The sequence below is a fragment of the Coregonus lavaretus genome (genome assembly GCF_964263955.1).
Source record: "Coregonus lavaretus genome assembly, chromosome: 33".
Classification (NCBI taxonomy): Eukaryota; Metazoa; Chordata; class Actinopteri; order Salmoniformes; family Salmonidae; genus Coregonus; species Coregonus lavaretus.
This window is the reverse complement of record NC_140020.1, coordinates 7,517,055-7,589,143: the sequence shown is the minus strand read 5'-3', so window position 1 is coordinate 7,589,143 and position 72,089 is coordinate 7,517,055. Positions and strand designations below refer to the sequence as shown.

The window sequence follows — 72,089 nt, the reverse complement described above, 5'->3', positions numbered from 1 at the left end:
GGTGGACCGTTACCGGGACCGGGCTGCGTCCGAAGGGCCGCCATAACCTCCTCCTCAATCCTCCACGTAACTGCTCCCACGACGAAGTTCCGGGGAAGAATTGTCTCAGTCTTGGCCCCACTCTCCTCCGTCTTGGAGAACATCAGGGACAAGGCATCCGCCTTGCCGTTCTTAGACCCAGGTCGGAACGTCAGGGAAAAATTAAAGCGCCCAAAAAACAAAGCCCACCTGGCCTGACGGGAGTTGAGACATCTAGCCGATTGCACGTAAGCAAGATTCTTGTGGTCAGTCCAGACAATAAACAGTTGCTCCGCCCCCTCCAACCAGTGGCGCCACTCCTCCAAGGCAAGTTTCACCGTGAGAAGCTCCCGGTTACCCACATCGTAGTTCCTCTCCGCAGACGAAAGATGACGAGAGTAGAAGGCGCAGGGATGGAGTTTACCGTCAGTGGAGCTTCGCTGGGACAGGATGGCGCCAACCCCCACATCAGACACGTCCACTTCAACAACAAACTGACGGGCAGTGTCAGGTTGAGAGAGAATCGTGGGCGTTGGTGAATCGACTCTTCAAATCCAGAAATGCTCGGTCTGCCTCAGGATTCCAACTGAAGGTTCTGGTACTAGAAGTCAGGGCAGTTAATGGAGTGGCCACACAGCTGTAATCCCGGATAAATCTACGATAGAAATTCGCAAACCCCAGAAACCTCTGGAGCTGCAATCTCGTACCGGGCTGGGCCCAATCCAGAACCGCCCTAACCTTCTCTTGGTCCATCCTAATCTCTCCCCTGGAGATGATGTACCCGAGGAAGGATGTAGTGTGGGCGTGAAATTCACACTTCTCGGCCTTCACAAACAGGCGGTTCTCCAACAATCGCTGCAGAACCCGCTTGACCTGCTGGACTTGGCTGGAAAGCTCCTTAGAGAAGATGAGAATGTCATCCAGGTACACGAACACAAAAAGACAGATCATATCTCTCAGGACGTCATTCACCATACTCTGGAACACTGCTGGAGCATTGGTCAGTCCAAACGGCATCACCTGATACTCGAAATGACCCATCGGTGTATGGAAACCAGTCAACCACTCGTCCCCCTCTCTGATCCAGACCAGATGATATGCATTGCGTAGATCCAGCTTAGTGAACACAGTAGCACCCTGTAAGGAGTCGAAAGCAGAGCTCATCAAGGGCAGGGGATACTTGATATTGACCGTAATCTCATTCTAACCCCGATAATCAATACAAGGTCGAAGAGAGCCATCCTTCTTACTCACAAAAAAGAATCCTGCCCCCAGGGTTGATGACGAGGGACGAATGAGATCAGCAGCTAGAGACTCCTTTATGTAGGTCTCCAAAGCTTCACGTTCAGGTCGAGAGATACTGTATAACCGTCCCTTGGGATACGCAGCTCCAGGGAACAGGTTAATGGCACAATTATATGGTCGGTGGGGAGGAAGTGACAGAGCCTTCTGCTTACTGAACACTTCCCCCAAATCGTGATATGTTTCAGGAACCAGGGACAAATCTGTGGGGGGTAGAATCAATGACCTGACTGGGAACAGAATGGGAACAGGCAGTCTTAAGGCAGTTAGCATGACATTCAATGTTCCAACTAGTTACCTTGCCAGTCACCCAATCGAATGTGGCATTGTGTTCTCTCAGCCAGGGGTATCCAAGAACCAGAGGAACATGGGGAGACGGCAGAATGAAGAAGGAGATAACCTCTGAATGATTCCCTGACAACAGCATCTTAACCTGTTCAGTCCTAATAGTGATACGTGCCAGACTACTGCCGTTCAGAGTGGTAGCTTCAATGGCTTCCGGTAATCGCTCCTTGGAAAGCCCCAGCTGTTCCACCAAGTCGGCACCAACGGGCGCTGGGGACAAGCGGAGATGTAATGTCCCGAGCTACCACAGTAGAGGCAGCTGTTGGTCTCACGTCTACGTTGGCGCTCCTCCTTGGTTAACCCATGCCACCCCACTTGCATGGTTTCAGGATCTGGCTCGCTAAAAGTCCTCCCAAACTTAGCGAGCTGGGCAGTTTAACGGGCGCTGGGGACAAGCGGAGATGTAATGTCCCGAGCTACCACAGTAGAGGCAGTTGTTGTTCTCACGTCTACGTTGGCGCTCCTCCTTGGTTAACCCGTGCCGCCCCACTTGCATGGTTTCAGGATCTGGAGGCAGGACCTCTCCACTAATCCCGTGTGGTGAACAATGATCGACTCGTTCTGGTCCACTTCCTGACCCGAATGGTAACCGAGTAGCTGATTGATTGGACGGGCCCCATTGCCCCAAATTGTCCAGGTCACTAGGCTCCGGATAGGAGATCAGCTCATCCTTGAGTTGCTCCGACAACCCCTGATAAAAAACCGCTTGTAGTGACTCCTCATTCCACCCACTCTCCACAGCCAAGGTCCTGATCTCGATAACAAAGTCTGCCACACTGCGAGCTCCTTGGCGAAGAGAGAACAAACGCTTAGCTGTGTCCTTACCTCGGACTGGATGGTCAAAAAGCTTCCTCATCTCTGCCGTGAACTCCTGGTATGACGCCATGCAGGTGTCCTGTCGTTCCCATACGGCTGAAGCCCACTCCAGAGCTCTTCCACGCAGCAGTTTAATAACAAAAGCTATCCTAGCCTTGTCTGTGGCGTAAGAGTGGGGCTGCAGATCAAACACTAGTCCACACTGCATAAGAAAAGAACGGCATCTTCCCAAATCCCCTTCGTACTTATCTGGCATCGGAACCTTGGGCTCACGGAAGGAAACAGCTCCAGAAGCGGCAGGTTCAATACCAACCAGAGGGCGAACATATCTTGAAAGACTTTGGTTGCAAGCAGGACTAAGGCAGAGAGGAAGGGGCGAAGCGAGAGAGCTCACTCTTGCCAAAATCTGTCCGAATAAGCCCATGCGTTTCTATGGGCTTAATATGCAGACCTAAGCTTGTCGCCTGCCTTCCTGCCTTGGGGACAAGGACTCCCATTGTTAGGGCGGAGACATGAGCATCTCGTCATTATATACAGATCTCTGACTAAGGTAACAGCAACATAATCTTTTAGGGAGCGGTAATGATATGACCAATAATAGTTGAAATTGAGATCAGCTGCGTGGGTGAATTTAGCACATATTGATGGTTTAATGAGACATCAGCTGGCGATAATCTTAGTTCCATCGGTGGTTGCAATAGGCCCCTTGTTATTTGATTTGATTCCAATAGGCTACATTTTGTAGGCTACCCGTTATCCTATCCATTTACTGATGAAAGGTGTTAAAACCAATAGGCTACTGTTTGTGTTTCCCTGGCTGAGTTGATGAGCTGATTTGACCATCAGTTGATTGACAGATGTAGGCCTACTGTTGAGCGATAAACTTCCCTCCAGTGTGTATGCTCGACAAAGTTTTATAGTTGGCTATGTATAATTTGCAGAGGTGGGTAGAGTACTGAAAATCTGTAAGTAGTAATTTCACAATATAATTTCAAGTGATGGTGAATGCATACTAAAAATATTTACACTAAGTGTGATGTTTAACCTTCCACTCAGAATTAAATATCAAGGAGGATCAGGTAAGTGTTTCAACCCTCAAACAATCAATATCGACATTTCACTATCAATCATGTTACTAGTATGCAAATCCGACACATTTCAGCATGGAATTAAACATGCAAACTGTCAGTACCTGGATAATATGTGTGTGGTGATAGATAAGGTCTCTGATGCTAACAGAGAATTGTATTTTCTTGGTGACCTGAACATTGACTGGTTAGCAACTATCTGTCCTCTCAAGAGGAAGCTTCTAACTGTGACTAATGCCTGTAACATGACCCAGGTTATCACTCAACCAACTAGAGTGAATACCAATAGTGTTTAATCTGTGACAACCACTTGTCTTGATCATATCTTCACCAGGCTACTTGAACTAACACCCAGGGGACCTGCAGTCTAAGTTATTGTATAGCTTACAAACACCACTTCTAGCTGCCTTTCTCAAATCCTCCTGCTGCAGGATTATTTTCCTCCTGCGACGAAAGGGGTCAAATTAAGATCCGACATCTGTAGTGGTCATATCTAGGCTATATTCTAATGAATTGCCAATAACGAATGCTAAACAGGGTCCACTTTGAACATATAAGAGGGGCTTATAGAGAGCCATTGACATGGCAACAATAGCTGGCCCTAGCCTGAATGGCCTCCATAGTAGCCTACCCTCTGTCATGTAAAAGTAGTTGGAGTTTCTGAGGTGGGGGTTTCAATTCCCCTTCTGTGTTTTGACACCTGTTTGCATTTGGAGACCAGCAGCAGTGAGAGAGGGAGTGCTATTGTGACTGACCACCCACACAGCTGGCTCAAGTGTGAGACCGACTCCCTGGCTGAGTGACTGCGTTGCATTAAGAAATGTATATCTATATAGCCCATGTGCAAAAGCACTGCAGTCTGACGGCGCAGCTACGCCAATCTATTCTAAAGAGCGTCACGTCAGCAAAAGAAGTGTGACATTTCTAAAGTAGTGATTCTGTGAGGGGTTAAGAGGAAGCAGGGATTGTGGGAGAGCGCGAGGGACCAAAAACAAATCATAGATCCCAATTCTCCACCATTTTCCGGAAGTGCACATTTGCACACTTCCCGTCATGGATTTAAAAGCATAGGATTGGTGTAAGCATTGGCTGGAAGGAGTTTCCACCATTGTTAAAACAATGTGAGAAAGTGTGCAAGTGTACACTTTGGGAAAAGGGTGGAGAATGGGGATGCAACTGAAGTGAAGTCTGTACATTTCTTTGATAGTACTACTTCAAAAATAGTTGTTGCCCTACATGTTCCACTGACCCCCCCTCCCCCCCCCCCCCCCCCTCTCTCTAAGTGGCTGAGACAAGGGGTCAGAAAAGTCAATCACTCGGTCGTCCCTCGAGATGCCTCCCTCCCTCCTCTCCCTCCTAGCCTCTCACACACATTTATCTCCCTCCCTCTCTCTCACACGCTGTGGAAACCGCAGAGGAGGGTGACATCACTCAGCGCCTACATTCCCGCCCCCCCCCCAGTGTTCAGTCTTATTTTGTGAGCCTTGCCCAGTACAGAAGAACAGCAGCCACAGCAGGAGAGGTGGGGCCCCTCCGTCGGCCCCTGGCAGCACAAAACACTCTCATGTCTTTTCACTCTGTCAATGTATGGGGGCCCCAGGGCAGCCATTTAAGAAATGCATAGTTAAGTCCAAAATGGTACCCTATTTCCTATATAGTGCACTACTTTTGACCAGGGTCCATAGGGGCCCTGGTCAAAAGTAGTGCACTGTTTAGGGAATAGGGTGTCATTTGGGACTCATATACAGACACTTCCTTTGAGCCTTCCATGATGTCAGCAGGTAGCACTACCTCCCAGTCTACCCTCCCACCAATGGTCCCCTCCGATTGTACAGTCTGTTCTTACAGTAAATGGTATTTTAGATAGCCACCCTCAAGTCGCCTGCTCTCCATCTCTGGGCTAACAACTGTGCTTCGATAATGTTTCATTAAGTAGCCCACTGTAGTATAGTATTAGTATTCACTGTAGTGTTTTTGCTGGCTTTACTGTAATATTTAGCGTTTTTGTTTTATTATCTTTGAAATAGAAGTGGAGGCTTTCTCATTGAGAGAACCTACTGGATAAATACTTAAAGAGCACATTTTCTATAACCTGTAGGTAAGACTGGGGTCTGATTGGATCAGCGCTTCTGCTCTTTTCTATAACCTGTAGGGAACAGTGTCATCAAAGTATTCACACCCCTTGACTTTTTCCACATTTTGTTGTGTTACAGCCTGAATTTAGTGTCAGTGGCCTACACACAATACCCCATAATGTCAAAGTGGAATTATATTTTTAATATTTTTTTTAACAAATTAATTAAAAATGAAAAGCTGAAAATATCTTGAGTCAATAAGTATTCAACCCCTTTGTTATGGCAAGCCTAAATAACTTCAAGAGTGAAAATGTGCTTAACAAGTCACATAAGATGCATGGACTCACTATGTGCAATAGAGTTTAACATGATTTTTGAATGACTACCTCATCTCTGTACCCCACACATACAATTATCTGTAAGGTCCCTCAGTCGAGCAGCGAACTTCAAACACAGATTCAACCACAAAGACCAGGGAGGTTTTCCAATGCCTCGCAAAGGTCACCTATTGGTGGATAAAAAAATTAAATAAAAAAAAAGCATGCATACATTGAATATCGCTTTGAGTATAGTGAAGTTATTAATTACACTTTGGATGGTGTATCAATACACTGTCACTACAAATATACAGGCGTCCTTCCTAACTCAGTTGCCGGAGAGGAAGGAAACTGCTCAGGGATTTCACCAGGCCAATGGTGAGTTTAAAACAGTTAGTTTAATGGCTGTGATAGGAGAAAACTGAGGATGGATTAACAACATTGTAGTTCTCCACAATACTAACCTAAATGACAGTGAAAAGTACAGAATAAATATTCTGAAACATGCATCCTGTTTGTAGTAAGGCACTAAAGTAAAACTGCAACAAAAAATAATGGCAAAGTAATGAACTTCATGTCCTGAATATAAGGCGTTATGCTTGGGGCAAATCCAACACAACACATCACTGAGTACCACTCTTCATATTTTCAAGCATGTTGTTGGCTGCATCATGTTATGGGTATGCTTGTCATCGGCAAGGACTAGGGAGTTTTTTAGGATCAAAAGAAACGGAATAGAGCTAAGCACAGGCAAAATCCTAGAGGAAACCTGGTTCAGTTTGCTTTCCGACAGACACTGGGAGACAAATTCACCTTTCAGCAGGACAATAACCTAAAACACAAGGCCAAATATACACTGGAGTTGCTTACCTAGACGACATGGAATGATCAACAACCAACTTGACAGAGCTTGAAGAATTTTGAATAATAATGTGCAAATACTGTACAATCGAGGTGTGCAAAGCTCTTAGAGACTAACCCAGAAAGACACAGCTGTAATTGCTGCCAAAGGTGATTCTAACGTATTGATGCAGGGGTGTGAATACTTACATAAATGAGATATTTCTGTTTCATTTTCGATGAAGTTGCAAAATTGTCTAAACACGTTTTCAATTTGTCATTATGGGGTATTGTGTGTAGATGGGTGAGAAGAAAAATATTTGTATTCCATTTAAATTCAGGCTGTAAAAACAAAATGTGGAATAAATCAAGGGGTATGAATACTTTCTGAAGGCACTATGGTCTATACTAGGCATGTAGGTTTCTCACGTATGGGTGGCACAATTTGCAACATGGGAATGGGCAGGATATATACAAATTAAATACTGTAGGTTTTACTATAGTTTAAAAAGTGTAGTGTTTTTGCAGATTGTAGTGTTTTTGCGGACATTACTGTAGTATTTACTACAGTGTTTTTTTTGCAGATAATACTGTATTTACTATAGTATTCTACAACATTCTATAGTAAGTACTAAACATGATCGAGGGATACTACAGTGTGTAGTATAGTATTCTACAGTATACTATAGTTTACTGTAGAATTCTATAGTAAGTACTGCAGTATTCTATAGTAAACTGTAGTATTTTGTCATGTGGGTTAGGGCTATCAATGAAACCTTGCTCAAACGCAAAGTACAGTTACAGATTAACCGTAAAAACACATTTCTACACAAACCTTTCACCATCACAGACAAATGCAGGTAAGGCACATGTCTAAGGTATGTGTGTCTAAGGTTTCTAAGGTACAAATGTAGCCTAAAGTATGCCAATATCAGCGTTACCTAACACTATACTCTAGTGACTACAGCGTCAGACCGGTAAAAGGCCTTTCACCATGTCTGTTTAGATTTGGCTATACTGTAGATCCACCAGGGACTCAGCTGCTGTCTGCTAGCTTCTTCCTCTTAACAGCCTTCCTCTAATAAATCCCTTGGTCTCAGAGGAGGTGTTCTGAAGGCAGCAGCATACTCTTCAGGATGGTATGCCTGCATTGTCCTCACGTCCAGATCCTATTCTGATTTACTGACAGCTAGCAGGTAGATCCAGCTTGTAAATCTGCTGTATCAGGGGGAAGACAAGACTGAAAATGAGTGATATAAGCAAGTGTTGAGCTCAGATAGTAGGGCAGCAGTCTCTCCATAAAGCTGACAAAATGTCACCTCTAAGATGGGTTCCGTCATGTGGATACCATGCAGTGTGTTAGGGTTAGCATAATCTCGGTTAACCCAGAACTAAAGTCTCACGTAATTGGTCAGCTGCTCAATAGAATTATGGGTCCATACATGTTAAGAGATCAAGAAATGCTAGAAAGAGCAACATGGCAAACGTGAGAAATCGTGATTTATCCAAATAACCAGTGACAAACAGTGGCGACCCTTCATTCAGGCCAAAGCCCCACCTGTTTAAAAAAATAAAATAATTGTCTGTTATGCATGTAATTCTGCCATTAATTCGTGTCACATGTCAGTTTAGAAAACAATGTAAAAAAAAATATATATCCTTGAGTTAATAAAGCAGCATACAAACATGGTCAATTTCTTTGAGTAAGGCAGCTCCAGAATGCAGCCATTTCTGTGGTGGGGGAGCAGCCAGTGAAAGCACAGAGCGTAGGCTTCATGTTCAAGTGAGAACAGCACAACAACGGTAAGTCCAAAAATATGTTTTGTATGTTGCTGCAAAAGTGATGTAATATGCCAGGGAGATACTGTATCTGTTGTATTGTAAGCTGTTAGTAGCCTATGTGTCTCACCCTAAGAATTTGGTCCCTCTCGCCCTCAGAACTTAGCCTACCATTCTGACTTCAGAGATTCAGATGTAGAAATTCAGAGATTTACTTGGTGGTGCGCATGTAGCCTATAGCCTGTTTTAGAGCAATGTCATCATTGAATATTGGAAAAGCTTTCATTGTCTACTTCTGTGCCCCCGCTAATTAGCCTACTGTTCTGACTTGGTGTACAGGGAGAACACTGTAAGAACAGCCCATGTTCTGAATTCTGTCGCTGACCATTTCAAAAGTGCAGAACAGAGTCATATTGGCTACGTCCGTCTCATCTCACTCATGTCTTAATCTAAATTACGGTTTGCCTCTTATCCGCTCATCGTTCCCTTACGCCATAGTTAGTTTGTACATCTCCATTGTTATATTGCTTATATAGGTATATCTCATTAATATCTTAATCAGTATTTTAGGCAATGTTAGAATTATGCATTTCATTGTTTTGCTGACTTTGTGTATTATAATTAGCCAATGTGCCTTTTCCACGAGGAGGGGATACTATATAATGCTGTTGGGTCTGTAACCATGTTTACCAGCGACAGTCTCTTCCCATTCAAATATTTTTGTCAGTGATAGATAGACCCATGCAATTTCAGTTCATATTGCGAGGTTTGTTTTGTTTGCGCTGTCTGTGCGTCGGTATATTGTCTATAAAAGTGAATCCTCCTGATTTGTATTTTCCTTCCACATAATAAAATACTTCAAATGGTAAGCTAACACCTTTCTCTCATCTTGCTGAATTTATCTGAACTACCATCTGAATTTCTGTCGCTGTCCATTTCAAAAGTGCTGAAGGAAGGCCTACCTCGTCGCAGCTCGTTTGCTTGCACTTGCTCATACTTAGAGCTAAGTGTTAATGATAAGAAAAAACATGATGACTTTACTGAACATACATTTAAATGTTTGTGTATTGTTCAAAAGTAAAAAAAATCATGTCGGCATTCGTTATTATTGAAGGAGAATGCCGATTGTAACGTCAGTACAGTAGCCAATGCCTCGGAGGGGGGAGGGGCAGGTAGCCTAAACACTCAGTCTCACACACACACAGTGTAGCTTGCAGGCAGACACTGGAATACGTTTCTGAGTGACAGTGAGGGCTTTGCATAGGCGCTTTGTTGCGTTTTTTTGTGGGGCTAGAAAAAATGCCTAGAATGTAAAATGTTATTAACCGGTTCCCATGCTTTTAAAATAATGGTTCTGTTCCTGAACAGTATGGATCACTTTCGTTCCATTTTTGTTCCTTGAAAAATGACGTTATTTTCCGGTTTTCGGTTCTGCTCCTTGAACCAGTTCCAACCCCTTGTTAAAACTAAAAGCGGATTTACCTAGTTCTGTGTGGATCAAATAACTAAAATGAGAACTAACAGAACTCATTCTATTACTATGGTATGGACCTATGTGATGTAGTGCTGTAAGCAGATACAATAGCTTGAATTGTACTCCACTACATACAGTATATGGTTTGAAGTTGTATAATATAAAGTAGCATCCTTTCCTAGACTGGGGCTGGATCCTAAATGGCACCCTATTCCCTACATAGTGCACTACTTTTTACCAGGACCCATAGAACTCAAAACTAGTGCACTATGTAGTGAATAGGGTGCCATTTGGAAACTGGGGGTTTGAGTTAATCTACATGCAGCCCATGCGCTTGAACAATGAACCCTTAGTCAGTTCTATCAGGCAAAGTGTTCAAATTAATACACCTTTGATTATGTGTCATCCTCGTGAAATGGCTGCAGTTTGCCACACAGTAGATCACACGGTCCCTGACACAACAGAGGAATTAAACACAGACCATTACAGTGTTCTATTCTAGACAGATTGGCTTAATAGCCAGGAAAACAACCTGGGGAATACATTCATTATCCTACAGAAACCAGACACACACACACACACACACACTCTGAAGCCCTAGTAAAGACTGGGTCTATACAATGTACCAGAACACAAGCTGTGACTCTGATTAGCTCTGTTAGAAGGTCATTATTTTGGAGAGACTTGCCTTTAAATTTTCATGAGGTCATAAGGCATTATATTATAGCTTTTGGCACTAAACATTTGTCAGACAGACATGCTATCAGAGCCTAAATGTTCTCTACCAGTCATTTCTGTGTCCCCTCTTCAGAAACGCACACAGGCATGCACACACATTTACACACAAACATATTTACAGACACAAACGCACACACAATGTACAAGAGTTTATAGGTATGGATCGGGCCAGTGAAACAATAGCAATATGAATACTTTACACACTTGCTTGTCTGGTGTTAAGATGGAACTACTGTACTACTGACCAAACCTCACATCTTCAGCAGGTGACATTTTCCCACTACGTCCACACGCACACAGGTTTGTATTTCTCATTTGTGTCACTGGCTACATTTACAGCCTGGGGGTAGAAACATCAACACCCTTTATTTTATGCATCATTAGTCCTCATGGTTTTAAATATCTATAGATGTGTGGAGAGTGTTTTTTACACACATGCACACTTTCTCAGGCTGTTGACTTAGGCATTAGGAGAAATAACAAAACCATTTATCTGAATACTGCAGAGAAAATACAACACACACAGAGAGAGAGTCAGAGCGAGAGAAAGTGTGCCTCTGGGCAAAGTAATCACCTGTATGCTGTAATCACTGGCACTCAGGTTAATTTATGTCTTTTGACTCAGACAACAATCACAACAACAACGGTAATGGAGATGTACAGTAGTATCTTAATGAAGTGGGCTGCTGGGATGCGGATAGACACGTTTATTGGGTATTATACTGAAGTAATGCTAGACTACTGACGTCTTCTGTCTTCTGCTGTAGCCGCCACCTTGGGGGCTTTCTTTACGTTCTAGAGGACGGAAAAAAAGTGAGAAACACAAGGGATGCATTAAAAGACAGTTGGCTTAAGAACATCATGTTTCAAATGCAGCACTACCTGCATGCTATATATAGGGGGGCTGGGTTGATATACTGGAGTGTGGTTTGAAGATGAGGGTGGTGTGGGGGTATGTGCGTGCATACGTGTATGTGTGCATTCGTTTGAGGTATACATGTCAGATTACATTAGAGTGGGGAGGGGCGGTCTGAGATGCACTCTGTGATAAATTATAGATGAACTTAATCTCAGCATGTCTCGTGGCCCTCTTGACGTTTCGCCAGGAGGAAAATACATCAGCTAGCTGCGGCTCATAGACATGCCTGACAAGTTGTGCATTTATTTTATCTTTCTGTCAGAATTTATACAACTCAAAGCTGGTTTGTGAGTTGCATCAAACTAGCAGTGGGATGTGATGATTATATGGAGAGGAAGGGAGGAAGGGAGGGTCAACTGCAGGAGCTGGTTAGCACACTCCACAGTCCAGCCCCATTAAACCAAACACCCAAATGGCACCCTATCCCCTTTATAGTGCACTACTTTTGACCAGGTAGCACACTACATAGGAATATGGTGCCATTTGGGACGCTGTTTCAACACACACAACAGGGACCTCCCCTTCTCTCAGAATCAACAACAACTTCCCAAAAAAGCAGCTTTGCCTTTAAACCTTTACCTTTTTGCTCAAACACAAATGTGGCAAAATGTTGTTTTGGTGTAACTGATTAACTCTTCCCCCAGTGACATTTCATGCTTTGGAAGTATTATCAAGAAGATGCTACTCAAGCAGGGGTTGTTTGGTAACTCAACATTCTCAGATGCAGACAAAAACAATACAGGATATGTCTTAGTAGTTCAACTGATGCCACAACGAGAGAGAGAGAGCGAGACAGACACTTGATTTACACACGCAGTGTGAAGGGCATCATCTTGCCTATGCATGTGATATACCGTACATCAACTTGGGAGCGCAGAGACCCAGAACCAAGTCACTTACATAGAGCAATGCCGACACCACAGCAATGCTGACACCAGTATGCATAAAGGTGTGTGTGTGTGGATTACAACATGCCATGATGACTGAACACACATTTTTGCCTTGAATCAACCACTCTGCTTTATGACTGGTAGCAGCAGGCTGCCTTGGTCACTATAAATCACTGGCTCATTGCTCACGATGCAGCCAATAGCTTTTGTATTTGTATTTTTAGGGTTCCCCATTAGCTGCTGCCACCCTTTTGAAGGAGAGGGGGCCTTTAAAACTAGCTAGCTAACTACAGTACCACGGACCAGCAGAGAGGAACCAGTGTCATTGGGTGTACGGTAAAAAATATGATATCATCTGCTGTGTTTTTGTGTCCACTGAGAAAGAGAATAGTCACCCATACATTGTGAATGAGTGGGTGGTGTATGTCTGGCCACTGTTGTTGTGATCAGAATATTATAGTAAAGGTAGAGTAGGACATATTTTTCATCAAGTTGTGTGCGTGTGTGTGTGTGACAGAGGGCCTTGATCACTGATCACTTCACTACTATTAATTGCCTTACAAGACATAACAGGACCATTATCATCTTGCTCTTATTGAGAAACCTCCCCATAGAAGTAGAGCATCACAACATTACTCCGTAGGATCACACATCGGAATACTCCACGGTTACATCCCAAATGGCACCCTGTTCTCACCCTATGGGCCCTGGCACCCTGTTCTCACCCTATGGGCCCTGGCACCCTGTTCTCACCCTATGGGCCCTGGCACCCTGTTCTCACCCTATGGGCCCTGGCACCCTGTTCTCACCCTATGGGCCCTGGCACCCTGTTCTCACCCTATGGGCCCTGGCAAAACGTAGTGCACTACGCAGACCATGAGAGTAATTGCAGAAGCACCACATTGTTATTTCTCATTGCAACATCAGCAACATCAGCCAGTCAGTGGAAGTAAAGGCTGTATACAGACAGACTACAGACAGACAGACTACATACACAGACTACAGGCAGACTACATGCAGACTAGTCAGACTACAGTGTTGAGGTGGGTGATTTAATGAGTGATGTAGTAGAATAATGTTGAGGTGTATTTGTATTTATTATGGATCCCCATTAGCTGCTACTCTTCCTGGGGTCCAGCAAAAATGAAGGCAGTAATATACATTATAATACACTTTTTAAACATTAAAATACATTTTAAAACAGATTTCACAATACATGAAGTGTGTGCCCTTAGGCCACTACAACACACAATCCAAGTGTACGTGTGTGTGTGTGTGTGTGTGTGTGTGTGTGTATAGTGTGTATGTTATGTGTTTGTACGCGTGTGTCTCTTGAAGTGTTGCAGTGATTTCACTCACTGTAGTAGCTGATGTGTTAGTAAAGATTGAAAAAAGTAAGGGGCCTAGACAGCTGCCCTGGGGAATGCCTGATTCTACCTGGATTATGTTGGAGAGGCTACCATTAAAGAACACCCTCTGTGTTCTTTTAGATGGGTAACTCTCAATCCACAGTATAGTGTAAAGTCATAACATATACGTTTTTCCAGCAGCATACTATGATCGATAATGTCAAAAGCAGCACTGAAGTCTAACAAAACAGCTCCCACAATCTTTTTAATATCAATTTCTCTCAGCCAATCATCAGTAGTTTGTAAATGCTGTGCATGTTGAATGCCCTTCCCTATAAGTGTGCTGAAAGTCTGTTGTTAATTTATTTACTGTAAAATAGCATTTTATCTGGTCAAACACAATTCTTTCCAAAAGTTTACTAAGGGTTGGTAACAGGTTGATTGGTTGGCTATTTGAGCCAGTAAAGGGTGCTTTACTTTTCTTGGGTAGCGGAATGACTTTTGCTTCCCTCCAGGCCTGAGGACACACACTTTTTTGTAAGCTTAGCAACTTCTGTTTCCAGAAGGTTTCAAAGTTATCTATAAAAGTTATGCCAACAGAGTAGCAGTAGTCTTTAAGCCAGATATGAAGTGCTAAGAGCCTGCTGAACCTTTTGCAACAGCGACGGCACGAGACCAGAGATAATTGGATGCTTTTCAGAGCCTTTTAGGGTGTTGATCAGCTCAATAAAATCCTGTTTCATTAGCTCTGATTTACCCTTTTTGATGTCATTTGATTCCACATGCACTACGATAGCAGCATCCCTTGGTACAGGGTCTTTGCTCCAGGAACCAAGGTGTGCCTCACCATGGAACTACCAATGATGATGGCTGGAGGAAGGTGAGTGGCCGTGGACGTCTGGCCTTTTCTGAGCAGCCTCCTTGAGAACAGGAGATAGGTGGGAAAGAGGACCCACATCATCAATAGAAGCCCTCCGAGCGGGGGGGGCTGGAGCATCAGACACCCTCGAGGCCTGATGTGCGAGGCAGCCCGGGAGGTACGGCCCTATGGTAGAGACCCCCTGAGCTGGGGGTGAGTAATGAGTGCTGTAGTAGACTTCAGCGAGTAAGTGCTTTATGAACACTAGAGTAATTCTCTGATCCAGTCGGAGGGACCCAGAGGAATAGAGCCTGAAGGCTGGATGGACGGACACACACACACACACACACACACAGCAGAAGGCTCCAGGGCTGCAGCTCGCAGCCAGCCGGTGACAGTGCCTGAGGTTGATTAAAGTTAACCTTGAGCTTCAGAGAGAGCCTGGAGAGCGGCTAAACTGAGCCAACGGGATAGGAACCAGAAAACACAGCGAGATGGACGAGAGATAATTGCGGTGGAAAAGACTAAAGGAAATCAATGAGGAACGGATCGATGGCTATTTGATTTTGTATTGCTGAAGAGAGCGACAATTGATTCGGCATCCCCTCTCTGTATTGGCATATCTCACGTTATTAATTACGAAGAAATGCATTGCTGACTGATGGATAAAGCAGCCGATACCATTAAATCTAAATAAATAATTGTGATGAGGAGAAAATGGGGCTTTATGTTAACCTTGCTCTCCCTGTTGTAAATTCCCTTCATGTATTGTAAGGCTGTGTGAGGGTAGAGTAGAGTAGGTAAACAGCTTACAGTTTGAGCGGGATATATATCAGTAAGCCATTTCCATCACTATTAACAATGCTGAAGCTACTTCCTCTTAGCTTACAATGTACTTCCCCTGTAAATGTATTTCAAAAAGATATTATTCGGGGATTTTCTGACACAGATGTGTTTCTTGCTCTGAATAAATTATTTAAACACTGTGCAGTGTATCCATCCCAAATAGTACCCTATTCCCTTTATAGAGCACTACTTTTGTAGTGCACTATATAGGGAATATTGTGCCATTTGAGACGCAGACACTACTGTGTTTTGAGTCCCTATCGCTCACCGTGCCATTACTTTATGAAGTATCCACGTACCTGTTGCTCAGTCTTGGCAGGTGTCTGTAGGGGCTCTGTGTCTCTGGTAGGTGTGGTGGGTCTGGTCCCTACGGGGGTGTGGGTGCAGGTGCGGGTGACTCGACCCGTTTCTGGGGGCCTGGACCGGGGTGCTGGCTGCTCAGGAGAGGCGCTGGTCAGTCTGGTCGAGGCCCTGGTCGAGGCCTACAGTACAAGAGAGTACATCACTAGTCAAGATACATCACTCTAATAAAGATAGATGAGGTTATTGTTTGGGATATTGTAGAAGTGTATTTTCTCTTCATTTCTGTCCTATCTTGTCTTAGTTTCTGTCCTGTGATGTTTGAAAATAAAAAAAGTAAAATTAAATATTGAAACAGATAGGTTACTAATGTAACCGGACCCAAAAGCCCCCTCATAAAGCTTCCAATTGCACAGGACACTGAGACACTCTCTACGTAAAGATGCTGAGTAAAAAAAACGAAGAGACTATTCTAGTTTCTTCCCACTGATAAAAGTGTGATATGTTACGAATTTGCAAAAAGTATGATATGTTACGAATTCTAATTTGTTGTGGCTAACGTTAGCTAGGTAGCTAGGTGTTAGCGTTAGGATTAGGGTTAGCTAACATGCTAAGTAGTAGCAAAGTAGCTCAAATGTAGTAAGTAGTTGAAATGCAAAAGTTGTCCATGATGAGATTGCTAGACGTTTGCGGGTGTTTACCTACTCTACCCCCGACCAACCACCCTCCTTTCGCTTTTTTGCCTTAAATAATCTTCTGTCTTATGTTACGTTTGGTATGGTTACATATCTTACTAATTTGAGTGTCCTGGATTTACATTTACTATGTTACGTCTAGTCTGAGATCAGGCAGTGTGGTGTGGTGTGTGCGTGCAATAAGACCGACCTTGGAGCTGGCTGACATGGGTCCTATGGAGCAGAAGGTTTCACCTCCACCACTGTCTGGCTGAGGAGACAACGCCATGATGACATCACACTGCTCCTCCTGCACCACCTTGGCTTCCACCTGCCAGGGTCCAACCTCTGATGTTACTATCTCACATATAACAAGTTCAGAAGAACACACACTTTACAGTAGGCAAATGTCTCTATAAAGTCTAGTCTATTTGCTTGGAATTTAAAAGTAGCCTCTATAATTTCACCCAGCTGTTTATTTCTCTTTCCTATATTCACTGTGTTTAGATGTTCATATCCATGGGGGTCCATCCTTGGATGCGTTCCAAATGGCACCATATTCTCTATTGGCCCTGGTCAGAAGTAGTGCACTAAATAGGGAATAGGGTGCCATTTGGGATGCACACCATGTTACCTGGTCGATGGGCAGGTCCACTGTTAGTTGTCCATCCTCTTGTATCTCTGCCACCCCGACCGTCTCCCTCCTCCTGGATTTGGCTTTGAACACACTGCCCTCTGAGGAGAGACCAACCAGACCATTAATCACCATTAGTCCTTCTACTGACACTCAGTCAGTCAGCCACTAGGGCCCAAATGGCACCCTATTCCCTAATTAGTGCACTTCTTTTGACCAGAACCCTGTGGGGACTTTATAGGGAGTAGGGTACCATTTGGGTCCCCTCCTCTGTTGCTCTCTCTTATTTCTCCTTTAACTGTGACCTAATCAATGAGCCTGTCAGTCAGGGTTAACATCCTGTCCACTTCCTTACACTGTCAGGCCCTGTTCTCAAACCTAAAAGGTTGGCTTTTTTGTCATACCCACTCCTTCCTGTCTCTACCCCACAGAAGCTCTGACGAAGGCCGTAGCTTAAATAAACTAAAGTTATAACGGAAAAGAATAGCGTGCGGGTCTTTGTTTTCTTTAAGATGTACAGTCCCAAAAACTGTTAGCTAGCTAAATGGTTAGGCTATCGCTTTTGAATGCCATACATGTCTATGTCTACAGTGCTAACCAGAAAGCAGTAGTTCAGCCACTAGCTACAGTAGCACCATTCTTGGACTGGTGCAATGATAACTTAATCATGTTCATATTGTAATGTTCATGTTCCTGTTTATACATATGTAGCCTATGGGAAACATTTAAATCAGAAAGAACATGGCTGTGTCCCAAATGGAAACCTATTTCCTACGTAAGCGTAGTCCCTATCGGGAATAGGATGCAATTTGGGCCGCAGCCCATCACTAATAAGAATAGTCTTTCAGTCAATAATCCAGACAACGAAGAGCCAACAGTATAGCCATTATTAAAATGCAGAAAGCCATCCACAACTATCTCCTGTCTGATGGAGTTGTGATGAAATGAATGAATGATTGGCGTCCTGCCTCCCCCCTATAGAACACACGGAGAAGAGGAGGAGAAGAGGAGGAGAGAAGAGGAGGAGAGTCATATCAGGCAAGGTTGACAAGACTCCGTGCTAGCAGTGAATTAATTTATGATCCTATTCGAGGCTGAGATTAGGTAAAATATCCACCTTGCAGCGTCACCGCCTTTCTCTCTGGTGCCCGGGATGCCTTACAATGATTTAACAAAGGGGCTCTCGAGTGTATTCACACCGGGCCCCCCACACGTATACACACATTTGCACGCATGAACACACACACTAAAAAGAGATGGAGGTGCATTAAGAGGGAAAGAGACATATGTCCGGAGAGTGATCGCATGCGTGTGTTGCATACCCCCTGATGAGAGGAGCAGGAGAGGGGTTGAGGTGGAGGTGGTGGTGGTGGAGACTGGCTGCTGCTTCCTGGCTGCTCGGGCTGCTCTCTCTCTTTCAGACTTGGCGTAGAACAGAGAGTCTGCCTGTTGTCTGTGATCTGCAAACTACACATGGAACAAAGCTACTGATTCTGATGCATCTTTATGCATGAGAATGTTGTTCTAATACAATAACCTGTGTGCTTCCCAAATGGCACCCTATTCCCTATATAGCGCACTACTTTTTACCAGAGCCCTATGGGACTATGAGCCCTGGTCAAAAGTAGTGCACTGCATAGGGAATAGGGTGCCATTTGGGATGCATCCCTTGTCTCAGACTGTCTCACTGCCTGACTGCATGTACCTCATTGGGATTCAAACCTGTTAACTGGGTCTAATAAATGATAAAAACATTGTATTGTATGTAGTTTGAATCCACTAATTTATGGTTTGGTCCCACTTTGAAATAAGTGTCCTTAACATATATCTATGTATTGAGGTTACATAAGCAGGTGCAGTGTAATTATTGCAGTGTAATTGTAAAGAATACTGTTTTGATTACTTGGGGAATTTAATCTACATAGAGTGTAACCCGGTTTTCATGGCTTGACACTGACAATAAGAAAATCTTGCACACATATTCAAGAGTAGCCTATTCCACATGAACGCCTTGTATTTCTATTCCACATGAATGCCTTTTATTTATATTCCACATGAACGCCTTGTATTTCTATTCCACATGAGAGAGATTGACTGGGTACAGTAACTGATCATGGAGAAACAACATTAATATTAAACTACACTGTATGCCATGAACAGAGTTAAATAAACATGATGAATTTAATGTACACCCACTGTCGTTATGAAATCAGTCAGACTGCCAAGCCAACGTGTGTGTTTTTTAATGTCTTCCTTTCTTCTGTCCCCTTGTTTCTAACAGTGCTCTGTTATTGAGGTGATGGTGCTGATTAGCTTAGCTGCTCCCCAGTGACTGGCCCATTGAATGAGTCTGGTTCCAATATACATCTCATGCACAGCCAATCAGTGCACTGCAAACTAATAATTTATTGATAGAATGTAGCAGCCATTAATGTCTAACAGCGTTGGTCTCATTTAGCAGTCCTGATCAAACAGGAAAAATGCAAATATGCTCAGAGGGGGAAAAAAATAGTTCCTGGGAATATCTGTCTTTTTATGGCAGCCCCACAGCCAGTTATTGATGGAAGAAATTAGAGTTGGGCTGAGGAAGGGTAACGGGAGAGGAGGGGGAGGTTGTTGGGTATGAGGGGAACCAATCTGCATTTCACATGCGTTATCAACACAAGGCATCTGTGGATGAAATATTCCCCGTTCTTTGGGGAACGGGAGGAGGAAAAGAAGAATAGAAAGTGTATGTTTTATTTATTTTCTTCCATCATGGTGCTTTTAGTTGACTCCTCGCAGGGGGATTGCGGGGTGAAGAGAACTGATCTCTTTGTGTGTCTTTCTGAAGCCTTGCACTGCAGGCATTGGTGTTTGTTAGCGCGCTAATGCGGTGTCTGGGGAACCGGAGGATGTTTATTAGCCAGACTCCTTGGATGTGTCCCAAATGGCACCCTATTCCCTACATAGTGTACTACTTTTGACCAGCTAGGGCCCATAAGGCTCTGGTCAAATGTAGTGCACTATATGAGGAATAGGGTGCCATTTGGGACGCAGGCCTTATAGAAACGCATGCAGCCCAGGGAGCTAGGCTCAGTTCACTGATCAGCCCCTTTGAATTCTATCCATCTCTGCGCCCCTCAGTGAGTAGCAAGAGTAGGCATTGGTTATTCAGACCGCAGGCAGACATTGACGGAGGCTCGGGCTACACTAGGAGCAAAGTTCAAACAGTTCTCTATTTCTCAATGCCAATGACTGACCCTCCGAAGATATTTCTATTAATTTCAGTTCATTACACCTGCTTGCTTTAGGTTTGAGGGGCTGCAATTCTGTTCAATATTTACAGCTCTTTGTTTCCAACAAGCCTCACTGTGGCAATAACATGCCCTGTTGGACCTTCATAAATCCCTTTTTGAACTCTGAAGGGTTAATGAATTCATCCAGATCCCCATGACATTGTGGATTTAACATTGGATGGAAACAGGGCAGAAATATAGGCTACACTGTATATAAACTGGGTGGTTCAAGCCCTGAATGATGATTGGCTGACAGCCATGGTATATCAGACCGTATACCACAGGTATGACAAAACATTTTATTTTTACTGCTCGAATTACATTGGTAACCAGTTTATAATAACAATAAGGCACCTCGGGAGTTTGTGGTATATGGCCAATATACCACGGCTAAGGGCTGTATACAGGCACTCCGCGCTGCGTCGTGCATAAGAACAGCCCTTAGCCGTGGTATATTGGCGATATACCACACCCCCTCATGCCTTATTGCTTAATTATACAACACACAGCAAGTCAAAGTGGACATCACACAAGAGACCTCAGAAATGAGAAATGAACTTCGGCTATAAATGAACATAGCGAACGAGTAAAAACACCAGCCAACTGCTATAGCTACAGTAGCGACTGACAATCTGTGCATTCAACAAAAGTGGGTTAAACAAGCACATATCACGATCACTGGTAAGGTGCTGTAAGTAGAAGAGTTCAGTAGTCATGACTTGCAGAAAAACTGTAGTGAACAGAATACTTCTGCCTGCGTCACACTCAGCGTACTCAATATCAATAGAAACAGAGATGTTCTAATGGTTGTATTCATTAATGCACACAGGAAAACAAGCATATTTTATTGATCAAATTCATGTAGATCCCTCCCCGTTTGGGTTATGTTTGGTGCCTATTAAATAGAACACATGTGATACAGCAGACAACAGTCAAGAAATAAAAACACCTGATGAATGATGAGCTACAGTAAGAATAATTCTTGCATTTATCTCCCCCAGCCAGCATTGCACCATCAAACACTCAGCATTAGAGTGATGGACTGGACTAATGACCTCACCATAGGCTCCCTTCTCAAACTGCTTTATATGAAGGACCCCCACACAGCAGGACATTACATCTAAAGCAGGGGTAGGCAACTAGATTCAGCCGCGGGATAATTTTTGCCGGTTTTGACCCACCTGTTGCCGACCTCTGATCTAAAGCTATGGGGCCAGACAGGACTTCAATCATCATTTACATTTTAGTAATTTAGCAGACGCTCTTATCCAGAGCGACTTACAGTTAGTGAGTGCATACATTTTTCATGCTGGCCCCCCGTGGGAATCGAACCCACAACCCTGGCGTTGCAAACGCCATGCTCTACCAACTGAGCTACACAGGGCCTGTACTGTACAGACCAGACACCAGCAGCCAAGAAGCATTAGACAAGATGTAGCTGTAGTTAAAAAAGTGCCAGTGAGAGAAAGTCATGAGAAAGAAAGAAAGAAAGAAAGAAAGAAAGAAAGAAAGAAAGAAAGAAAGAAAGAAAGAAAGAAAGAAAGAAAGAAAGAAAGAAAGAAAGAAAGAAAGAAAGAAAGAAAGAAAGAAAGAAAGAAAGAAAGAAAAAGAAAGAAAGAAAGAAAGAAAGAAAGAAAGAAAGAAAGAAAGAAAGAAAGAAAGAAAGATGTATGCAGCAGTATGTGAGTTGTTTGACTCCCTTAAGGGCTGATGAGCCAATAGCTGAGCCTCTGTCGCCCCCTTGTGGTATGTACTGAGAAGACAATATCAGTAGAAACAAGGCGTTTCATTATGTTCAGGACTTGGCAAAACTCCAAAAGTAATGTGATGAAGTGCTAATGGTCCATCTGGATTATATTCAATTTATTAAAAAGAAGAGTATTGCCATCTCAAGTGCTGCTTAATCAGATACTGAAATAGTTTCAGTCAGTGTCTGTGAACCCTGGACAAAAGTAGGGCACTATAAAGGGAATAGGGTACCATTTGGGACCAGCCTAATCTGTGTAACATAGTAGAAATAACCAATTAGTGGTATAAAATGTCTCCTTGCATGATGTGTCCAATCAAAAACGTTAAGTGGCTTTAATGTCAAACCACAACAAATATTGATGAGTTTCTCATTCAGAATGGCTTAGGCAGCTTTAGATGCCCTTCAACAGATTGACCTAGCGTGGAAACACAACCGACCGACATCCTTAATTTCTCTTGAGCCAAACAATCTCTATTGTGATTAATTACAACGTATGATACTCACTCATGCAAGGACACGACACACACACACATACACACACACAGTGTACTACTGTGTGTTGTCACTACTCCTGGACACCCTGGTGTGAATAAAGATAAGTGTCTCAGATATAGGGGTTTAAATGACTGAGTGGAGTGAACTAGTGTGCCGACTCAGCTCTTTGGTTTTAGAAAAGGTCAACATGAAATATCTGATGTCTCTTTATTACCATGGAAACTGACAGCTTAGCGCCCAACAATAACTAATCTGATCTGAAGGACAGAGAGAGAGAGAGAGAGGGAGAGAGAGAGAGAGAGAGAGAGAGAGAGAGAGAGAGAGAGAGAGAGAGAGAGAGAGAGAGAGAGAGAGAGAGAGAGAGAGAGAGAGAGAGAGAGAGAGGGAGGGAGAGAGAGAGAGAGAGGGAGAGAGAGAGAGAGAGAGAGAGAGAGAGAGGGAGAGAGAGAGAGAGAGAGAGAGAGAGAGAGAGAGAGAGAGAGAGAGAGAGAGAGAGAGAGAGAGAGAGAGAGAGAGGGAGAGAGAGAGAGAGAGAGAGAGAGAGAGAGAGAGAGGGAGAGAGAGAGAGAGAGAGGGAGAGAGAGAGAGAGAGAGAGGGGAGAGAGAGAGAGAGAGAGAGAGAGAGGGAGAGAGAGAGAGAGAGAGAGGGAGAGAGAGAGAGAGAGAGAGGGAGAGAGAGAGAGAGAGAGAGAGAGAGAGAGAGAGAGAGAGAGAGGGAGGGAGAGAGAGAGAGAGAGAGAGGGAGAGAGAGAGAGAGAGAGAGAGAGAGAGAGAGAGGGAGGGAGAGAGAGAGAGAGAGAGAGAGAGAGAGAGAGAGAGAGAGGGAGAGAGAGAGATGCTTTTCCTCCTTAGTGATGTTGCTCTCCTCTTCCAATGACTTGATCATGCTTCATTAACTCATTTGCAATGTCATTTAAGCCGCAAATAATTTTAGAGGATGTATCAGGAGGAGTCATATATGCTGTAATTACCTGATTCAATCCCAATTATACACACATTAAATAGTGCTGTTTTCTAAAATGACACCCTATTAACAGTACTCAGTGTATTGATGGTCTGTATTGACGGTCTGTATTGACGGTACTCTATTGATGGTCTGTATTGACAGTACTCTATTGCTGGACTGTATTGACAGTACTCTATTGATGGTCTGTATTGACGGTCTGTATTAACAGTACTCAGTGTATTGATGGTCTGTATTGACGGTCTGTATTGACAGTACTCTATTGACGGTCTGTATTAACAGTACTCAGTGTATTGATGGTCTGTATTGACAGTCTGTATTGACAGTACTCTATTGACGGTCTGTATTAACAGTACTCAGTGTATTGATGGTCTGTATTGATGGTCTGTATTGACAGTACTCTATTGACGGTCTGTATTAACAGTACTCCAGAATGACCTTCTTGATCCAAACCAGTCAGGTTTCAAGACTGGTCATTCAACTGAGACTGCTCTTCTCTGTGTCACGGAGGCTCTCCGCACTGCTAAAGCTAACTCTCTCTCCTCTGCTCTCGTCCTTCTAGACCTATCTTCTGCCTTTGATACTGTGAACAATCAGATCCTCCTCTCCACCCTCTCCGAGTTGGGCATCTTCGGCGCGGCTCACTCTTGGATTGCATCCTACCTGACAGGTCGCTCCTACCAGGTGGCGTGGCGAGAATCTGTCTCCGTACCACGTGCTCTCACCACTGGTGTCCCCCAGGGCTCAGTTCTAGGCCCTCTCCTATTCTCTCTATACACCAAGTCACTTGGCTCTGTCATATCCTCACATGGTCTCTCCTATCATTGCTACACAGACTACACACAATTAATCTTCTCCTTTCCCCCTTCTGATATCCAGGTGGCGAATTGCATCTCTGCATGTCTGGCAGACATATCAGTGTGGATGTCGGATCACCACCTCAAGCTGAACCTCGGCAAGACGGAGCTGCTCTTCCTCCCGGGGAAGGACTGCCCGCTCCATGATCTCGCCATCACGGTTGACAACTCCGTTGTGTCCTCCTCCCAGAGTGCAAAGAACCTTGGCGTGACCCTGGACAACACCCTGTCGTTCTCTGCTAACATCAAAGCGGTGACCCGATCCTGTAGGTTCATGCTCTACAACATTCGCAGAGTACGACCCTACCTTACACAGGAAGCGGCACAGGTCCTAATCCAGGCACTTGTCATCTCCCGTCTGGATTACTGCAACTCGCTGTTGGCTGGGCTCCCTGCCTGTGCCATTAAACCCCTACAACTTATCCAGAACGCTGCAGCCCATCTGGTGTTCAACCTTCCCAAGTTCTCTCACGTCACCCCGCTCCTCCGCACACTCCACTGGCTTCCAGTTGAAGCTCGCATCTGCTACAAGATCATGGTGCTTGCCTACGGAGCTGTGAGGGGAACGGCACCTCCTTACCTTCAGGCTCTGATCAGTCCCTACACCTAAACGAGGGCATTGCGTTCTTCCACCTCTGGCCTGCTGGTCCCCCTATCTCTGCGGAAGCATAGTTCCCGCTCAGCCCAGTCAAAACTGTTCGCTGCTCTGGCACCCCAATGGTGGAACAAGCTCACGACACCAGGACAGCGGAGTCACTGACCACCTTCCGGAGACACTTGAAACCCTACCTCTTTAAGGAATACCTGGGATAGTATAAAAGTAATCCTTCTAAAATATTACAAATAATTATAAAAAAATAATATTAACAATATATATATAAAACAAATGAAAATTACAAATATATATAAATTAGAAAAATATTAAATAAATAAATTGTAAAGTGGTTGTCCCACTGGCTATCATAAGGTGAATGCACCAATTTGTAAGTCGCTCTGGATAAGAGCGTCTGCTAAATGACGTAAATGTAAATGTAAATGTACTCAGTGTATTGATGGTCTGTATTGATAGTCTGTATTGACAGTACTCTATTGACGGTCTGTATTAGGCCATATACAAAGTGGACATGGTCAAACTAACAGTGGGAACACGCATATGATGTGATCACTTTATTATGGACAGGATTATAACAACCCACTTATAATCATATAGTATCCAATCCAATTCTGATGAGCATCTTTTCACTCAGACTATTACTATAACACTCTGAAGCTGAAGATGAACATTTCCTTGAACAAAATATCAACATCCAGCAATAATACTTTCAGCAAGCTACCTCTCTAGTTTTATAAATTACCTTATCAATAGTTCAACACAAACTCCTGTTATTGCCTCAGCAATGCTTTGTTTAAAAATGTTCTTAATGTTATCACTTACAGAGAACTTACCAGATCTCTTGTGTGCTGCTTTCCCTTCCTCATCACCGGCGGTAAAAAGTCACAGTGGACCCTTGGAAAACAATACATTACATATTTCAGATGGATTAAATATTTTCCCTTTTTCTGACACACAGCAAAACATTGTCTGTATAGAAAATGGCACCCTATTCTCTATTTAGTACTCTTCTTTTGACCAAGCACCATAGGGTGTGTATTACTTACCCTAGGCCGATGTCTTGGATGAGCCCTTTCCTGGGTACCCAGTGGAAGTATGGTAGGAGCCTGAACCTCTCCACTCCTGTCGCTACGTAGTAGTGGTTGTTCTCTAGCTCCACTGAGCCGGATAATGGGGTCCCATCTAACATGTACAATCTGAGGAGAGAACACACAGAAAAGACATGGTTGGTAAGTAGACTACAGTAAATAGTTTAACCATCGGTGGCGGCGGTGCTACTACAGTTAGTGTCATGCATCCAAATGGCACCCTATTCCCTATATAGTGTAATACTTTTGACCAGGACCTCTGGTCAAAAGTAGTGCACTGTATGGGGAATAAGGTGCCATTTGTGACATACAAATGTGGTAAAACAGCCAAACAAAACGCCTGTGGATAATCATTGAGAGATACAGTCTACTGTGTAGGCCTACCTGTGCACAGCACCAGTGCGAAGGTGCACTTTCTCAGTCACCATGGCCAGTACTCTCTCCCAGCTCCTTAGAGTATACTTTGGTATAAGTATCCGAGCTGGAGGAACCACGACATCTCCATTGGTAAAAACACTACAACAAAACAATACAACAACACAACATTCAGTGTCTCCATCCATCAACAAGGTTGTCTGCATGTACAGTAATCTTAATTTGCACTATGGCTACCCAACTGTTGAAGGCTTGAGGCTTTAGCATACCATCTGTCATTTTTCCATTACCGTGCCATTATTAACATAAAGAACAATATCACCGTACAAGGACATTCGGTTTTCTTTTCAAAGTTAAATGATGTGCAAGTGTTGCTGATTGTACCACGACTAGATGAACACCATGAGTTAAATACAAATGGCTTTGCAATTCCAATCCAATCTCAATTGAATCAGTTCAATGAGGCATGTGTGCAGTCTTCTATTAGCTTGACTCAGGGGTGGAATCTGTTAGTAATGGAGTGTTGTGTGTGTACCACGTCCCAAACGGCACCCTATTCCCTATATAGTGCAGTACTTTTGACGAGAGCCCCATGGGCCCTGGTCAAAGGTAGTGCACTAGCTATTTAGGGTATAGGGTGCCGTTTGGGACGCAGCCCGCGGAGAGTCCCATTAGTAAAGGGACGACTTGGGGAAATCGGTACTCACTTGATAGTGCATGACTCATGGAGAAACTTCCTCCACCGTGCAGGCACGATTATTCTGCTATGGACCACTGGTTTTATCTGGAAGGAGGGATTAGAAGAAGAGATAACCACAACCCCATTCATTCTGTATTCTATCCTTCTCTCCATCTCACAGTATTTCATAGTCTTCAAAATGATTTCAATTATCTGATGTACAAATGTGAAATTCATAACTGCAAGCTTAGCTACACACTGTCACTGGAAACCAACTATATATTGTAGCAATGTTTGCACAGCATAATCTCATTGCTGGAATGTATACTCAGCTCTTTTCCAGTATGCCTGGTAGTGGCAGTAATCGACAAAGCCAGAGAATACATAGCCCTTGATCATGACTCTCAGTTCCATTACACATAAGAGTCATTGGACAAAGGCATCTTCTGTAGGGGGGAGTTTGGTTAAGATCAACGACGCTCGGTCTTAACATTAACATGCATCGCTTGCGGTATGGTTTTGGAAGCATAAGAACCTTATCTTTCATATCAGAAAAAAGGTTAACTTGATACACACCTTGATAAAATTGTAATTCACATGAGGCAGTCATGGGACACTAAAAGTAGTATGATATGTTACGTTTGGCATGGTTACATAAGACAGGCTGGTTGGTCAGGGTGGATGGGTAGGCGTAAAAAGCGAACGTCTAGCAATTGAAAGGTTGCATGTTCAAATCTCATCACGGACAGATTTAGCATTTTAGCAACTTTTCAACTGCTTTTTAGCTACTTTACAATTACTTAGCATGTTAGCTAACCTTTACGCTAACTCTTTAACCTAACTCAACCTTAGCCACCTAGCTAACATTAGCCACAACAAATTGGAATTCGTAACACAGCTATCATATGTTTAGCAAATTCGTTACATTTACAGGGCTTGCAGTTGCGTCACAAATCACCTAGCAACCGCACCAGGTTGGAAGACCAAAGTCAGTCTGTTGAAAGTCCTCCAATCGTCCACATGGCTGGCTGCTTTTTGCTACCACCGGAAAGTTCATGAAGATTGCCCATTATTTAGTTTTTCTAAGGACCCAGAAAACGGAGGCAGTGGGAGAACCTATTCAAGTAAATAAATATATTTTGAAAGTTATTTTTTTTAAACTATGTATTATTAGCTAGCTAGCTACAGAAACTTAGTGTGCAGGTTAACTCAAATGAGCTGCTAACGTAATGTTCACTAGTTAGCTAACTTTACATACTGTATAGCTAGCTAAGTGAATTAAATATAACTAGCTTGCTAACTTCATATTAGCTAGTTAGCTAGCTATCTTGATGTATTTATCATTGCCATGGAAGACGGTGAAAGGATTAGCTAGCAGTTCCAGCTATCAGAGAAGGGAGAGTAGGCTACTCTGGATAGGGCAGGTACCTTTGTGGGAGGACATAGTGAAAATATTTTCCAGTTCCAGTCCCTAGCGAGAAAAACTGAGGACAGAGAGATATAGCAACAAAATATTCATCAAATTGATCAGAAATACAGTGTAGACATTGTTAATGTTGTAAATGGCTATTGTAGCTGGAAACGGCTGATTTTTTATGGAATATCTACATAGGCGTACATAGGCCCATTATCAGCAACCATCAATCCTGTGTTCCAATGGCACGTTGTGTTTGCTAATCCAAGTTTATCATTTGAAAAGGCTAATTGATCATTAGAAAACCCTTTTGCAATTATGTTAGCACAGCTGAAAACTGTTGTGCTGATTAAAGAAGCAATAAAACTTGCCTTCTTGAGACTAGTTGAGTATCTGGAGCATCAGCAATTGTGGGTTCGATTACAGGATCAAAATGGCCAGAAACAAATAACTTTCTTCTGAAACTCGTCAGTCTATTCTTGTTCTGAGAAATGAAGGCTATTCCATGCGAGAAATTGCCAAGTAACTGAAGATCTCGTACAACGCTGTGTACTACTCCCTTCACAGAACAGCGCAAACTGGCTCTAACCAGAATAGAAAGAGGAGTGGGAGGCCCCGGTGCACAACTGAGCAAGAGGACAAATACATTAGAGTGTCTAGTTTGAGAAACAGACGCCTCACAGGTCCTCAACTGGCAGCTTCATTAAATATTACCCGCAAAACACCAGTCTCAACGTCAACAGTGAAGAGGCGACTCCGGGATGCTGACCTTCTAGGCAGAGTTGCAAAGAAAAAGCCATATCTCAGACTGGCCAATAAAGATAAAATATTAAGATGGGCAGTCTGAGATATGGCTTTTTCTTTGCTCACATCAACGCCATTATCCCAGAAACCCTAGACCCACTCCAATTTTCATACCGCCCCAACAGATCCACAGATGAAGCAATCTCTATTGCACTCCACACTGCCCTTTCCCACCTGGACAAAAGGAACACCTACATGAGAATGCTATTCATTGACTACAGCTCTGCATTCAACACCATAGTGCCCTCAAAGCTCATCACTAAGCTAAGGACCCTGGGACTAAACACCTCCCTCTGCAACTGGATCCTGGACTTCCTGACGGGCCGCCCCCAGGTGGTAAGGGTAGGTAACAACATCTGCCACGCTGATCCTCAACACGGGGGCCCCTCAGGGGTGCATGCTCAGTCCCCTCCTGTAATCCCTGTTCACCCATGATTGCATGGCCAGGCACGACTCCAACACCATCATTAAGTTTGCCGACGACAACAGTGGTAGGCCTGATCACCGACAACGATGAGACAACCTACAGTGAGGGAAAAAAAGTATTTGATCCCCTGCTGATTTTGTACGTTTGCCCACTGACAAAGAAATGATCAGTCTATAATTGTAATGGTAGGTTTATTTGAACAGTGAGAGACAGAATAACAACAAAAAAATTCAGAAAAACGCATGTCAAAAATGTTATAAATTGATTTGCATTTTAATGAGGGAAATAAGTATTTGACCCCCTCTCAATCAGAAAGATTTCTGGCTCCCAGGTGTCTTTTATACAGGTAATGAGCTGAGATTAGGAGCACACTCTTAAAGGGAGTGCTCCTAATCTCAGCTTGTTACCTGTATAAAAGACACCTGTCCACAGAAGCAATCAATCAATCAGATTCCAAACTCTCCACCATGGCCAAGACAAAAGAGCTCTCCAATGATGTCAGGGACAATATTGTAGACCTACACAAGGCTGAAATGGGCTACAAGACCATCGCCAAGCAGCTTGGTGAGAAGGTGACAACAGTTGGTGCGATTATTCGCAAATGGAAGAAACAAAAAATAACTGTCAATCTCCCTCTGCCTGGGGCTCCATGCAAGATCTCACCTCGTGGAGTTGCAATGATAATGAGAACGGTGAGGAATCAGCCCAGAACTACACGGGAGGATCTTGTCAATGATCTCAAGGCAGCTGGGACCATAGTCACCAAGAAAACAATTGGTAACACACTACGCCGTGAAGGACTGAAATCCTGCAGCGCACGCAAGGTCCCCCTGCTCAAGAAAGCACATATACAGGCCCGTCTGAAGTTTGCCAATGAACATCTGAATGATTCAGAGGAGAACTGGGTGAAAGTGTTGTGGTCAGATGAGACCAAAATCGAGCTCTTTGGCATCAACTCAACTCGCCGTGTTTGGACGAGGAGGAATGCTGCCTATGACCCCAAGAACACCATCACCACCGTCAAACATGGAGGTGGAAACATTATGCTTTGGGGGTGTTTTTATGCTAAGGGGACAGGACAACTTCACTGCATCAAAGGGACGATGGACGGGGCCATGTACCGTCAAATCTTGGGTGAGAACCTCCTTCCCTCAGCCAGGGCATTGAAAATGGATCGTGGATGGGTATTCCAGCATGACAATGACCCAAAACACACGGCCAAGGCAACAAAGAAGTGGCTCAAGAAGAAACACATTAAGGTTCTGGAGTGGCCTAGCCAGTCTCCAGACCTTAATCCCATAGAAAATCTGTGGAGGGAGCTGAAGGTTCGAGTTGCCAAACGTCAGCCTCGAAACATTAATGACTTGGAAAAGATCTGCAAAGAGGAGTGGGAGAAAATCCCTCCTGAGATGTGTGCAAACCTGGTGGCCAACTACAAGAAACATCTGACCTCTGTGATTGCCAACAAGGGTTTTGCCACCAAGTACTAAGTCATGTTTTGCAGAGGGGTCAAATACTTATTTCCCTCTTTAAAATGCAAATCAATTTATAACATTTTTGACATGCGTTTTTCTGGATTTTTTTGTTGTTATTCTGTCTCTCACTGTTAAAATAAACCCACCATTAAAATTATAGACTGATCATGTCTTTGTCAGTGGGCAAACGTACAGAATCAGCAGGGGATCAAATACTTGTTTCCCTCACTGTATAGGGAGGAGTTCAAAGAGACCTGGCCTTGTGGTGCCAGGATAACAATCTCTCCCTCAACGTGATCAAGACAAAGGAGATGATTGTGGACTACAGGAAAAGGAGGACCGAGCACACCCCCATTCTCATCGACGGGGCTGTAGTGGAGCAAGTTGAAAGCTTTAAGTTCCTTGGTGTCCACATCACCAACAAACTATCATGGTCCAAACACACCAAGACAGTCGTGAAGAGGGCACGACAAAGCCTATTCCCCCTCAGGAGACTGAAAAGATTTGGCATGGGTCCTCAGATCCTCAAAAAATATTCAGCTGCACCATCGAGAGCATCCTGACTGGTTGCATCACTGCCTGGTATGGCAACTGCTCGGCCTCCGACCGCAAGGCACTACAGAGGGTAGTGCGTACGGCACAGTACATCACTGGGGCCAAGCTTCCTGCCATCCAGGACCTCTATACCAGGCAGTGTCAGAGGATGGCCCTAAAAATTGTCAAAGACTCAAGCCACCGTAGTCATAGACTGTTTTCTCTGCTACCGCACGGCAAGCGGTACCGGAGCGCCAAGTCTAGGTCCAAAAGGCTTCTTAACAGCTTCTACCCCCAAGCCATAAGACTCCTGAACAGCTAATCAAATGGCTACCCGGACTATTTGCTTCTACCCCCACACATTGACTGTACCGGTACCCCCTGTATATAGCCTCGCTACTGTTATTTTACTGCAGCTCTTTAATTATTTATTTATTTTATCTATTTTTTACTTAACACTTATTTTTCTTAAAACTGCATTGTTGGTTAAGGGCTTGTAAGTAAGCATTTCACTCTAAGGTCTACACCTGTTGTATTCGGCGCATGTGACATACAATTTGATTTGATTGAATTAATAAAATATTAATAATAATAGCCTACTTGTTACTAAAATGTCTAACCTTTACATATGAGTTAGCTTAATTGTACACTTTGAAATTATATGAAATGTTGATTCTTTGAAGTTAAGTGTTTAAACTTGTTTTAATATTAACTTAATTATTATTCAAGATGAACTAGTGTCAATGTTGATTAATCACAGATCACAATCCTCTAATATAGAGGGGAAGGGCATCTGTTTCTGTGTTGTATTCTCAAATGAACATGACCTTTCTGTTCAGTCATAAGCTCTCCGATTAGTTTTATTTGTTTGTCACTATTTTTCAGGATATCAGCCATGTGAACCCATTTTGCAGGTGATAAGCAGCCATAGGCCTATATCAGTGGTTCCCAACTCCAGTCCTTGAGTACCCCCGACAGCACACATTTTTGTTGTCGCCCCGGACAAACATACCAGATTCAACTCCGAGGGCCTGATGATTAGCTGACAAGTTCAATCAAGTGCGTTTGTCCAGAGCTACAATAAACTGTACTGTTGGGGGTACTGGAGGACCGAGTTGAGAACCACTGGCCTACAGTACGATGGCCTTTGCCTTATGGGCATTTGCAATGCACCCCTTGACATTGTGCATCTGAAGCAGATAATAGCTTAACTCACACATTGTTTACATATTGTTCAGTTATATGTTCTCAATTTTAAAATGATACCAGTAGACAATGTACAGTATATGAGGCTAATCATTATACTGGATTTTGTACATGCCTTGTGCTTACATGAAATTGTTTAGTGCAAATCCAACCCTTGGAATATAGGTGGTGAAATGTATGGAAGCAGTAAATGATGGGATCCTTAGCTTTAAACATACACACTACTACTACCAACACCAAGTTCAATGCCAGATACTTTTCTCCCAGAAGGTCTGAGTGGCACTTGGAGGTGCTACTGTGATAATGAAGATGGTTTGCCTAAGACTACCACAACAATTACATTGTCTATGCTAAATGTGTTTAAATTGTAAAAGAAAGAAAAGTTGGGCTATAAGAAATACTTTTTATTCAATGGGGCTAGGCAAAGCAGAGATGACAAAATACTTTTCCTTTCACCCATACAACAATATAGCCTATTATTAAAGTACAGTATGTTTACAATATCATAAACAATAGTATTTTACACATTCCAAATAACATTTTATATATTAATACGGTTTAAGGGAGCACTTTTGTCATGACGACAAGGTGAAGGTGCTCTCTACTCAAATGGCACAACAGAATCATTCAGATTGACCACAGCATATCATATGACAAACATCTTGTATAACTGAGTGGTCTCCTTTCATATCTGGAAAAGGACAAAGGAGAAACTGATGCTGCTGCAGCATTGCTCATCTTCACAGTGGGAATCCAGTCGACATGGGTGTCTTGATAGAGGTCAGCTGGTGAACCTACAGTAGTACATAAACAAATGAAAAGCACTCCTGATGTTACAATATCACTTCTTCAGGTCACCTATACCATCAGGCCCCTTAAGTGTTTGGTTGTGTTCAATTCATTCGAGGTGTTTTAGTGTCATAAAATATTAAATCTATCTATAGTCAACACAGCAGATTGTCCTATCCCATTGAGGCCTTTGTCCTATGTCCATACATTTTCCCTCCTCTTATGAATAAAGTTCTTAACAAATTATCATTGGGTTTATATATGAATATATGATAACCACTGGAGTTTTTTGGACAATAATGTCCTACAGGCTATATGGACGTCATATCGTACAATTTGCGTCTCCCCTTTTCATGGTCATGGCTAGAAGATATCCAGCTTTTGTCAAATTAACGTAATATTTGACATTTCATAGCAGATTAGGAAAATGTCCGCAGCAGGTTAGGATAATTAAAGTAGCAGGTTCGGATAATTAGGTTAAGGTTAGGAAAAGGGTTAGTTAAAGTGCAAAAAATATATACTTTTGACGTTAATTTGACAAAAGCTGGATCCATTTTAGCCAGGACCCCTTTTCGGCCTAGATTACATGGTTGTATTCAAGACAAGGTCGTTTTTAGAGTAGGCCTAGGCTACCATCGTATTAAAAAATATTCTGCTAATGTCTCCAGTCATATAAAGTGTAGTAGTAGCATGACATTTTTATCAAAGGCCACATTTTTCCAGTGCAAAGAAAATAAAGGTCTCTGATATATAGGCTATCAGCCTATGCCACTACACGCTCATTAATAGCCTAAATTATCACTATCCAATCTACTCATCACATTAGGAATAGTAGGCTTACATTAGTCTGCAAATGCGATGATAGAGGCATGCAATCCTTTGTGAATTTTTATGGTGGAAAAAACAGCTTCCCCAAAACATGAAACTCACACGACACATGCTAATAGCTAGACTACAAGCTATCTAGCTAGCTAATTTTGGCTAACGTACTGTAGTGTTGTTAACAGCTAAACTTGTAGTGTCTGAGGAATTATGACTTTGCTAACGTTTTCAAATGGAACCTGAGAGGAGGTTTATTCAGCTTAGAGGGAGCAGTTTTAGAGGAACACCCCATAGAACAGAAGAAGTCTGTTGTGTGGAGACAGGGGATTGGTCTGTAGGGGAACACCCATATCAGATTACATAGAATATATACCACAGTTAGGACAGAGGAGAAGCAGAATAATCATATTTGAGATGGGGCGATTATTCTCCAGGTATCTGCAGGTATCTGTAAATCGACGCTGTAACCCTTTGTTATGAATAAACTTTATGATGAAAATACAGCGTCAGCGGTTCGCCTTGGTATCACAGCATAATTAGCAACGTTTACTCGACACAACAAACTAAACTCGAAATCGATCAGACTTGACTTACCAGTGATGAAACGATCATAGTAGACCCTGTACTGACAGCTGTCTGGGTTCAGGTCTTGACGGGCAAAAAGGTTTCTTCTGACAGTTCTTGAGTCTTATCTCATTGGTATCACCAATGGTGTTTCGTGATTGCGGGGAATCTGTAAACATATTTTTTCCCGTTGTCTTTCCTGCCTTATTAGAGCAGCCAAATACTCCACAGAAAATCACCGTGATGATGAATCAACTCGTTTTAGGCACTGTTATCATGCAGTTTGGGGTAGCCACTCTGCTGTTGTTGTCAGAAGAATTAATGCGGTGGTCTTCCAACATGGCCGCCAGGAGGTGTCGTAAGTCAACTGCAAGCCTGCTATTGTACTTTTGGGAAATTCATAACATTGTACTAATTGTAATTCGTAACATATCATACAAAATGAATGATGGGCATCCACAAATTAATACATACCATACAAAATGTAACATATGATACTAAATGGAGTGTCACGCATTTATGTACAGAATAATACGAAATGCTCTGAGTCCAGGTTGCAATGCTGCCTATAGAGTACCATAGTATGGGTCATAATACACATAAAATCTAGCGGTCAAACAGGGAAATGGTTCCAATCGTTTTTCCACCATACATTTTTCCCATAGGGGATTTTAGAAACACTTCAAATAAGGGCTGTGTTTCATGTAGGCTTACCCTGGCATGACATTTTGATAACCTAGTAAATCTCTCTAGGACAAGGTGACTTTTATCAATATATTCACCATTTAACCCCCCAAAATTAAATGCTAATTAGCTGCTAATGTGGCTATCATAAAGAACTACAAATGCCACGATGATCTGAATGAGACTGCCGAATCGAGGCAAAGGTAAGAATCTCTGGATAACTATCTAAATTTAGATAAATGTAGTAATGAATAAATTAGCTACATTTCTTTAAATGGACAATTCTGTGAACTGTCTTGTGCAAGTTTTAAAATGACAATACCTGTTTGCAAAGGTGTCAGCTAGAGATGACATGCAGGAGCTTGCAGGGATTTGTAGTTTTGCATGATGTCTACTTTGATGCTAATTAGCATTTTCGAATCTGACAGTAAATAGAGCCGAATATATTGATAAAAGTCACCTTGTCCGAAAGAGATTTACACGGTTATCAAAACGTCACACAAGGGTAAGACTAAATTAAACACAGCCCTAATTTTAAGTGTTTCTAAAATCCCCTATGGGAAAAATGAATGGTGGAAAAACGATTGAAACCATTTCCCTGTTTGACCGCTAGGTTTTATGGGTATTATGACACCTCCACTGTGGGGCTCTATAGTTTGAGAGTTAGAGAATATGTAGCACCTGAATGGCACTTTACTTACCACCTCACTCTTCTTTCTTTGGGGCTTCTTCAAAGTGATGTGAAAGTAACTACAGGGCACCAAAACGATGTGAGTCAAGTGATACCTTTACTTTCACACAATATTGGTTTAAGTCTATAGGCTTTTTTTTTCATTTGACTATAACAAACGTGATCATTTATTAACATTAGGCTATTGTATAGAGAAAGGAAAATATGTTTAACCACGTGGAATATATGGCATAAAAATGCTTACTTCATTTTTTTGAAGCGCTCTGTCCCACCAGCAACGTATTTCTCTCCATGCTGCAAAGTCTCCAAACTCTGAATCCGGTGTCCCTCCCGAGGTGTGTAAACATTCCGCACCGCTCCGAAAGATGCCTCCACTCCTCCGGTAACAGTGTTCAGAAAGCTGTCGAAAGATGACACCTGGCGTGGATTGATCACAAACCTCCTTCCGGGGAAAAACGCATCACCGTTCCTGTAGACCAGCACGGTTTTGATAGGTGAGGGGTGAGAGCGAGACGCCGCTCTGCCTGGGATTGCAGACATAGTTCTATATTCTAAGCAGGTTATGAACTAACAGACAGGCAACACGGATGGTGGAACTCGTTTCAGGCTGTCACAGAGGTCAAGTGTCAGAAGAAGTTGAATTAGCCAGTGGTTAGGTAATACCCTGGGGTATCTAGAATCAAGGCTACAGTGTTCAACCGACTGTGCAGCAGCATCTTATCAGGTATTCATGGGGGTTATCTAGGGCCAGATAGGTTTGCAGAAAGCTATTTTGTTTGTGACACACAGAAGGTGATTGATACAGTGTATTGTCATGGAAACTAATCAGGTAACAGAGGCTAAATGTTTATGATGTCATAATCAACCAAGGGGCATGGAATTTTTGAATTTGCTTATCTGTTATCTGAATGTTACTAGTGCATACATAGAAATTAAGTCCTACCAGAGACAATGATAATCTATGGTCTTCAAAGTAAGCCTATGACCTATTACTTCATCCTCTCAATTCAATTCATATAACACATAATATCAAATTCCACTATTTTTCATCAATTAGGCCTAGTAGATGAATCTATTTTCCAAGCTTCACGTACAGTACCTGTGTCTTGGCTGCTTAGTAGAGAAGGTGGAGGTTGGACGACCTCAGAGTCTCAGTCATCGAACAACTTCATCTGGGGTAATGACCAGACCCGTGTGACTAACAGGTCCGGACAGCACCAGCGAATCACCCCAACCCGTAGAAGTGCCTGTGATGGGCCTGAAACTAGAAATACATTAAATTGATGTGTTTTACTGTTATAGTTTGTTATATAGCACAACACCTCTCGAATAAGACAGATATCTTCCTTACATTTGCCAAGCCCTGATTTGATTTATTAATTATACATACACATTTAATATTGTTTACTTAACTAATAGGCTTTTAAACACACAATTGCATTTCTCTCCATCTGTCTGGAATATGGATATTTAAATACACAATTCATTAAGATGTTGAAAAAAGTTTTAAAAATATAATAATAATACACTTTCCAAAGAAAAATGTCCATGCATTGAATCAAATGGAGTGAATGTTAAGGAAATGATTGACATACTTTCTGTGGGGGCAGGAGCACCTGCCCCTTGTGTCCATGGTCGCTGCTCCACCTGCAGCTCACATGTCTGTGTTCCAAATGGCACCCTATTCCCTACATTATGCACTACTTTTGAGCATAGCCCATAGGGCTTACTGACTATAGGGCTCTGGTCAAAAGTAGTCCACTATATAGGGAATAGGGTGCCATTTCGGACACAGGCACATGCTGCCCCTCCTCCTCGCGGGTCAAATAGCATGCTTCGATTTTACAGGAGTCTGAGAAGTTTCCTGCATCATGTTGACATCATGATACAGTTAGAGTAACACAAGCTCTGTCTGGTGGGATGACTTACATCTCAGTAGACCGTATTTACAGTGGGCCCATGTGTTAACCACGACGTGTGGATGTTTCCATTGTGAAAGCTTGTGTAACCTAACCTGTTACATTATAATAACATGTAACCAATGCCTGTAATATTGTAACTTGGCAGGCCGCTTCAAAATCTAGTAGTAGGCTACAGTGGTTCAGTGTGAATGAAAAGAGGGTGCCAGGGATTGTGTGTGTGTGTGTCATACCTACTCTATTTGAAATGGTTGGTCTTTATTGCGCTGGGGTGTGTTTACTATGAACTAAACAAACCAAATCGAAGGCAACAGAAGCAAACAGAATGAAAAGGGGAGCGAGCTACCTGAATTTGTCCAATAGAAACTCGTTTTCGGTGCAAAACATTTTCAGTTTGGAGTAAACGGCTTCCGTTGGAAAACATTTTGGAACTGTTTTCTACGGTCTTGGTTTAATTAATATACCCCAGGGCTCATAGGGCCCTACTGAACATAAGTCCATTCTACAGCATGTGCCAAACTCTGAGCTCTGATGTTACCTCCAGGTTTTTGGGTCTGTCTAGTCCACAGTCTCCCATCTATCGCCCATGGTAGCAGCTCTTCTCAAACCTGGAAAGAAGTTATCCCAGTTAAAATAGTCTGTAGAAATGTCTCCCTTTTTTATAACAAGTAGGTTATTTTAGGTAGGGCAGAGATAATGTAGACCTGAACAGCGCACTGGTCATGGAAACACACGGTATTGTCACGTTGTATAATGATTAGAAGACAGGCGCATGAATACGCATTAGAGGTTTTATTTACTCCACCTAACACAAACACGTGTATATATACAGTGGGGAGAACAAGTATTTGATACACTGTCGATTTTGCAGGTTTTCCTACTTACAAAGCATGTAGAGGTCTGTAATTGTTATCATAGGTACACTTCAACTGTGAGAGATGGAATCTAAAACAAAAATCCAGAAAATCACATTGCATGATTTTTAAGTAATGAATTTGCATTTTATTGCATGACATAAGTATTTGATCACCTACCAACCAGTAAGAATTCCGGCTCTCACAGACCTGTTAGTTTTTCTTTAAGAAGCCCTCCTGTTCTCCACTCATTACCTGTATTAACTGCACCTGTTTGAACTCGTTACCTGTATAAAAGACACCTGTCCACACACTCAATCAAACAGACTCCAACCTCTCCACAATGGCCAAGACCAGAGAGCTGTGTAAGGACATCAGGGATAAAATTGTAGACCTGCACAAGGCTGGGATGGGCTACAGGACAATAGGCCAGCAGCTTGGTGAGAAGGCAACAACTGTTGGCGCAATTATTAGAAAATGGAAGAAGTTCAAGATGACGGTCAATCACCCTCGGTCTGGGGCTCCATGCAAGATCTCACCTCGTGGGGCATCAATGATCATGAGGAAGGTGAGGGATCAGCCCAGAACTACACGGCAGGACCTGGTCAATGACCTGAAGAGAGCTGGGACCACAGTCTCAAAGAAAACCATTAGTAACACACTACGCCGTCATGGATTAAAATCCTGCAGCGCACGCAAGGTCCCCCTGCTCAAGCCAGCGCATGTCCAGGCCCGTCTGAAGTTTGCCAATGACCATCTGGATGATCCAGAGGAGGAATGGGAGAAGGTCATGTGGTCTGATGAGACAAAAATATAGCTTTTTGGTCTAAACTCCACTCGCCGTGTTTGGAGGAAGAAGAAGGATGAATACAACCCCAAGAACACCATCCCAACCGTGAAGCATGGAGGTGGAAACATCATTCTTTGGGGATGCTTTTCTGCAAAGGGGACAGGACGACTGCACCGTATTGAGGGGAGGATGGATGGGGCCATGTATCGCGAGATCTTGGCCAACAACCTCCTTCCCTCAGTAAGAGCATTGAAGATGGGTCGTGGCTGGGTCTTCCAGCATGACAACGACCCAAAACACACAGCCAGGGCAACTAAGGAGTGGCTCCGTAAGAAGCATCTCAAGGTCCTGGAGTGTCCTAGCCAGTCTCCAGACCTGAACCCAATAGAACATCTTTGGAGGGAACTGAAAGTCCGTATTGCCCAGCGACAGCCCCGAAACCTGAAGGATCTGGAGAAGGTCTGTATGGAGGAGTGGGCCAAAATCCCTGCTGCAGTGTGTGCAAACCTGGTCAAGACCTACAGGAAATGTATGATCTCTGTAATTGCAAACAAAGGTTTCTGTACCATATATTAAGTTCTGCTTTTCTGATGTATCAAATACTTATGTCATGCAATAAAATGCAAATTAATTACTTAAAAATCATCCAATGTGATTTTCTGGATTTTTGTTTTAGATTCCGTCTCTCACAGTTGAAGTGTACCTATGATAAAAATTACAGATCTCTACATGCTTTGTAAGTAGGAAAACCTGCAAAATTGGCAGTGTATCAAATACTTGTTCTCCCCACTGTATATACCAAAGGAATGTAACCCAAACAAAGAGTAAGGTGTAACCTTTACACAATACACGGGACGAGACCCGTAAACAATAAGAGCACAATACACGGTACTCACGAGACCAACGGACATGGGACAAGACAGTCCGGGGTTGGTGGTAATGATCCATGTCAGTGACGCCTAGAAAGCCGGTGACGTAGACCTCCAGAACTGGTGAACGGAATGAGCAGCAGTACCGAGGGGATACGTGACAGAACCCCACCACCCCCCCCCCCCCCACCCCACGACGGGACGACAACAGCCTCGGGGACGACCACAGGGACGCAGTGCGGGTCGGTCAGGGTGCCGACGATGAAAATCCCTGGTCAGCAAAGCGTCCAGGATGTCCACTACAGGAACCCAACACCGCTCCTCTGGGCCGGACCCCTCCCAGTCGATGAGGTACTAGAGACGCCCCGCCTGACGCCTCGAATCCAGGACTTCACGGACCGAGTACGCCGGACCTTCCTCGATGTCCAGAGAAGGAGGCGGGGCGTCACTGGGTCCAGCCTCAGCGAGGGGACCAGGCACCACTGGCCTGAGGAGAGACACATGAAAAGTTGGGTTAATGTGGGAATCAACAGGGAGTTGCAAACGGTACGGGAGGACTGCGTCAGACAGTAGGTCAATGGCACAGTCCCAGGGGCGATAAGGAGGCAGGCGTGTACCCTGGGTCTTAGAGAAAACCCGTTCCAGATCCTGATATTCCTCTGGTAAATTCACTTGAGTGGCGTGGTCCGGACTTTCCACCATAGTGGTGTTGACAGACACCGCGAGACACCTCCCCTGACACTCCTGCGACCAACCCAGATTCCTCCTACGCTCGGGCAAATGTGCAGAGCCCACCTCCATCAGCTCTGGCCATGGAGCAGGTGTAGCCATGGGCTCTGGATTCCGCGCAGGTCTTCGTCGGGACCGCAGGAGGTTGTCCAACCGGATCGCCATGCTGATATGCTGGTCGAGTGTCAGGTTGTCATCACGACAGGCTAACTCCATCTGTACCTCCTCCTGCAGTCCGCTGCGGAAAACAGTGACTAGAGCTGACTCGTTCCATCCGGTGGAGGCGGCGATGGTCTGGAACTTTGCAGAGTTGCAAAGAAAAAGTCCAGTGTCTGTGTTCTTTTGTCCATCTTAATCTTTTCTTTTTATTGGCCAGTCTGAGATATGGATTATTCTTTGCAACTCTGCCTAGGTCAGCATCCTGGAGTCGCCTCTTCACTGTTGACGTTGAGACTGGTGTTTTGCGGGTACTATTTAATGAAGCTGCCAGTTGAGGACCTGTGAGGCGTCTGTTTCTCAAACTAGACACTCTAATGTATTTGTCCTCTTGCTCAATTGTGCACCGGGGCCTCCCACTCCTCTTTCTATTCTGGTTAGAGCCAGTTTGCGCTGTTCTGTGAAGGGAGTAGTACACAGCGTTGTACGAGATCTTCAGTTTCTTGGCAATTTCTCGCATGGAATAGCCTTCATTTCTCAGAACAAGAATAGACTGACGAGTTTCAGAAGAAAGTTATTTGTTTCTGGCCATTTTGATCCTGTAATCGAACCCACAATTGCTGATGCTCCAGATACTCAACTAGTCTCGAGAAGGCCAGTTTTATTGCTTCTTTAATCAGCACAACAGTTTTCAGCTGCGCTAACATAATTGCAAAAGGGTTTTCTAATGATCAATTAGCCTTTTAAAATGATAAACTTGGATTAGCAAACACAACGTGCCATTGGAACACAGGACTGATGGTTGCTGATAATGGGCCTCTGTACGCCTATGTAGATATTCCATAAAAAATCAGCCGTTTCCAGCTACAATAGCCATTTACAACATTAACAATGTCTACACTGTATTTCTGATCAATTTGATGTTATTTTAATGGACAAAAAAAATGCTTTTCTTTCGAAAACAAGGACATTTCTAAGTGACCCCAAACTTTTGAACAGTAGTGTATAGCAAAGGGATGTAACCCAAACAAAGAGTGAGGTGTAACCTCTACACAATACACGGGACGAGACCCGTAAACAACAAGGGCACAATACACGGTACTCACAAGACCAACGGACATGGGACAAGACAGTCCGGGGTTGGTGGTAATGATCCATGTCAGTGACGCCTAGAAAGCCGGTGATGTAGATCTCCGGAACTGGTGAACGGAATGAGCAGCAGTACCGGGGAATCCGTTTTTCATGACTTTAACAGAACGTTTCCTAAAAGTTCAATCATGGTTACATTTAATTTCAATTTTGGTAATGTTCTAGGAACGTTCTACAACTGGTTTGACATTGGCAATGTTCTCAAATACAGTTGAAGTCGAAGTTTACATACACCTTAGCCAAATACATTTAAACTCAGTTTTTCACAATTCCTGACATTTAATCCTAGTAAAAATTCCCTGTCTTAGGTCAGTTAGGATCACCACTTTATTTTCAGAATGTGAAATGTCAGAATAATAGTAGAGAGAATTATTTATTCAGCTTTTATTTATTTCATCACATTCCCAGTGGGTCAGAAGTTTACATACACTCAATTAGTATTTGGTAGCATTTGGTCAAACGTTTTGGGTAGCCTTCCACAAGCTTCCCACAATAAGTTGGGTGAATTTTGGCCCATTCCTCCTGACAGAGCTGGTGTAACTCAGTCAGGTTTGTAGGCCTCCTTGCTCGCACACGCTTTTTCAGTTCTGCCCACACATTTTCTATAGGATTGAGGTCAGGGCTTTGTGATGGCCACTCCAATACCTTGACTTTGTTGTCCTTAAGCCATTTTTCCACCTTTGGAAGTATGCTTGGGGTCATTGTCCATTTGGAAGACCCATTTGCGACCAAGCTTTAACTTCCTGACTGATGTCTTGAGATGTTGGTTCAATATATCCAAATAATCTTCCTTCCTCATGTCACGTTCGTTGAGTACAGGATTGGACCAAGGTGCAGCGTGGAATGCATACATGTTTATTCACTAAGTGAACACACGACAAAACAACAAAAGCAACGTAATGTGAAGCTCACAATGGCTACACACAAACAAGCCAAACAAGAGTCAAGATCCCACAACATAGGTAGGCAAAATGGCTACCTAAGTATGATCCCCAATCAGAGACAACGATCGACAGCTGCCTCTGATTGGGAACCACACCCGTCCAACATAGATCTAAACATACTAGATCTACACATAGATATACACATTACATAGATCCTCACACCCTGACCAAACCAACTAGCGAACTCTATGTCAGGGCGTGACACCTCATCATGCCATCTATTTTGTGAAGTGCACCAGTCCCTCCTGCAGCAAAGCACCCCCACAGCATGATGCTGCCACCCCGTGCTTCACGGTTGGGATGGTGTTCTTCGGCTTGCAAGCGTTCCCCTTTTTCCTCCAAACAGAACGATGGTCATTATGGCCAAACAGTTCTATTTTTGTTTCATCAGACCAGAAGACATTTCTCCAAAAAGTACAATCTTTGTCCCCATGTGCAGTTGCAAACCGTAGTCTGGCTTTTTTATGGCGGTTTTGGAGCAGTGGCTTCTTCCTTGCTGAGCGGCCTTTCAGGTTATGTCGATATAGGACTGGTTTTACTGTGGATATAGATACTTTTGTACCTGTTTCCTCTAGCATCATCACATGGTCCTTTGCTGTTGTTTTGGGATTGATTTGCACTTTTCGCACCAAAGTACGTTCATCTCTAGGAGACAGAACACGTCACCTTCCTGAGCGGTATGACGGCTGCGTGGTCCCATGGTGTTTATACTTGCGTACTATTGTTTGTACAGATGAACATGGTACCTTCAGGCGTTTAGAAATTGCTCCCAAGGATGAACCATTACATTTTAGTCATTTAGCAGACGCTCTTATCCAGAGCGACTTACAGTTAGTGAGTGCATACATTATTATGTGTGAATTGAACCCACAACCCTGGCGTTGCAATCGCCATGCTCTACCAACTGAGCTACATCCCTGCTGGCCATTCCCTCCCCTACCCTGGACGACACTGGGCCAATTGTGCGCCGCCCCATGGGTCTCCCGGTCACGGCCGGCTACGACAGAGCCTGAATTCGAACCAGGATCTCTAGTGGCACAGCTAGCACTGCGATGCAGTGCCTTAGACCACTGCGCCACTCGGGAGACTTGTGGAGGTCTACAAAAAAAATTCTGAGGTCTTGGCTGATTGAAATACATCCACAGGTACACCTCCAATTGACTCAATTAGCCTATCAGAAGCTTCTAAAGCCATGACATCATTTTCTGGAATTTTCCAAGCTGTTTAAAGGTACAGTCAACAAAGATGTCATCAAGGAAAAGAGTGGCTATTTGAAGAATCTCAAATATAAAATACTTTTTTGGTTACTACATGATTCCATATGTGTTATTTCATAGTTTTTATGTCTTCACTATTATTCTACAATGTAAAAAAAACAGTAAAAATAAGGAAAAACCCTTGAATGAGTAGGTGTGTCCAAACTTTTGACTGGTACTGTATATATATATATATGTATATATATGTATATATACAAGCACTGAGATGCAGTGCCTTAGGCCACTGCGCCACTCTCACCTGAAAACGTCTTTTTTTTTTAGGGGGGTAGATTGTTGGTTCTATCAATGTAATTGTTTGCATAATTTCTAATCCCAGAACCAACAATTAGAAATTATGCAAACAATTACATTGATAGAACCAACAATCTAGCCCCCTAAAAAAAAGACGTTTTCAGGTGAGAGTGGCGCAGTGGCCTAAGGCACTGCATCTCAGTGCTTGAGGCGTCACTACAGACCCCCTGGTTCGATTCCTGGCTGTATCACAACCGGCCATGATTGGGAGTCCCATAGGGCGGCGCACAATTGGCCCAGCGTCGTCTGGGTTTGGCCGGTGTAGGCCATCATTGTAAATAAGAATTTGTTCTTAACTGACTTGCCTAGTTAAATATGGGTAAAATAAAAAAAGAGGGCATGTGTATTAATTGTCCACACCTGATCGTAATGAGTACTTGTTTCCTTAAAAAATTGGGGTCTGTTTGAATAGACAAATATGAACAGCTTTGTATGTGAAAAGAAAACATGCTATACTAGCTCCATCCTGTTGGTGCAGTGGACTAATTCCATTGATAGAGAACAGAAGATTATAGGTTAGAATCTCACTGATGCTGTGTCACACTAAAAAAATTAATGTGTTTGCATGGTTAATGCCTAAGAAAATGAAATTCCATGTGTCCTATGTGCTTGGAGTTTTTAAAAAAGTTAACCCAAAATAAGCTAGCAGTGTTATTCAAAGTCTTATTGAAACATTCAGTGAAAGTTAAGGAAGTTATTAAAAAACTTCCAAATAACCTATAATTCCCATCTCAGACTGTTAATAAAACCTCCCAGGAAAACTTTAATGGAACCATAGTAAAACGTTATCAGAACCTCCCTGCAACCTAAAAATGTATGTTCCCAGAACAGGTAACATTTTCACTGCCGTTCTCAGAACGTTTACAAAACTTTCCGTTTTTCCAGTCAGAAAACGTGTGGTTTCGTTCCCAGAACCAATGGCAAATCAAAAACGTACGTTCCCAGAACTTCCAAGGAACCAAATGTGCTAGCTGGGTATAGATTTTACTAGGCCTATAAATACAGTATATTTTTAAATGTTAAAACAGGCTATGGGGCTGGCAGGATTCCACAAAGAACCACAGGTCTTGTCAGTGGCTCTTCACTAAGAGGCTAGTACAATCAGTGTTCACATGCAGTTTTAATTGTCAATGTATCTCAATGGCACAGCACACAGGTGAAAGCACAATAAACTAGTGTAAAAAAAGTCACAAGCAAAGTTTACACAATACTATGAAGCATTAATATAAAATGTTGCAAGCCCTTAAATGTAGCCTACTAATGAACACAGTATCACAATAATTACCTTGCTGGTGGTCTCCAAGTCCACACAGCTACCGAACACAAATTGAAGTCAAGATTACATATGGCAGAAAATGCACCGCAATTTCTATGCTCCTAGCCAGTAGGTGGCGAATGCACACTAAATTGTGCGGACGCAAATATATCAAAGAAGATGAAGGAGATGGTGCATTTAAGCCCTGAACGATGCCTGACAGGCAACTCTGTCTCAGGCTGCGTGTCGCCCCCAAGACCACAGCCAATCGCATGCAAGAAACAACGCAGCTAACTTGACTAGTCTTGTGAGCTAGCTAGTTAACTAGGTAGTCTTGTTAGCAAGCTAGTTTGTTATCTAGGCAGAATCCTGACTTATCAGCCTCTGAGGCTGCTATTGAATCTGATCAGCCTGCCAGGGGTAGAGCTCACCCACTCTGGATCATATGCAAGGCACTGACTGCTAATCTGCCTGCAAGGAGCTTTACCTATAAAACAGCCTATAAGGCAGAATCCTGATTTATCAGCCTCTGAGGCTGCTATTGAATCTGATCAATCTCTAAGGCTGAAATTGAATCTGATCAGGCTGCCAGGAATGGAGCTCACCCACTCTGTAAATGTTAATATTATCGACAAAACATGAACTGTCCCTTATAATTATACGCAAATCAGTTATGCAAGCTAACAACCAGCACAGATAACAAGCTAGCTTGCTAACAAGACTACCTAGCTAACTAGCTGGCTTGCTCACAAGACTAGCCAAGTTAGCTGCATTGTTACTTGCATGCGATTTGCTGTAGTCTTTGGAGCAGCAAGCGGCGTAGGAGTCAGAGCTACCTGTTGGGCATCGTTCAGGGCTTAAATGTCCCACGAGCATTGGCGTGTAGGGCAGGCTAAACATCCGAGAATACAAAGAAAGCGGCACCATGGCCGAAATATCTCTTTATCTCACCAACGTGAATGTGTCTTTGGGCCAAACGATGGACGTAGAGAAGGTAGGCTCAGCAGGTCAAGATTATGAAAAGTGTTTATAATCGGTCCTGTATAATCGGTGTTTTCAGACCAGCTAGCTCGCTAGTTACTACAATTCAGTGCATCTATGTTTTCGTGGCTGTCGTCGTCTCATGCTGATGCTTATAACGTAGGCTATACTACCGGTAGGCCTATGTAAAATTCTGACATTGATGCACATAGAATGGGTTTTCTTCCTTGATGAAGCAGTGTGTTTTATGATTATCTAATTGTGGATAAGCAGCCTGTCACCAACAAGCACTGTTTGTGTGTGTGTGTACATTCCTCTCGTGCTTCTATTATATCCCTGCCGATGTTCGTGTGAGCCCGCCTTCTTCTGTGGATATCTCATGGCGCTGCAGTGACTGACAATTTATGTCTTGTCTGTTTGTCCAGAGCCCCAGCTCAGGGAAGGACTTTGAGAGTGTGCAGCTGGGAGACCTGGAGAAGGGGGAACAGAAAGAAGAAAAAGCCCCACGAAGGATCATCCATTTCTCTAGCGGAGAAACCATGGAAGAGTACAGTACAGACGAGGAGGAGGAGGGGGAGGACAAGGAACCAGAGAAGGACCTACTGTCCCCCCCTGTCAATGCGGTGAGGGTGTGTAGTGTGTTAAATAGAAGTATATGTGTGTTTAGTTTGTTTGTGTGTATTTGACTGAAATGTACAATTAACGTCTGTACTTCCTATACTATGTGTTCCAAAACCTGGTAATAACCCATGTTTGTGTGTGTCAGACCAAGCTGACCTGGGGCCCATACTTTTGGTTCCATATGTGGAGAGCAGCTACCTCCACTGTTTCAGGTGGGTGCCTGACATGAGACAATATGTATTATAAACCTCTAGGGTTGATAGCCTTCTCCTGCCGTACATTACCTTGATACTGCCTTGAATACTATGCTGTTGGTAAAACTCAAAAAGGTGTATTTCAGCTTGTGACTACCTCGGGGAGAGGATGGCCTCGCTCTTTGGAATCACGTCGGCCAAATACCAGTACGCCATCGACGAGTATTACAGGATGAGGAAAGAGGTGTGTACACAACAAGCAGATAAGGGCCATCACTTAGAGGGCTTACATCTTGAAAGGGATTCCTAAAGTGCATAGCATTAAAAAAGGGCATAGAAGGGCATAGATGCTTTGCATGTGTATGTGTCTATGAGAGTATACATGTTGTAGTAGTAGTTGTAGTAGTAGGTGTGTTGTTGTAGTTGTAGTAGTGGGTGAGTTGTTGTTGTAGTAGTAGCTGTGTAGTAGTAGTAGGTGTGTTGTTGTTATAGTAGTAGTAGTAGTTGTAGTAGTAGGTGTGTTGTAGTAGTAGTAGTAGGTGTGTTGTAGTAGTAGTAGTAGGTGTGTTGTTGTAGTTGTAGTAGTAGGTGTGTTGTTGTTGTAGTAGTAGATGTGTAGTAGTAGTAGTAGTAGTAGTAGTAGGTGTGTTGTTGTAGTAGTAGTAGTAGGTTTGTTGTAGTAGTAGTAGTAGGTGTGTTGTTGTAGTAGTAGTAGTAGTAGTAGTAGGTGTGTTGTTGTTGTAGTAGTAGTAGTAGTAGGTGTGTTGTTGTAGTAGTAGTAGTAGTAGTAGTAGTAGTAGGTGTGTTGTTGTAGTAGTAGTAGTAGTAGTAGTAGGTGTGTTGTTGTTGTAGTAGTAGGTGTGTTGTAGTAGTAGTAGTAGTAGTAGTAGTAGGTGTGTTGTTGTTGTAGTAGTAGTAGTAGTAGTAGTAGTAGTAGTAGGTGTGTTGTTGTTGTAGTAGTAGTAGTAGTAGTAGGTGTGTTGTTGTTGTAGTAGTAGTAGTAGTAGTAGTAGTGTGTTGTTGTAGTAGTAGTAGTAGTAGTAGTAGTAGTAGTAGTAGTAGTAGTAGTAGGTGTGTTGTTGTTGTTGTTGTAGTAGTAGGTGTGTTGTTGTTGTAGTTGTAGTAGTAGTAGTAGTAGTAGTAGTAGTAGTAATAACCTAATCCCCAGGCTCAATTGCTACTGCATATAGAGCCTGGAAACACTGTGCAACAAGTGGGACTTGAAACGGTGGGAGAGAGAGGGAGCCTGCTGCAGCTGTATTAGATGGGACTATGAAAATACATGTTCTATCACAGTGACCACATTCTTTTTGGGAAGCCCAATTGATGCTGAGTTCGGGCATATAAAGTTTATATGTGTCAACTATTTCTAAGATATGCATACTTTCCGATTTCCCGAACTCACTTCTTTGTTCAGCCTAAATCACGTGTACTGCTCGCACTTGGAAATCCAGAGGGGTGTTTCTAAGGGTTATGCTGGATGGTGATAGACTACGAGCACAGCCAATTAAAACCAGCGGTTGTTTCTTCCGCTCCTGCCATAGACTTCCAGTCAAGTCCCGTTCTAAGGCACTCTGAAACCAGACGTCTCGACAGAGAGGGCCGGATGGTGGGCGAGATTATAGTAGTAGTAGTCTGAATCACATTATTTCTATGAGCACTCCAGTAACCTCTATAGAAATGTTTGTGGCCATACGCACATCCTTAAAAACATAGGTGCTGGGCTGATAAAGAATACTAGTAAAGAACAAGGCCTGCACACTCTTTAAACTCCCAATTCACCACTTTATTGACTACGTTTCGATCTGAAACGGATCTTCGTCAGGTCAAAAACACTCCAGTAACGTCCTCTACGACAGTGGTATACCCCACTGCCACCCGGGGGATTTGCAGTGGGGTAAAATAAAATGTATAGTACTTTTTGTGGGGGGGGACAAAGAATGAAGAGTACAGATTATTGTATGGGACAATATACAAATGTTTTTGAGAAAGATAATTTGAAAACTTTATTGGTTCTCTTAATTTTGAGAGATGAAAAGGAATTGAAGGTTATTTGTTGATGTTGAAATCGAAATTTACATATTTAAATTGTTTTATAAGACATTGGGGTCGGCAGAAATTCTGGCTGGAAAAAAATGTGGTCCCCGCTAAAAAAGTTTGAATACCTCTGCTCTACGAGTATTACAGGATGAAGAAAGAGGTAGGTCTCTATACAGTAGTTTAAATCAGTATGAGATTACTAGTCTCACATTGATCACACCACATCTGGCCAGGGTTTAGGTTATGAGATCACTAAGACGGAGCCACATTCACTTGAAATGGATGCTTAAAGGGCATTGATGGTTCACATGTTTGTGTTTATGAACATTCCAGTAACTTCTTCTTGTCTTTCCTTCCCAGAAGGAGGAGGAAGATGAGGACAACCGGTTATCAGAGGAGGCGGAGCAATACTTTGACGAGAATCAGGACGAGGAGATCCATGGACCAATGACGGATCAGCTAGAGGGAACCACTACCATCCCCCACACCACAGTCACCTATCAGGTTGAGAAAGAGCCCAAGGCCACACCCACGCCTACTGCCATCAGGGTCCCAGCCATTGTCACAACAACAACCTAACTGACTTCTGGAGAGATGGTTATGTGTTGTCCATGTTTGTTTTGTTTTCATTTGTCAAGGAGGTGGAGGCGCTCTGGGGTCTGTCTCTCTGACAGTGCTGAACGATGAGTTATTTTTCGGTTTTTAAAGAACTAAGTGACCGACGTCGGTTCAATTATTTGATCTCCCTTAATTTCTGGTTTTTCTGTGAGCTCAATGAGCACATTGCACAGTTTCTCCAGAGATACATCAGATCCAGACTGAATTGTGCGATGTAGTACAGAGTTTCCAACAGGCCAATATTCTACATAGTTTAGTGCATAAAACGTGGTAATTAACTACAATGCCCATAATCCACTGCGCATCTACTTGTCCGGTCTGTGTTGCTTTTACTACTGCTACTGAAGAGAGAAGCATGCGTGATTATGAGGTCATATAGAGAACAGCTGTTGTTTTGCGAGGTATCTCTACCTGAAAATACATGATCTAAGTGATTGATATTGGTAGCAATCATTTGGTATTCAGCAATCATAAAAGTATGCCTTATTTACTTTTAAGAACTACTAAAATAGTGATTTTGTCAGACAGCTTAGGCAGCAGCTCCATAGAGATGAGATGTTGACTTGGAATGAAATAAAGTCATTAAAAAAAAAAAAAAGTAATATACACAACAACTGCAGTATTATATTAAAGTAATGTGAATAAATGATGGTTAATAAGTGTAATGGAGAGTCACCACCATCATGGGACTTTTAGTCATAGGGTTTTTTCTGTGTTACAGCATTCAACCCACATCATGCATTGCGCATTTAATGTTTACAAAAATTATCTAAACCGAAATTGAAAACCATGATAATTTTTTTAATAATCGAACCGAACTCAAAAAGTACTAATCGCTCTGCACTACTCTCTGAGCTCACGTTTGGTTGTGGATATGAAAGAGCCATCTATAAACCTGGGAGTCAGACCTGCTACTGCTTTAACCCATGCCGCTGTCATTGTCATGACATTGATACCAGACTACAAAGAACTATGACAACAAACAGCAAAGGGCCATGACAGAGTAGCGACAAATACGTTTGTTTGTGTTTGAGTTGATTAAATCAGAAGCTGATCCGACTACCAGGGCTAGCCTTCAGTGGACAGGCACAGTGTGGTACGGTAGTAGTACTGTGTCGTTACCTATGTGTTTCCAGTGGCCTTACCCCTAACTGGAGGCTGGTCCTAACATTCCAACCTGGTGTCTATCTATCTGTCTGGTGCCTCTGAAGGGCTGTGTTTGTGCCTGAACCACAGAGCCAAGTAGTAGCCTAAACCTTAATGCACTCTAACACAGGAAGCCTTCCTCCTTTATACACTACTACTAGCATTTCACTCACTTTGTTTTAATTTAGACAACATTTGTTGAAATACTTGGTTGAGCACTGACCTAAACATGGTTTGTTGTTTCCCTGTGTAGCCTTACTGGCTTGTGGTCACTTGGTGACTTGTAATTTGAAAACATATTTTCAGGCTATGGGGTGTAGATTAGATTTTGTAAAGGGAGTATAATCTATTTCATATTTGTTATTACTAGTCCATTGGCCTAATGCACTGTTACCCCTGTTGTAAATTAACTTTTATGTTAAACCTTTTTTGATATTCACATATGTATTTATTTATTTTGTATTTTCTGAGCACTTTTTTACAATTTACTTTATGTAACAACACCTTGATAAACTGTTAATAAATACACTTAACTATGCTTTAACTACAGTATATTCTCGTCTGTCTTGTCATGTTGGTCAGTCTGCTAGGATCCGTGGTGGATACTCTGTCTGTCTCATGTGATGGTACTGTGTCTGTGAGAGAGTGACACATGATTATCTTTGTCTTTATAGCTTAACAAAGACTTCTGTGTCCTTTTCTAGAACTGGTTGAGGTGACATTCTGTTGGCTAACGTCACAATGCAGCCAATCCCAGGTCAGGTCATTGTGTGGGCTTCTCTCTCTAGTCCAGAATGACCTACAGCTATGACCTCTCTCTCAACATTAAGATATAGCTAGAAAACCATACACAGTGACCTGCTGATCTCCATTTACTTACCATAGCACATATATTGTCTCATAGGAGAATGTAGGAGTCATTTCTCTATGGATCATAATAGCCAAAAGTAACCGTATATTTACTTTTGCACTGTAGTTCTGGGTGGTTGTACCATGGTGAGAGACAGTTACTCAGCGTTGCATAGCGTAGGGGGGTCTGTGCCGTGAAAACGCCCAGCCAGACAACACAAGGACAGCCTTATACTGCAAACAAACCCTCAGTCATCCCACTGTCCAGTCAGCATGGCCGGACACAGTGACACTCACGGACAGTTCACTACGGCAACAAAATAAGCTATAGACAGACAGAGTGGCACTCATACACCAGACTGAGACTGGCAGTGGATCACGATGTATTTTTGGGTTTAGATTATATGTTAGAGTAACAACTCTGTAACTATTGGGTGACCAATCGAGACTGGCTATACACTGTCATTCAACTAGATTCTAGAAATTCTAATCTACACAAATATTCCACTAGATGGTGCTATTGTACAATTACAAAGGAGGCTGTAGTCCTAAAAACCTGGAAATTAGTTTCCTCTGGTTCGTTCAGCCATTCCTATGGGGTTAATGAATGGGGTTTTGGGATAAACACAGAAAGGTTAACACAGGCTTAGGAGATCTTATAGTTTTTTTTTCTATGAGATAATATCAGTCAGTTAACATGGCCTCTATGAATTATGAAGCCTTTATGTGCTTGTTTTGATTACACAAATACTTCACAATTCACAAAAAAGTGATAGCTGATGAAGATGATCTCATAGAACAAAACGTATAAGATCTCCAAAGCCTGTGTTTACCACAGACCTTATTTTCCGCATTTATCCAAAAACCTGATTCATTTCCCCATAGGCTTTGACCAATGAGCCATGGCGGAGTTAGTACCTACAAAAAGACTACATTACTATTGCTCTCTACAGAGCCAAACAATAAACACCTGTGCTGACTGTGGCTGTGCTCCACTGTTTGATGACACAAGGAGAAATATGAGGAAAGAATATAAAACAAAGGATGGACTGTAGTGGCGGTTTTGATAGGAAGCCTTGTTCAGAGCTTGTGTGGGAGCAATTTGTTTGTATGAGTGGCTTGACCCTTCTTTACAGGATGTTTTGGCAGTTGGAAGTCTGTTTGGTTTGTCAGTTGTGTGTGAAGAGAAGGTCCTCTTATTCCCTGGCCTAGCCTGGCAGACAATGATACACACAGCAGTCATCTGGGACAATGTGTGTGATAATGTGTGTGATTAAGGAGGGAAAATCCAGATTTACTCCACAATGCCATTTCTTGTGTGTGTGTACGTGTGTGTTTGCGCTCACGTGTGAATGCATGCGTCAACATTTTCTCAGACCTACCTGAAATATTTGCATTTACCTTATATCTGAAATATTTGCATAACATCTCAGTCTGGGAACAACACATGTATCTTACTCATTTCACTCATCTAGCCATTGTACCTTAGCCTGGTCCCACTGCATGGCATGCCAAATACAGTATAAAGGAGTTGGCTGCAGCACATAGAGTAGTATGAGATCAGACTAATGGTACCTGGCTGGCTGAGTCAGTCAGACAACGCCTGATGAGTTGGCTAAAGCAGAAACACACAGGTTCTAGCTCTCATAGGCGCGCTGATTTAACTACATACTCTGGTTACAGATGGCACAGTAATTAGTAGAGCAGACTCTGTAATAGGAGGGCATAGCACAGCATGGTAGAACAGCTACCTGCTTAGCCAACCAGCCCAGCCAGACGCCCAATGAGTTGAGAGATGAGAATAGCAGCAGCCACGCCCCTCTCTGCCTCCGCCACAGTGGGCCTCTGCTGCGGTCAGCCAAGCCTCTTATTTAGGCCCTACTGTCAGCCAGAGGAGAAGGGGATTTCCACACCACTCAGTCTCCTTCTGTGTGTGTGTGTGTGTGTGTGTGTGTGTGTGCGTGTGCGTGTGTGCATGTGTGTGCGTGAATGCTTCCTTATAAGGTTACTTAACAGTCTGACTAAAACCGTGGTCAACTCTTCTTCCCTGTCTCTCTTGGGGCAAAACAACATAGAAGAAGAATACTATAAACCTGGAATGCATGGCATGGAAGTGTTGGAGCTGAGGAACACCCTTCTAGAACATTTTACTACATTCCTATAGAATAAATTGAAGAATGGACAACATGCATGTTAGTGGGTATTGTTTCCTGCAAAGTGTTATTGTGTCCAACTTTTCACCTTTGCATGTTACATTCTAGTCATAATCTGAAGTTTGTTGCTTTGAATTGTATACTTTGCATACTGCTAGGAGAAGACGGGTCTTTCAGTAACATGAGGCACATTCCATACATTGATCCAATAAAAACAAAAAGTAACAACCTAAACAGCATGGTAGTATTTCTTGAATAGTTCTTATGACTTCAAATGATTTTTCATGGCGTCAAAGGCAACATGAAATGGGGATTATTTTAGATCCTTTATGAGTACCATATAGGCTGTTCTTTGTTGTCGTGCGAGCAGGCTATTTTGTAATAGGTCCATGTTGCTTGTCTGGTCAGACTTGATAAGTGCGGTCTTCAGTAGTGTAAATAGCACAGTCTGTACTAGTGCACTTCACACACACGGAACCCTGGTCTGGAAAGTCCCTGACACACTACACTGATCTGCACTGCCTCCTTTCTGCACAGCCTACACACAGCCTACACACAGCCTACACACAGCAGCAGAGCTGCTAACATACAGGAGGTGCCACCATAGCTGCCCATGCTGACACAAAAAATGCAACCATGCATTCACAAACTATATTGACCTGCAGCTGCTGACATATTCATGGGCCAAATGTCCATTAAACCATAAACCAATTATATAGCCTTGGCTCACACCGTTTCTCATCAGACATGGCAGAGAAATTCTAAGTGTGTGCCCTATTCCCTATATACTACTTTTGACCAGGGCCCATAGGGTGTCATGAATAGGGTGCCATTTGGGATGCACACTCTCTGCAGTATGTAATGAGAAACAATACCGTTGACCTCTAGTAGGACTTTTACTTCCTGATCTGTCTGAAATCCCCCAGACAACCATCTATCCTTTATACCAGCTGGCAGCAGATCATGTGCTTCACAGACTGAGACTGAGACTGACTACCATGCATCCGTCAACTGCTCTGAGTCTGCAGCCGGTGGCCTGGCTAGGAGTAGGGCTTGAGCTGGTGCTGGCTCTGCCTCTGTCTGTGTGTAGTAGGATGGGGCTAGGGCTGGTGCTGGCTCTGCCTCTGTCTGTGTGTAGTAGGATGGGGCTAGGGCTGGTGCTGGCTCTGCCTCTGTCTGTGTGTAGTAGGATGGGGCTAGGGCTGGTGCTGGCTCTGCCTCTGTCTGTGTGTAGTAGGATGGGGCTAGGGCTGGTGCTGGCTCTGCCTCTGTCTGTGTGTAGTAGGATGGGGCTAGGGCTGGTGCTGGCTCTGCCTCTGTCTGTGTGTAATAGGATGGGGCTAGGGATGGTGCTGGCTCTGCCTCTGTCTGTGTGTAGTAGGATGGGGCTAGGGCTGGTGCTGGCTCTGCCTCTGTCTGTGTGTAGTAGGATGGGGCTAGGGCTGGTGCTGGCTCTGCCTCTGTCTGTGTGTAGTAGGATGGGGCTAGGGATGGTGCTGGCTCTGCCTCTGTCTGTGTGTAGTAGGATGGGGCTAGGGCTGGTGCTGGCTCTGTTATTTGTCCCGCTAAAGTGATTTTCCAGATTCAGAGCAGGGCAGAAGCCAATAGCACTACTATACCGTGGAGAAGGAAGGGGGTTATGGGTAGTTCTGGGCCAGCTGTACGTAGTACAAGGAGATCAGATGCACATCTGTGATAGTTTGAAGTTGAACAGGGGGAATTCCTCTCTGTGCCGCCACACGCCACACGTTGTTTAGTATAATGATTCCCTCAAGAAGTCAGAACAAAGGGAGGCGCTCCTCCGTTAACCATTCATCTCCCTATTCATTCCCCCATCCTTCCCCCAATTCTATGCAGGCGGCTGGATGGACAGACAGATGGACAGACGGAGGCGCGGACTCTCTCTGGTGGGGGGTGAAGACTCCAGGGAGGGACCAAGGTCTTTGTGTTGGGAGGTTGAAAGGGCCAGATATAAAAGCACCAGTCAATGTAAATATACTGCATCAGTTTGAGGGAGAGACATAACAAGCTCTCCCTTCAGCTTCAGAGATATACAGTGCAATACCCTAAGGCCTTACACCTCACCACATATGTCCTCTCCTCACTCTGGTGGGAGGAGGAATGAAAATAATCTCACCGCAGCGCCTCACTTCATGCAGCTACAAACACAGCCACTCAAGCCTTAACTCGCGATGAAAATCCAGTACAAAAAAAGTGAATAACAGTTTAGACTTTAATGAGTGTGGCAAGTGGGTAATTATACCCACCTGCGCTAAAAATATATATTGTTTTACCGCCCCATGTTGCGTGGGTTGTTGTAAAGCACAACAAAAGCCAGGAATTTCCTCCTGTCCCACTCAGGAGGTTTGTAGTCCTTTTCATCATCCTTTTGATTCTGGACAAGATGTTCCGATTGCTTAAACAATAAATACAACTCTCAAATGCACTTCAATGACAGTGTCTGGCTCTGCAAAGAAAAGTGTTCCTCTCCTTAAATGCTTCTACATCCTTAGGGACTCTGTTGGTATTGTGTTCTGTTGATCTCTGAAATTATACTAATCCACTGCGGAAAACCCCCTGGCCACCAGACATAAGAAACTAAGATAATGAAGAGATTGAAGGTAAATTGTTAGGGCGAATGAAGCCTTCCTTGCCAGGCTCATGGTGATACCATAGTAGTGTAGGTCTACTGTTGTGGTGAAGACACGGTTTGGATTGTGGCTAGGGAATGGTGGAAAGATTGGAAGGGTGAAGAGACTTGGAGGGGGGATTAGGAAGTTATGGACAGGGCCAGGAGTGTTTCCTGACCAGGGCAGTACTCCAAGCCTTAGTTGTGGGTGGAAGGGAGAGCTATGTCCCACGCTACATGGCCTTATGGGTGAGGTCAGGGAGTTGTGGGTGGAAGTGAGAGCTACAGTGCTTTCAGAAAGTATATACACCCCTTGACCTTTTCCACATTTCTTTGTGTCACAGCCTGAATTTAAAATGGATTACATTTAGATTTTTTGTCACTGGCCTACACACAATACCCCATCATGTCAAAGTGGAATTATGTTTAAAAAAAAATGTTGAGTCAATAAGTATTCAATCCCTTTGTTATGGCAAGCCAACATTAGTTCAGGAGTAAAGATTTGCTTAACAAGTCACATAATAAGTTGCTATAATAGTGTTTAACATGATTTCTGAATGACTACCTCATCTCTGTTCCCCACACATACAATTATCTGTAAGGTCCCTCAGTCGAGCAGTGAATTTCAAATACATATTAAACCACAAAGACCAGGGAGGTTTTCCAATGCCTCGCAAAGAAGGGCACCTATTGGTAGATGGGTAAATCAATAAAATAAAAAGCAGACATTGAATTTCCCTTTGAGCATGGTGATTGCAAACACACCTGCGTCCTGGCCTCTAGGGGAGCCTAGGGATCCGGGGGGACGGGGGTGGTATGCCGATCACTGGGATGACAACCCAACTTGGGATAGGGATGGGCTTTAGCTGGGGGGAATAGTGGAGAACAATTGGTGGGTTACTTAGTAGCAATGCAAATATCATGGTATAGCTATATGGACACTCATACTGTATATGATAAATAGATATGAAACTTGTATCTCATTATGGTAAGTGGTGAAATAAGTGTAGCCAGTTATAATTGTAATGGCTTAGCAGATAATTACAAAAGAAGAACAATATTTACATGGCTCAAAGAGAAGGAATATAATATCTATTGTTTACAGGAAACTCATTCAACAATTCTAGATGAAGTTGAAAAAAGACTGGGGGGGTGCAAAATATACTTCTCCCAGTGGCAAAGAAACTCAAAAGGGGTGATGATATTAATTAACAGTAATTTTGATCCGAATGTGCAAATTGTCCAAACAGATCCGCAAGGTAGATGGATGATTTTAAATATGTTATTGGACCATAAACAGATATGGCTCATTAACCTTTACGGACCTAATAATGATGATCCACACTTCTTTGACAATATATATAATAAATTATCAACCCTGCAAGCAATACAAGACTCTATTATGATGGTGGGAGATTATAATACTGTTTTAAATAGCTCAATGGACCGTAAAGGAAATCACACTACAAACTATCACCCTCATGCTCTTAAGGAAATCATGAATGTCATGGATACATTAGAACTAGTGGATATATGGAGGCTTAAATATCCTGACCTAGTGAGATATACATGGCGGAGACTCAATCAAGCTAGTCGTCTTGACTTCTTTCTTATGTCATTCTCGTTGGCACCAAACGTTTAAGAAGTGTTGATAGGGGACAGAATGCGGTCGGACCATCATATAATTGGCATATACATTACTCCTACTGAATTTCCACGTGGTCGAGGATATTGGAAATGTAATCAAAGCCTAATGGATGATAACTTGTTTTTAACTAGGACAGAGGAATTTATAACTACATTTCTCCGACATAACATAGGTACAACAAATCCCCTTATTTTATGGGACACTTTTAAATGTACCTTTAGAGGCCATGCAATTCAGTACTCATCTCGAAAACAAAAGCTATTTAGGTTAAAAGAGTCCCTACTAACAAAGGAAATAGAAGGTCTAACAGAACAGATAGATAGCAATAAAAACTGTAACATAGAGGCTCAGAATAAATTAGAGGAAAAACAAAAAGAAATGGAGAAACTTATTCAAGAAAGATCAAGTTTAATATATTATAAAAATAAAGCAAACTGGATGGAATGTGGGGGGAAATTCACCAAATTATTTTTAAATCTTCAACATAGAAATGATACCAAAAAGAATCTACTGAAACTGGTTACAAATGACGGAGTCACCCATGATTCACCAACATTTGAAGGAGGAAGCAAAGTACTTTAAGCATTTGTTTTTGTTTCAGTCGCCTACATCTCCTCTAACTGAAGCTAATTGTAGGGATTTGTTTTCTATTGATAATGTAAAATTAACAGCCATACACTCACTCATGTGAAGGTGAAATTACAGAGGAGGAACTTCTGGATGCAATTAAAGACTTTAAGTCCGGGAAAACTCCAGGGTTGGATGGCATACCAGTCGAGGTATACCAAACCTTTTTTGATATACTCAAATGACCGTTATTAACATGTTTTAACCACTCCTATGTAAATGGTAGATTATCAGACACTCAAGAAGAAGGTCTGATTTCATTATTACTGAAACAGGATACAAGTGGGAAATATAAAGATCCAGTCCATAAAAAATTGGAGGCCCATTACCCTTCAGTGTTGTGATGCAAAAATTCTAGCAAAATGTATAGCGCATAGAATTAAAGGTTTTTTACATGGATGATACATTGGAGATAATATAAGGCAAGTACTGGAAACAATAGAACACTATGAACAATCTGGGAAACCAGGCCTGCTATTCATAGCAGACATTGAAAAGGCATTTGATAAAGTACGACTGGAGTTTATATATAAATGCCTGGAGCATTTCAATTTTGGAGAATCTCTTATAAAATGGGTTAAAATCATGTATAGTAACCCTAGGTGTAAAATAGTAAATAATGGCTATTTCTCTGAAAGTTTTAAACTGTCAAGAGGAGTAAAACAAGGTTGTCCACTATCGGCATATCTGTTTATTATGGCCATCGAAATGTTAGCTATTAAAATCAGATCTAACAATAATATCAAGGGATTAGAAATCCAGGGCTTCAAAACAAAGGTGTCATTGTACGCTGATGATTCATGTTTTCTTTTAAATCCACAACTTGAATCCCTCCACAGCCTCATAAAGGATCTTGGATACTTTTTCTAACCTCTCTGGATTACAAGCAAATGATGATAAATGTACTGTATTACGTATTGGATCACAAAAAAATACAAGTTTTACATTACCATGTAGTTTACCAATAAAATGGTCTGATGGTGATGTGGATATACTCTGAATAAATATGTCAAATGAAATAAATGATCTCACTCCAATACATTTTTATAGAAAGTTAGCAAAAATAGATAAGATCTTGCTACCATGGAAAGGTAAATACCTGTCTATTTGTGGAAAAATCACCCTGATTAACTCTTTAGTATTATCCCAGTTTACCTATTTGCTTATGGTCTTGCCTACGCCTAGAAAACAGTTTTTTAAATTATATGAGAACAATGTTTTCCATTTTATTTGGAATGGCAAGCCAGACAAAATTAAACAGCCCTATTTATATAATCAATATGAATTCGGAGGACAGAAATGATTAAATATTAAAGCATTAGACCTATCACTAAAAGCTTCAGTTATACAAAAGTTATACTTAAATCCGAACTGGTTCTCTAGCAAACACGTAAGATTGTCTCACCCCATGTTCAAGAATGGACTTTTTCCCTCAAGAACAACCTCTCACTTTCAGTTATTTGAAAAGGAAATCCTCTCCCAAATATCACTATTTCTAAAATAAGCCATAGAAAGTTGGTTGCCATTTAAATTTAATCCTCCAGAAACGACAGAACAAATAATGCAACAAATATTGTGGTTTAACTCAAATATACTAATTGATAGTATACTGTCTGTAAATGCTATTATACATTTACATTTTAGTCATTTAGCAGACGCTCTTATCCAGAGCGACTTACAGTTAGTGAGTGCATACATTTTCCATACTGGAAAATGTTCATAGGTAGGACTGGTGGAGTTATGTCGCACATGTAGCTAACAAAAACATATGGAAATGTCTGCTCTACCCAAAATTACAACCAAATAATTGCAGCATTGCCGCAAAAATGGAAGAGGAAAGTGGAAGGGGGAAAAAGTAAGGAAATTGTCTGTCGGCCCTGCATTAAAGACCATAACTGGTTAAAAAAATATATATAAATAAGAAAGTCTACCAGTTTCTTTAAGGACCAAAGAATTGACAGCCGACCCATATAGATTGCAAACTACTTGGGAAGAGATTTTTGAAGTACTGATTCCATGGCATAGTGTTTATGAACTGATATGCAAAACGACGCCGGATTCAAAACTTAAGATTTTTCAATTTAAATTATTATACAAAATTATTGCTATCAATAGGATGTTATTTATATGGGGGATACAATCATCCCAGCTCTGCAGATTTAGCTGCAAAGAGACAGAATCATTAGATAATTTGTTTTGGTACTGTCCATTTGTAGCTTGTTTTTGGTCACAGGTCCAGGAATGGCTGAAGGATTGCAATATTTACCTGGAGCTAACCCTGCAGATAGCACTACTGGGTGATCTGAAAAGTCATAGTCAATTGATCAATAATATAATAATACTTTTAGCAAAAATGTTTATTTTCAATTTACAATCTGTAGAAACAATGAGAATAGAAGGGTTCAGAACTTTTGTGAAACATCACAGTACAGTTGAAAAAGATATGGCAAATAGAAATCCAATATGGATGGTGTTAAGAGATAGATGGGAGGTGTTGAATGGAGCTGAGGATGGGACTAATAACAACTAACAACAAATAATAACAACAAGATAACTAATGTAAAGCATACTGTGTCCATAATAAGTGTATAGGTTATAGGTTGAGAGCTTTTGTGAAAGAGCACAGTTAGAAAGATATGGCATATAGAAGCAAACCGGATGGACATCATGAAAATGATCGGAGAGGTCGAGGGTAGAAGAAGTTCAGGATTAAAAACAAACAAAATAGAATTATTGTAAAATTGACTGTGTCCATAAAATTTATATATTATGTATAAGCTGGAAGTAGAGGCCTAAGCGTTGTTGTTCACTAGTTTACTCCAATTAGGGGAGGGGTGGTGGGGTTGGAAAGTAACAAAGGGAAATATATATTTTTAAAGGATATGTATATATACAGTGGGGAAAAAAAGTATTTAGTCAGCCACCAATTGTGCAAGTTCTCCCACTTAAAAAGATGAGAGAGGCCTGTAATTTTCATCATAGGTACACGTCAACTATGACAGACAAATTGAGAAAATATTAATAAAAAATTAATGAATCAACTATGACAGACAAATTGAGAAAATATTAATAAAAAATTAATGAATTTATTTGCAAATTATGGTGGAAAATAAGTATTTGGTCACCTACAAACAAGCAAGATTTCTGGCTCTCACAGACCTGTAACTTCTTCTTTAAGAGGCTCCTCTGTCCTCCACTCGTTACCTGTATTAATGGCACCTGTTTGAACTTGTTATCAGTATAAAAGACACCTGTCCACAACCTCAAACAGTCACACTCCAAACTCCACTATGGCCAAGACCAAAGAGCTGTCAAAGGACACCAGAAACAAAATTGTAGACCTGCACCAGGCTGGGAAGACTGAATCTGCAATAGGTAAGCAGCTTGGTTTGAAGAAATCAACTGTGGGAGCAATTATTAGGAAATGGAAGACATACAAGACCACTGATAATCTCCCTCGATCTGGGGCTCCACGCAAGATCTCACCCCGTGGGGTCAAAATGATCACAAGAACGGTGAGCAAAAATCCCAGAACCACACGGGGGGACCTAGTGAATGACCTAAAGAGAGCTGGGACCAAAGTAACAAAGCCTACCATCAGTAACACACTACGCCGCCAGGGACTCAAATCCTGCAGTGCCAGACGTGTCCCCCTGCTTGTGCCAGACGTGTCCCCCTGCTTAAGCCAGTACATGTCCAGGCCCGTCTGAAGTTTGCTAGAGTGCATTTGGATGATCCAGAAGAGGATTGGGAGAATGTCATATGGTCAGATGAAACCAAAATAGAACTTTTTGGTAAAAACTCAACTCGTCGTGTTTGGAGGACAAAGAATGCTGAGTTGCATCCAAAGAACACCATACCTACTGTGAAGCATGGGGGTGGAAACATCATGCTTTGGGGCTGTTTTTCTGCAAAGGGACCAGGACGACTGATCCGTGTAAAGGAAAGAATGAATGGGGCCATGTATCGTGAGATTTTGAGTGAAAACCTCCTTCCATCAGCAAGGGCATTGAAGATGAAACGTGGCTGGGTCTTTCAGCATGACAATGATCCCAAACACACCGCCCGGGCAACGAAGGAGTGGCATCGTAAGAAGCATTTCAAGGTCCTGGAGTGGCCTAGCCAGTCTCCAGATCTCAACCCCATAGAAAATCTTTGGAGGGAGTTGAAAGTCCGTGTTGCCCAGCGACAGCCCCAAAACATCACTGCTCTAGAGGAGATCTGCATGGAGGAATGGGCCAAAATACCAGCAACAGTGTGTGAAAACCTTGTGAAGACTTACAGAAAACGTTTGACCTGTGTCATTGCCAACAAAGGGTATATAACAAAATATTGAGAAACTTGTGTTATTGACAAAATACTTATTTTCCACCATAATTTGCAAATCAATTCATAAAAAATCCTACAATGTGATTTTCTGGAATTTTTTTACTCATTTTGTCTGTCATAGTTGACGTGTACCTATGATGAAAATTACAGGCCTCTCTCATCTTTTTAAGTGGGAGAACTTGCACAATTGGTGGCTGACTAAATACTTTTTTCCCCCACTGTATACAGAAAAAGCATTTGATACACTGCCGATTTTGCAGGTTTTCCTACTTACAAAGCATGTAGAGTTACAGAAAATCACATTGTATGATTTTTAAGTAATTCATTTGCATTTTATTGCATGACATAAGTATTTGATACATCAGAAAAGCAGAACTTAATATTTGGTACAGAAACCTTTGTTTGCAATTACAGAGATCATAAACGTTTCCTGTAGGTCTTGACCAGGTTTGCACACACTGCAGCAGGGTTTTTGGCCCACTCCTCCATACAGATCTTCTCCAGATCCTTCAGGTTTCGGGGCTGTCGCTGGGCAATACGGACTTTCAGCTCCCTCCAAAGATTTTCTATTGGGTTCAGGTCTGGAGACTGGCTAGGCCACTCCAGGACCTTGAGATGCTTCTTACGGAGCCACTCCTTAGTTTCCCTGGCTGTCTGTTTCGGGTCGTTGACATGCTGGAAGACCCAGCCACGACCCATCTTCAATGCTCTTACTGAGGGAAGGAGGTTGTTGGCCAAGATCCCGCGATACATGGCCCCATCCATCCTCCCCTCAATACGGTGCAGTCGTCCTGTCCCCTTTGCAGAAAAGCATCCCCAAAGAATGATGTTTCCACCTCCATGCTTCACGGTTGGGATGGTGTTCTTGGGGTTGTACTCATCCTTCTTCTTCCTCCAAACACGGCGAGTGGAGTTTAGACCAAAAAGCTATATTTTTGTCTCATCAGACCACATGACCTTCTCCCATTCCTCCTCTGGATCATCCAGATGGTCATTGGCAAACTTCAGACGGGCCTGGACATGCGCTGGCTTGAGCAGGGGAACCTTGCGTGCACTGCAGGATTTTAATCCATGACGGCATAGTGTGTTACTAATGGTTTTCTTTGAGACTGTGGTCCCAGCTCTCTTCAGGTCATTGACCAGGTCCTGCTGTGTAGTTCTGGGCTGATCCCTCACCTTCCTCATGATCTTTGATGCCCCACGAGGTGAGATCTTGCATGGAGCCCCAGACCGAGGGTGATTGACCGTCATCTTGAACTTCTTCCATTTTCTAATAATTTCGCCAACAGTTGATGCCTTCTCACCAAGCTGCTTGCCTATTGTCCTGTAGCCCATCCCAGCCTTGTGCTGGTCTACAATTTTATCCCTGATGTCCTTACACAGCTCTCTGGTCTTGGCCATTGTGGAGAGGTTGGAGTCTGTTTGATTGAGTGTGTGGACAGGTGTCTTTTATACAGGTAACGAGTTCAAACAGGTGCAGTTAATACAGGTAATGAGTGGAGAACAGGAGGGCTTCTTAAAGAAAAACTAACAGGTCTGTGAGAGCCGGAATTCTTACTGGTTGGTAGGTGATCAAATACTTATGTCATGCAATAAAATGCTAATTAATTACATAAAAATCATACAATGTGATTTTCTGGAAATTACAGACCTCTACATGCTTTGTAGGTAGGAAAACCTGCAAAATCAGCAGTGTATCAAATACTTGTTCTCCCCACTGTTTATATTTGCGGGGAAAAAACATATGGGGGATTGGAAGTGATGAAAACAATTACATTGATGGAAGTTACAATCTATCTGCAATATTAAAGCTGATCTACCCCCTAAACAATAAAAAATAAAAATAAACGACACACAGGCGTCCTTCCTAACTCAGTTACCGGAGAGGAAGGAAATCACTCAGGGATTTCACCATGTGACCAATGGTGACTTTTAAACAGTTACAGAGTTTAATGGCTGTGATTGGAGAAAACTGAGGTTGGATCAACAACATTGTAGTAACTCCACAATACTAACCAATTTGACAGAGTGAAAAGAAGGAAGCCTGTACAGAATAAAAATATTCCAAAACATGCATCCTGTTTGCAACAAGGCAGTAAAGTAATACTGCAAAGAATGTGTCAAAACAATTAACTTTTTGTCCTGAATACAAATTGTTATGTTTGAGGCAAATCCAATACAACACATTACTGAGTACCACTCTCCAAGTACAGTGAGGGAAAAAAGTATTTGATCCCCTGCTGATTTTGTACGTTTGCCCACTGACAAAGACATGATCAGTCTATACTTTTAATGGCAGGTTTATTTGAACAGTGAGAGACAGAATAACAACAACAAAATCCAGAAAAATGCATGTCAAAAATTTTATAAATTGATTTTGCATTTTAATGAGGGAAATAAGTATTTGACCCTCTGCAAAACATTACTTAGTACTTGGTGGCAAAACCCTTGTTGGCAATCACAGAGGTCAGACATTTCTTGTAGTTGGCCACCAGGTTTGCACACATCTCAGGAGGGATTTTGTCCCACTCCTCTTTGCAGATCTTCTCCAAGTCATTAAGGTTTCGAGGCTGATGTTTGGCAACTCGAACCTTCAGCTCCCTCCACAGATTTTCTATGGGATTAAGGTCTGGAGACTGGCTAGGCCACTCCAGGATCTTAATGTGCTTCTTCTTGAGTCACTCCTTTGTTGCCTTGGCCATGTGTTTTGGGTCATTGTCATGCTGGAATACCCATCCCGACCCATTTTCAATGCCCTGGCTGAGGGAAGGAGGTTCTCACCCAAGATTTGACGGTACATGGCCCCGTCCATCGTCCCTTTGATGCGGTGAAGTTGTCCTGTCCCCTTAGCAGAAAAACACACCCAAAGTATAATGTTTCCACCTCCATGTTTGACGGTGGGGATGGTGTTCTTGGGGTCATAGGCAGCATTCCTCCTCCTCCAAACACGGCGAGTTGAGTTGATGGCAAAGAGCTCGATTTTGGTCTCATCTGACCACAACACTTTCACCCAGTTCTCCTCTGAATCATTAAGATGTTAATTGGCAAACTTCAGACGGGCCTGTATATGTGCTTTCTTGAGCAGGGGGACCTTGCGGGCGCTGCAGGATTTCAGTCCTTCACGGCGTAGTGTGTTACCAATTGTTTTCTTGGTGACTATGGTCCCAGCTGCCTTGAGATCATTGACAAGATCCTCCCGTGTAGTTCTGGGCTGATTCCTCACCGTCCTCATGATCATTGCAACTCCACGAGGTAAGATCTTGCATGGAGCCCCAGGCCGAGGGAGATTGACAGTTCTTTTGTGCTTCTTCCATTTGCGAATAATCACACCAACTGTTGTCACCTTCTCACCAAGCTGCTTGGCAATGGTCTTGTAGCCCATTCCAGCCTTCTGTAGGTCTACAATCTTGTCCCTGACATCCTTGGAGAGCTCTTTGGTCTTGGCCATGGTGGAGAGTTTGGAATCTGATTGATTGCTTCTGTGGACAGGTGTCTTTTATACAGGTAACAAGCTGAGATTAGGAGCACTCCCTTTAAGAGTGTGCTCCTAATCTCAGCTCATTACCTGTATAAAAGACACCTGGGAGCCAGAAATCTTTCTGATTGAGAGGGGGTCAAATACTTATTTCCCTCATTAAAATGCAAATCAATTTATAACATTTTTGACATGCGTTTTTCTGGATTTTTTGTTGTTGTTATTCTGTCTCTCACTGTTCAAAAAAACCTACCATTAAAATTATAGACTGATCATGTCTTTGTCAGTGGGCAAACGTACAAAATCAGCAGGGGATCAAATACTTTTTCCCCTCACTGTATAGTGGTGGCTGCATCATGTTATTGGTATGCTTGTAATCGTTAAGGACTGGGGAGTTTTTCAGGATAAAAAATTAACAGAATGGAGCTAAGCACAGGCAAAATTCTAAAGGAAAACCTTGTTCAGTCTGCTTTCCACCAGACACTGGTAGATTAATTCACCTTTCAGCAGGACAATAACCTAAAACACAAGGCCAAATCTACAATCTTAGAGACTTACCCAGAAAGACTCACAGCTGTAATCGCTGCCAAAGGTGCTTCTAACATGTATTGACTCGAGTTATGTAAATGAGATATTTCTGTATTTAATTTTCACTACATTTGCAAACATTTCTAAAAACATGTTTTCACTTTGTCATTATGGGCTATTGTGTGTAGATGGGTGAGAGAGAGAAAACATTTAAATACATTTTGAATTCAGGTTGTAACACAACAAAATGTGGAATAAGTCAAGGGGTATGAATACTTTCTGAAGGCACTGTATGTCCCACGCTCCATGGCCTTATGGGTAAGGTCAGGGAAGGAGGAAACAACACTGGGTTACTTTTGTGTCTTTAGAAAACACATCAGTCACACGCATGCACACACGCACACACACACACACACACACACACACACACACACACACACACACACACACACACACACACACACACACACACACACTAAGGCCTAGGCCTCTACTCTACTATCGCAACCACACCCATGAACGATCAAGAGGATGTTTTACTACCGTTTTACTGTAGCCAGCAATTACATAAATTGTTCTCACAAAGGAACAGGCTCCCTCCCTTTAAAACATAAAAAAACACATGGGCCATTTTGTCTTTCGAGTAAAGGCCAAAGTAATTATTAAGATCCTTGATTTGTCCCAAGTGCAAACGTAGGTAATGTAACACAGTAGAAATGAACAGGGGTCAGAATCATAGGCCCAATGTTAGATTTATATGCAGTGCATTCGGAAAGTATTCAGACCCCTTCCCTTTTTCCACATTTTGTTACGCTACAACCTTATTCTAAAATGGATTAAATAAAAAAAATCCTCATCAATGTACACACAATACCCCATAATGACAAAGCGAAAACAGTTTTTTTTGTGCAAATATATTGCAAATAAAAAACAGAAATACCTTATTTACATAAGTATTCAGACCCTTTGCTATGAGACTTCAAATTATGCTCAGGTGCATCCTGTTTCCATTGATCATCCTTGAGATGTATCTACAACTTGATTGGAGTCCACCTGTGGTAAAATCAATTGATTGGACATGATTTGGAAAGGCACACACCTGTCTATATAAGGTCCTACAGTTGACAGTGTATGTCAGAGCAAAAACCAAGCCATGAGGTCGAAGGAATTGTCCGTAGAGCTCAGAGACAGGATTGTGTCGAGGCACAGATCTGGGGAAGGGTACCAAAAAATGTCTGCAGCATTGAAGGTCCCCAAGAACACAGTGGCCTCAATAATTCTTAAATGGAAGAAGTTTGAACCACCAAGACTCCTCCTAGAGCTGGCCACCCGGCCAAAACTGAGCAATCGGGGGAGAAGGACCTTGGTCAGGGAGGTGACCAAGAACCCGATGGTCAATCTGACAGAGCTCCAGAGTTCCTCTGTGGAGATGGGAGAACCTTCCAGAAGGACAACCATCTCTGCAGCACTCCACCAATCAGGCCTTTATGGTAGAGTGGCCAGACGGAAGCCACTCCTCAGTAAAAGGCACATGACAGCCCGCTTGGAGTTTGCCTTAATGTACCTAAAGGACTCTCAGACCATGAGAAACAAGATTCTCTGGTCTGATGAAACCAAGATTGAACTCTTTGGCCTGAATGCCAAGCGTCACGCTGTATCACCGCCTGATATGGCAACTACACTACCCGAAACCGCAGGGCTCTCCAGAGGGTGGTGCGGTCTGCCGAACGCATTACCGGGGGCAAACTACCCGCCCTCCAAGACACCTACAGCACCCAATGTCACAGGAAGGCCAAAAAGATCATCAAGGACATCAACCACCCGAGCCACTGCCTGTTCACCCCGCTATCATCCAGAAGGCGAGGTCAGTACAGGTGCATCAAAGCTGGGACCAAGAGAATGAAAAACAGCTTCTATCTCAAGGCTATCAGACTGTTATATTGCCATCACTAGCACATTAGAGGCTTCTGCTGCCTATTGAAATCATTGGCCACTTTAAGAAATGGAACGCTAGTCACTTTAATAATGTTTTCATGTCTTGCACTACTCATCTCATATGTATATACTGTATTCTATTCTATAATATTCTACTGTATCTTAGTCCATGCCGCTCTGTCATTGCTTGTCCATATATGTATATATTCTTAAATTCCATTCCTTACTAGATTTGTGTGTATTGGGTATACAGTGGGGGAAAAAAGTATTTAGTCAGCCACCAATTGTGCAAGTTCTCCCACTTAAAAAGATGAGAGAGGCCTGTAATTTTCATCATAGATACACGTCAACTATGACAGACAAAATGAGAAGAAAAAATCCAGAAAATCACATTGTAGGATTTTTTATTTATATTTGTGGTGAGGTAATAGACAGTGTTAGACTTCTGTTTTACCGTACCAAAGTCTGGTTCCTAAGCATAAATTAACTTCTGTCTTTATTGATACAGCATCTCACATTAGCCAAGAGGCTATTGACTGTACCAGCCCAAGCACATTCCTTATTTCTGCTGAAATTCAGCCCTAACAAGAAAGATACCGGACACCTTGAAACACTGGAGGATGAAATGGATGTAACAGAGTACACTGACCCAGCTGGCACTAGCCCAAGTCAAGGAGCCGAAAACCCTGGCTGGGTTTACCAGGTATAGACAAAACCCTGAGATTTACTGCACTACAGATCCTCCAGGTCACAATGTACTGTTTACCTGACTCTGGCTACACTGTCGACAAATATGCCAGCCTTTGTTTGTTTACAAGTATCTTGGATGAGTTATGTTGGATATCAAATTGAATGCATTATAATTGCTATTACTCAACTTACTCAACATACTGTGCATTGAACACCTAACAACTACAGTGGGGGGAAAAAGTATTTAGTCAGCCACCAATTGTGCAAGTTCTCCCACTTAAAAAGATGAGAGAGGCCTGTAATTTTCATCATAGGTACACGTCAAATATGACAGACAAAATGAAGAAAAAAAATCCAGAAAATCACATTGTAGGATTTTTAATGAATTTATTTGCAAATTATGGTGGAAAATAAGTATTTGGTCAATAACAAAAGTTTCTCAATACTTTGTTATATACCCTTTGTTGGCAATGACACAGGTCAAACGTTTTCTGTAAGTCTTCACAAGGTTTTCACACACTGTTGCTGGTATTTTAGCCCATTCCTCCATGCAGATCTCCTCTAGAGTAGTGATGTTTTGGGGCTGTCGCTGGGCAACACGGACTTTCAACTCCCTCCAAA

The 72,089-nt window shown here is 42.7% G+C and overlaps 1 protein-coding gene across 2 annotated transcripts; it reads left to right on the top strand.

Annotated features, from left to right (window-relative positions):
* Positions 1–47,873: 47,873 nt before the first annotated feature.
* LOC311108179 (protein FAM177A1-like) lies at positions 47,874–53,155 on the top strand. 2 transcript variants are annotated; one of them, XM_084150797.1, is made up of 5 exons: positions 47,874–47,999; positions 48,412–48,609; positions 48,753–48,819; positions 48,948–49,045; positions 51,202–53,155. In XM_084150797.1, the coding sequence occupies exons 1-5, from the start codon at positions 47,931–47,933 to the stop codon at positions 51,418–51,420; spliced, it is 651 nt and encodes a 216-aa protein (XP_084006923.1). In that variant the 5' UTR covers positions 47,874–47,930; the 3' UTR covers positions 51,421–53,155. The 2 variants fall into 2 exon arrangements, with proteins under 2 accessions (XP_084006923.1, XP_084006922.1); XM_084150796.1 differs by having other exon boundaries at positions 48,412–48,615.
* The last annotated feature ends 18,934 nt before the right edge of the window (positions 53,156–72,089 follow it).

Coding starts and splice junctions, on each gene's coding strand:
- LOC311108179 (XM_084150796.1), top strand. CDS start 47,931: ATGGCCGAAATATCTCTTTATCTCACCAACGTGAATGTGTCTTTGGGC. Junction 48,000..48,411: donor AAACGATGGACGTAGAGAAG/GTAGGCTCAGCA, acceptor CTGTTTGTCCAG/AGCCCCAGCTCAGGGAAGGA. Junction 48,616..48,752: donor CCCCTGTCAATGCGGTGAGG/GTGTGTAGTGTG, acceptor TGTGTGTGTCAG/ACCAAGCTGACCTGGGGCCC.